Source organism: Mya arenaria, chromosome 9 (assembly GCF_026914265.1).
Source record: "Mya arenaria isolate MELC-2E11 chromosome 9, ASM2691426v1".
NCBI lineage: Eukaryota > Metazoa > Mollusca > Bivalvia > Myida > Myidae > Mya > Mya arenaria.
In genome coordinates, this window is record NC_069130.1 from 24,313,294 (window position 1) to 24,385,382 (window position 72,089).

The 72,089-nt window shown below is 34.4% G+C and overlaps 3 protein-coding genes and 1 pseudogene across 7 annotated transcripts; 2 read left to right on the plus strand and 2 right to left on the minus strand.

Annotated features, from left to right (window-relative positions):
• Window positions 1-342: 342 nt before the first annotated feature.
• On the plus strand, window positions 343-5,506 carry LOC128245872 (uncharacterized; annotated as a pseudogene).
• Window positions 5,507-16,819: 11,313 nt separating this feature from the next.
• On the minus strand, window positions 16,820-31,931 carry LOC128203009 (GTPase IMAP family member 9-like). 5 transcript variants are annotated; one of them, XM_052904249.1, is made up of 10 exons: window positions 31,818-31,931; window positions 29,004-29,040; window positions 28,341-28,363; window positions 26,796-26,835; window positions 26,028-26,050; window positions 24,485-24,524; window positions 23,718-23,740; window positions 18,514-18,564; window positions 17,936-18,078; window positions 16,820-17,634 (listed from the first exon to the last, which is right to left on the minus strand). In XM_052904249.1, exons 1-10 carry the CDS (start codon window positions 31,834-31,836, stop codon window positions 16,963-16,965), a joined length of 1,071 nt encoding a protein of 356 aa, XP_052760209.1. In that variant the 5' UTR covers window positions 31,837-31,931; the 3' UTR covers window positions 16,820-16,962. The 5 variants fall into 5 exon arrangements, with proteins under 5 accessions (XP_052760209.1, XP_052760208.1, XP_052760205.1 ...); XM_052904248.1 differs by lacking the exon at window positions 31,818-31,931 and adding an exon at window positions 30,294-30,364; XM_052904245.1 differs by lacking the exons at window positions 18,514-18,564; window positions 31,818-31,931 and adding an exon at window positions 30,294-30,364.
• Window positions 31,932-47,705: 15,774 nt separating this feature from the next.
• LOC128245873 (neuronal acetylcholine receptor subunit alpha-9-II-like) lies at window positions 47,706-48,353 on the plus strand. Its single transcript, XM_052964092.1, has one exon. It carries the CDS (start codon window positions 47,706-47,708, stop codon window positions 48,351-48,353), a length of 648 nt encoding a protein of 215 aa, XP_052820052.1.
• Window positions 48,354-59,661: 11,308 nt separating this feature from the next.
• LOC128203747 (GTPase IMAP family member 9-like) lies at window positions 59,662-66,948 on the minus strand. Its single transcript, XM_052905280.1, has 8 exons — window positions 66,793-66,948; window positions 64,972-65,026; window positions 64,295-64,311; window positions 63,265-63,319; window positions 62,241-62,263; window positions 61,817-61,843; window positions 61,105-61,247; window positions 59,662-60,648 (listed from the first exon to the last, which is right to left on the minus strand). The coding sequence occupies exons 1-8, from the start codon at window positions 66,809-66,811 to the stop codon at window positions 60,214-60,216; spliced, it is 774 nt and encodes a 257-aa protein (XP_052761240.1). The 5' UTR covers window positions 66,812-66,948; the 3' UTR covers window positions 59,662-60,213.
• Window positions 66,949-72,089: the final 5,141 nt, after the last annotated feature.

The following is a 72,089-nucleotide window of genomic DNA, read 5'->3' on the forward strand; positions in this document are numbered from 1 at the left end:
GTAGATAACTATTTTATAATTATTTCATCTTGGCAGAAGACATTGCATCCTTGACTACTCTCGACTTTCACTGAAGGACTGATGATGATGATCGAGTTTATATATAATATCCCTCTAGGTTATTCAAACCCGAGGTGTGCCCGCACCTCTGAATGGGTTAATGTTGAAGCCAAATGGGCAAATGTTGTTGATTCCAATTTAAATATCTATATGTTGGACAATGAGACCCGAGGTGAACAGATACCGTTCGGATGTTTGCATAACTCTGCTATCGTTATCCGAACCTGGGTGATAAATAGTACTAACATTGCAACTTTCCGTTTAGTTGGCTTAATGATAGTAATGGGCAATCGGCTGGATTTTCAACATCGATTATTAGGACAAGACAGTCGACAAATTAATCGAATATGTCGGCGACTTTCAAAATACCAGGAAAATGGACATAGTACCTACAAACTCCTGGACATGAGTTGTTATAATACTGAAAGCTACTCTGTTGATAGGGTATGTCTTCTAGTGGTCCAAACAAGCACTAATGAAGGTACTCCAAAGCAATCAGGCGAAAAGAATGAACATATACAAAGGAATGAGTCGCTAAGTGCAACCCGAGGCTATTAAATGAATGGGGGAAAATCTTCGATTAATCGATCCAGGCAGTTTTTCGTCGCCGATCGGTGTTTCTGTGTTCCAGTTGACAATTAATCGACTTTCGCCGACTTTCGGCCCATCACTACTTAATGAGTAAAGATTTTTTAAAATATGTATTATTCAGGCTGAAATGCAGGGTACATGTGAAAATCTTGGCTGTCGGGCCATGGCAAGTAGGCTGAAAACAAAGTATGGAATAAATGATGATAGGGAGGTTTGTATTGCTGCTGTGTACCATGTAACACTGAAACAAATTATAACGAGATAATAGGCATATTGAATTTTCTGCTTAGTATATCCAACATGCTATATTTATATCTTAAATGCGTCAGAGGGTTGCATCAGTTTATGTGTTCCATATTTGTTATGCCAGTGAAACTTCGCTATAAAGAACTCTGTTTGTTCCCTTTTAATTGGCTTTTGGAGTGGTCTTAATCCAGAGTCAAAATACTAAATATTTTCGTATAATTTGTCATAAAATTTGCGATTGTGTTTTCATGTTGGTGTTGCTTATACAGGGTGTCCCATAATATATATGTCCACTGAACAAACGGTAATAACTTTGTCAAAACAAAATATAAGTAGGCATGATTGGTCTGAAATGAAAGGTGATGGGTGTAAATTTTACAGCTATACAAACAAAATTATGTCATTTAACATCATACTGTTGGAACAAAATTATGTCATTTAACATCATACTATTCGAGGATGATGTCATTAATAAAACCGTGTAAATTTTTTGTGCTTTTTTCGCCTCTATTTTCCATTACATGAGATTTAACTTCTTCTTTAGTGAGTTTGTTTGGAATACATTACCTAATTTACATCAATATGTACAAAACACCATCGTAGAATAAATTATGATGCCTACTAGTATTTACTAATAATTAAAGTAAGCGAATACGTAAAACCTGATGAAGGACAATACGGGAGATCAAGAATACGAGAAAAGCACGAAAACCGTGCGGAAAGTAGCGTGCTCTTATTAATGTTGTCATTCTCTTATATTAGGATGTTTTACGACATATTTCTTATGTATGTATAAAATTACATCTATCACCTTTCACAAAGACCTATATAATATAGGTCTAAAAAGCCTTTCATTTGTGACCAATCATGCATATTTGAAATTTATTTTGGCAAAGTTATTATCATTTGTGAAGTAGAAATTTATTCTGGGACACCCTCTACATGTATTTATGATATCATTTATTTAAATATTTTAGACATAAGGTACTGCAATATCAAAACATCATAGATCCCGAAGGTGTTCAGGCCAGACTGTCAAACAGGCTTTCAAGAAGAGAATACTTCGACAGAGGTCCGAATTTTCTAATTAACATTGACGGTTACGACAAGATAAAGAAGTATGGGTTTGGAATCCACTGAGCCATTTGCGGGTATGAATTTTTCAAGGTATTTCATCGTCAGTTTAGATATCTTTAAGTTTGCTCGATGCCTGTCTTTTAACAAAATTCCTTTAAGACCATCTTTGAATTAAGACCAACATGTTTTAATTCACTGTAACATTTTCAGCCAAAATTAAAACTATTACCACATCACTGTTGAGGCCACGATTTGAGATACGGTAACAGATGTTGTCTTAATAGCAAGGATACACTTGGATATAACAAGTATTTAAAATTAATGTTTTAAATACAAATTGTATTCTCTTTTTACATTCTAGTATTTATATAAATGATATTTTTAGTTATACTCTATGAACATTTTTACATTTTTTTACTGTTCAGTTGTTATAGATTTGATCTTATGCCCGAATAAATTTGATTTGAATTGATCTGAATTGAAAAGTAGTGATAATTAAATATTTGAGTGATTGTAAACTTGTGTGTACACATTTTGAAGAATAACTGAAGTAACGGTCAAAATGCACGTTTTATATATTTTCTTTTCGTAAATGAAGCTTTTGTTTTGCAAATCTATCATTGGGCTATAGATGAACAATGACCTGTGATACTTGACTTCATCGGAAAAATGTGTATAAATCATACATTATAAATTAATCAAACAAAATTATGCAGCCAGCCTATGTCATTGCTATTGTCTTAAATGTTTCCGTATTTTGGCAGACCTCGAAATCATATTTCTTGTAATTTTTCCGAAGAGGTCAAGACTCACAGGTCATTGTTTACCTGCATTGATACATTCCCAATCTTTCAATAACATGTGTTCCCAAATTGAAACGAGAAATATCCTGAATGTTTTCATATAAACGAAGACGGAAGTAGGACTCAAACTAAATACAGAAAAGTTCTCAGTCATCACTGCTTGATGATAATAATTAAATGTATTAGACTATGCATATTAAATTGATATCGAAAACAATGGAAAATTTATCTTAGAATCATAGAAAACAAATTCAGGTTGGGTGCAATTTTGAAATACGTGTATCTACAATGATCCATAAGAAAATCACTTTTTAAATACATGCGTGTCGTATGTGAGATAATTCTTTAATATAGATCTACTCAGTTAATATCATTGTTTCAGCTTTTCAAGACGGATTCTTTGGCTGAAAGTGGCAAATTCAAATAATAACCCGAATATCATTGCTGCCTATTTTCTGGAGTTTGTAAAAGAAATAGGAGGTGAGCAAGTTACGTTTTACAATGATCACAGAAAGTGTAACTCTACCAATCATTCTGACTGTGCTGTGGTGTAACGTTATTCATGTATTGTACGCGGTTATCGGTAACTACATGTAATATGCACAGCATCTTGTATTTTACATCCGGTGACAGGGCATGTCTTCTCTATCTGACACAGGTACATGCCTTCGCAAGTAGTAAATTCTGGAAGAAGTGTGATCCTTCAAGAGCACCGAAGGCCATAAAAAGATAGAAAATACCAGACTCGATTTTATTGAGTCTGTTCATGAGCAGTAGTAATGGAGTATGCAGCACTGCTCGCACCCCTTAGCATCAACTTAAGCGGTTGTTTTGTTTGGATCGGGTTTTACGCCTCTTTCAACAATATTTCAGTCATATCGCGGCGGTCAGTTGATGCATCTTTCCTGGGCAGACTTAAACCATCTGAACGGTTTACCAGTACCGGATGCTGAAGTATGCAAGTTACTGACAACTTGCTTTACTGCAAGATGATTTCGGCTAACCTCAAGAGTAACAACGCAACGCATGGGATCAAAACCACCCTCCTGCTGGAATCTAGAGTTCAAAAGATTCCAATTGTTAAAGCCCGTTTAGTCACCTTTTACGATATACACCAGAGATGTTTTGACAAATCTCTGGAAACACGCAGGGCTGCACGGTGGTTGCAATTCTGTTCCCTTAACCATTAAAGGGAGCCCCCCCCCCCCAACCACAAGGGGCCACTTAAGCGGTACATGTATTATCTCTATATTTTCACAATTTAGTGTGTTGAGATCAATGATCCCGAAGGACCCGAAAAATATACCAACAGCAAGCCTTGGAGATCAGTGTAATTTCATTATACTTGTACATTTAACGTTATAAGCTAAACATAGCTAACTCACTAATAATGTAAAATCTTTTTTTTAACGTTTATATAAGGGGTTCTGCGATGTATCAGGATGGATGCTGGGACGGAAAATGTTGTTGTGGAGGATATGCAAAAAGCATTCAGATGGTATCACGGCGATAATATGGCTGGTGAACGAAGTGTTATCGTTGGAAGCTCGCATACAAACCAGGTAAGTAAAAGTGTCCGTATGCCACTAGTCATTGTACTTTGAGTTTGAGCTAGACGCATCTTAATACTTTTTATGTCCCCAAATCGAATGATCGGGGTATATTGTTTTTGGTATGTCTGTCTGTCATTCCGTCCGTCCGTCAGTCACAAAACTTTAACCTTGCTCATAAAATAAAAACACTTCCACCTAGGCCATTCAAACTTCATACATATATGCGCCTTGATGACCTCTACACCCCTAACTACTTTGAGGTCACTAGGTCAAAGGTCAATGTCACCGTGGCCCCTGATAGAAAAAATTACCTTGGCCATAAAATGAAAACGCTTCCACCTAGTGTATCTAAACTTCATATGTAGCTGCGCCTTAATGACCTCTACACCTCTCACCTACTTTTAGATCACTAGGTCAAAGGTCAAGGACACCGTGACTCCTGATAGCAAACATTTAATCTGACCAATAAAACAAAGCTGTTGAAGGAAAAGGCTGCTTGAGGGGGGCTAATGTTTCTCGAACACATCTTGTTCGATTTTGTCAATATAATATACTTGCCCAAATACTTGTATAAGATCGCAACACAAACCGGTATAGCCCCTTGTGGTTGAGGGGCTTCCATTTGGCAAATGGAACAGAATTGCAACCACCGCGCAGGCCTGCGTGCATCGTTAAAGGCGACTTTAACAATTGGAATCTTTGAAACTCAAGATTCCAGCAGGAGGGTGGTTTTGATCCCATTCATTGCGTTTCGACGGGTTTTATTGAAATGCGTGAGATTAGCCAAAAACATTCCACTGCAACGAATGTTGTCAGTTACTTGAATAATTCAGCATCTATACCGGTAAACTGATTCGACTGTCTAAGCCTGCCCAGGAAATAAGTATTAACTGACCGCCGTGATATGACTGAAATAATTGAAAGCGGATTAAACTCTATTCTAACAAACAAGCAAGCAAACAAACAAACCGGAATAAACAGTTGTTTAAAACAAGGATTGGAAGGATTTGGCGTCTCCAAGTTGAACGTGCATATACATTATTGTTTCCTTATTTTCAAAGGATAGAGTGTTGGTGGCGACAGTTGCATCAAAGGTGCATAGCGACATGGAAAGATAAATTTTGTCAAATGGAGGAGCAAGGGATTTTCTCAACAGCAGATGCTATTCATGTGTAAGTTATTGCTGTAAGATTACGTTTTATACTCAACATTGGCGGCGTCCACCGGTTATTATCTTACTTATTTTTAATTTTTCCCCCGCCTGAAAGATGTCCGGTTAGCGCAGTGGTAAAACACTTGCCTCTCAATGCGTCCCGTGTTCGATTCCTGGCCTGGGCGTATGTGGCTTTGCTTGGTGGTCAACATACCAGAAAGGTGGGATTCTCCGGGCCATCCGGTTTCCCCCACACCTTAGGACAACAATCTCGCATAATATCGGTGCCAACGAGAGTACTTCCAATTTGTTGTGAAAACTTGCTTTGCAATCGTTGTAAAATAAATATGTTCGTTGGACAGTCGACTGGGGTGGATGCCGCTGGATCCGCACATGCTAAAAATAGGGTTTACATAAATAACTTTAATGGACAGAAATAACTTATTTTGTACATGTATTTATAGCCTTATGTCATTTGCTGGGGACAATACATGGTAGCGCTGCAAAACAAATATGCATATTTCATTTTTTGCATTAACTTTTTCTCAGTCATACATTTTTCGTGTTTGTTTCTTCTTTCAGAAGGTGCGTTAGATTCTGCTTTATGCAACTTATTCAGCAGGAATTGGACTAAGTACGAACAGAGTGAAATACACATTATATAAGGAGGCAGACACGAGAAGGAACACCTTGTGGAAAGCCTGACATTTTATATTTGTGTCCAGAATTATATGGTAAGCGAATTTCAATTATGGTCTTGTCACAGTAAACAAATGTACACGTCTGAGTCAGATGAGAAATGTGGATTCTTGGACATACACACATTTTGAGTATTTATATTGCACTTGTTATTGTAGTGTAGAAAATGTATACCTGTATTCACACAGTGCAGAATAAGGTCAAATTAGCTTAACAACTGGAAAAAAAAACTCTTCTGAAAAGAATCACAGATTTTGTGTGCAATAACCCGGCATGTGTTCCGAACATACAATAAATGGAGCAAGTACGTAGGAAAAGTGGCTGGACTGGAGAATAGACGTGACTTCAGACGTTAACAAATTTGATAAAAAAAACTATGCGAAAACAGATGTCAGTATTTAAATAAACAAGAATTGGGGTTCGTTATTTCTTGGTCTTTTACATTACCGCCTGGCATAAGGGTATATTACTCTGTACAACCATCTATAACTTGGAAGGATGGAATCTTCGAAGAGGTCATAGCTCACGGGTCAAAACTGAACTATATTCAGTATTGCCCAACAATTCCAGCCAGCAATTGTTCGCCCTTCGTAAAGAAAAATTTGTTACTATAAATAAATTTCCCAGAGTTCGTAACGTATTATGTTCTACTTGCCACAATATAAAATTGCGCCTGCAAGTAGTACCATAGCTATCTAGTTTAAATAAGCGACATTACAAACTGACATTTCCATCAACTGCATATTTTCTGAAATACGAGTGTAAAATAAACTGAAAGTTCAGGGAATGCCTTGGACTTTCAAAGGGAAAATAAGAATGTCTCTATCAACACTCCTTACGTCATGTGCGCGGAATTATTACACAGTAAACGTAAATGCGACGAGAAATGTGTTGAGAAAGCTATTTACAGGTGTTTATCTTATTTTAATGCTAGTAATCTTTAATGCTATCCATCTATCTTTTTCCGGACAGGAAATTATGACTACAAATTTCCAGTTGATGAGGCAGACTGCGAGTGCCTGGGTGCTTATTGCGACGTTCCATCTAGCACTGGAATAGAGGAAGAACTAGACACAAGATTTCTTCAAATGATGCAACTGGATGGAATGCTTATGCCAGAATAATCAGCTGAAGCTATCGACTTGCTTATCTGGTTAATAAGTAAACTTGACTAACTGCTTGAGCAGAAATGACATTCGATTATAGGCAATCGTTTAAAAGATTCAATGGCAGTGAGGCGGTCTCGTCTTCTTATCATGTTTTTCCACGTCCTTTACTTTGAAAAACTAAAGATGTTGACTTGTTATAGTATAGTACTTCAAGAGATCTTGAGATATTTTGCTTAACGGTTTATATAATGTGTAAAGACGTTTAAATGATGAAATATTTTAAACATATAAAACAGTATATGCATACGTTAAAACACTGACGCACAACTATGGATTTAGCAGAGCAATGATAAAGTTTAATTAGAAAATTCTAGTTCATTAAATCTGCAAACCGGATCTTTTTTGTCTTCTGTCTAGGAATATCACCTGATTAAGGTCAAACATCAAATATTCTCCTCCTGTATATGACTGGACTTTATTCCAGGATATGGGATCACGTGATTAAAATGCACAGGTACAGATACCAAAAAACACAGAGGTAAAAGTCGTATTTTTGTTGCTTGGCGTTTGTTTTTATTTCTTTCAGACATGTCCCAGTCTGGAGCTATTTTTATGCTGTTTCTGACGATATATCTCTTTTTGGCTAAAACTTTCTACTTCGTTCAAACACTTCAGAAATGAACATTATAGTCATCGCCCCTACACTATTTGAGGTGTTTGGACTAAGTAGGACGTTTAAGCTAAAAAGCGATATACCCAAAGAAACAGCATTAAACAGCTCCAGACTTGGATTTATCTGAAAGAACAAACGCCAAGCAATAAATAAACAAGAGGACCAACTGGTCCTGCGCTTACCTGAGAAAATGTAGCTCACTGCATTTAAACAATAAGAAGTCAAGTTTTTCTAATAATAGTACTAAGTGACCCCTGGGGTGAGGCCAATTTGACCTTGGTGCCATGATTTGAATATCGTTCGTAATCGTCAAGTAGACAATGATGCACACACTCTGGTGACCTATAAAACACGTGTTTTAGCTTAGTGTATTTCGGTATCAGTACATCTGTATCCGTGTATGGCATCCTAATTATATCATTACATAATCACGTGATCCCATACCCTGAATTATTCGCAAGGGTTCAGTGGTACAATGTGCCAAATGATATGTATCAAAAGGAGGTATGTACCTTTTAACTAAGGGTTCGACAATGCGTAGCATGGCAGACACAATGTCATAGGTATCACTTTGTCCGGCGTCGTCGTCGTCACATTTTCGTTTCTGCTCAATAACTCAACGATGCAATGGCCTAGGATACTGAAACGTGGTAGGATGATTGGTCATGAATAGAACCTTATTGATTTTGGGGTCAGTAGGTCAAAGGTCAAGGTCATGGCGAACTTTTGTTGGAAATAGTGATAAAACGAAAAAGGAGAAACATGCCCCAGCTAGGCGACACACGTGTTCAGAGCAACACCTTTGTAGATGTGCATCTTAGGCTAACTGCTGCTTTAAAGCAACAACGGCATCATAGGCCCAACACTATAGTGACCTTTTGGTGTTACGTCGGCGCCTACAAGGCAAACCTAGAAAAAAGCAACAATTCGTGTATCGTAAATCTGTATTTCCGTTTAAAACAACCAAACAAAGTTCTGTAACTGACTGATGAAAAGTAGTATGGCGGCATAAAACTGCCACCACTTAATTATCAGGTTTCATGAAAACTATCACGAAAAAATTTAGGTTTTCGCGAAAAGAAAAAAAAAAATCATGAAAACAGATAAATATTTCATGAATGCAACATAAATATCTTGAAATGAAAATTTGCTAGTTACTGCTTCAAACTGCCACAACATAACAGTTAAAGTTTTTATGATACCAAATAACTTTTCATGAAAGGGTTAGGGTTAGGGTTTCGTGATATTTTAATTATTTTGAATAATGTATGCTTAGAAGTGTTGGTGTCTGATTGGTGTATGATTAGTGTATTCCTTTATATAATGAAACTTTTTTATGAATGCAAATTTGTATTCAGTTGCTTTAAGTTGATAATAAGGTTAAAATTTTATGTCTAAAATGTTTGGCTTGTAATTCTACAGTTTAATGTCTGTCAAAATAACGTCTATGAGTACTTGATAATGTTTCTTTGTACATGTGACTTTTTCAATCCATCTGTGTATATATTTTAGCACTGTATTTTTTTTCAATATACAACGTCATTGAATAAATGGTTAAGTACACATCTGTACATCATTTACTTTACTTCATAACTTCAGGCATTGAAAAAAATAGTCATATAATTAAGCAACCAAAATCATAAGCGCAATACTATAACAGTCCTACTTTGGCGCCTACAAGGCATACCTACAAAGTGACCATTCGTGTATCGTAAATCTGTATTCCCTTAAAAAACAACCAAACTAATAGATTAAAAGCATTTAAAATAACTTTGAAACAAATTAAACACAATGAAATAAACTTTAACAAGACTATCGCTAAAGCCGATAAAAAAAGAATACGGCTGTACAACATTTAATATTTACTGGAGTGCACTTTGAAATATTCACAGTGAAGTGCACTTTGAAGTAGTTACAGTGGAGTGCACATTAAAATACATTTGGTAGTCACCGTTTCATTTCAACATGAAACTTCGTGCCCAGCTATATTTTACACGTTTATTGTTTGATTTTAATCTACATTTTTAAGTTTTTACTGGAGGTTCGTAACATTCTAAAAAGTTATGCCAGCATTTTTGCTCTTTCGTTGAGACAGGAATTTTCATATGGTTAAGATTCCTGATCTATTGCACATTCGGACCTGAATATCGTTAAAATTTATAAGTCTTATTTAACAAACTCGAACAGTCGATGAAAACCGTCCTTCTTTTGCACTGTTGTCTTCATTTTTTTTTTATATCAGCTCGGTTTGTGGCCCCGCTGTGATACTTTGCATCACAGTTTTTCTTGTTTCTTTTAGATTTTAATTAAATAATATCCTAGGTATCTTGTAAGATCAACTAACAAGTGTAGACAGGTAATGTGGAGTTAATAAGGTATCCTAAACAGTTCTCAAAATACCGGTTTTCGGCCTATGTTATATTTTTTAAAAATATTTTCGGTTCAACGCATGATAAAATTGTCTGTCTATTTTACATAAAACAACCACCTACTAGTATATAGGTTACAAAACCCATTAGACGATTTCAAACTATACATAACTAACACGTGGCAGTATTGACTTTTGTCCTTCAACCAGAACACTGACATTCTTTGTAAAATGCCATAAAGAATAGATGCCATGAAATTAAACAAATTCAACATATAACATATCTTTTCCATGCAATGAACAAAGTAGAATCACTTGTCATATCCAAAACATGTTCTTCCAAAAGTACAAATTCATCATGTAAACAAATGGTAGTCATACAGTACATGTAAACCATACAATACATATACATGTTTACCAAAAATGCATATATACCATCCAATACACATATTTTATATATGTATCCCATACAATACAACTTGACCATGCTGAACTAATGTCACCAGTAATCTTGTACCACGTATATCTGGATACACTCTTCCAGTGTAACAAAACAAGTCCACTTGAATAAGGCAAATAATCTTCCATCTAACTGTATAAATCTGACATGCAAAAAAAACGCTTCATACTTTCAGAAAGCCATATGATTCCTTAAGACAGCGAATCATGATTTCTCTTAGTTTCTCTGGATCCTCAATGCCTCTTGGAATCCACAGCTCCAAACTGCAGGTCGACACATTTGGCAAGCGTCCCTGTTCGGTGAAGAACTTTATTTCAATTTTGTTTTGAAATCCTAGGTATGGTATAATGTCTGATCCTGTGATAAAAGACAATAATTCACCAAATGTGGCAGGTACCAATTTGTCTGAAAAAAAAAGAAAATGATATGAACATACTCTGTTCATTTTTTATGAATCAAATGTGCAAAGGAAAATGTAACATTATTAAATGTTAACATTTATACGATGTTTCGTGACTATACGCAATGTTATAATGCAACAAGCAAATTCAGCACACTTACAAGGAAATGCAGTGGACAGTGTATTTTTGGCAACTTTGCTGGAAATGTACGAGACCAGCCATAAAGATATTGTTAATTAATTCATTAACAGCCATCTTATAGTCACCCCAATGCTAGTAGTGTCAACGATTTTCACTCGAAATATGTCCTGTGTATACGAATAAGTTGTAAACAAACGTAAATTGTAAACTTACTTTTCAACGGATTCCAATGAAACTTTCAGTGATTATTAGTAGACTATGCTTCAAAATGGTAAATAGATTTTTGTTGTTACTTGTGACTAAATCAAACGCCAGAACAATTGTCATTATTCTCCCAACAATCCTCGTATGACAGAAGTTTACTCTACTTTTACCTACAAGGTAAAATTCAATTAATAGAGAGGTTGAGATTTAAGACGTGTACACGTACGCGTACTTATAGTCATGAACACAAACGCAATTGCCTAAAATAACTCAAACTTCCTCCGGTTCTCTATCGTTGATTCTCCAGTCAGCTTATAGATAAAATAACGCCCACACGTACCTAGTTTCCTAGCAATGCTTTTCGAAAGGTACCCCACAAAATCCACACGTATCTAACTCAGTTTTGTAAATATAGCGACGTGTAAAATCGATATTAACGTATAGTACTTGTGAATTTGATTTTTTTTCTTTCTTTACAGTGTATGAGAAAGAACTCTGGACAGATGGAAAACAATTAAAATGCATTTTACGGCCAGAGCACTTGACAAAATAAAAAATCAAGCGAAAAATTGTTTATATGAATCACAAGTTTAAGGAAATATATTCACTTTCCGCAACAAATCCGCACTTTCGAAATCGGTTTTCCTAAGCACAATGAATATTTCATTTTCCTGCTCCGAATTTGGCGTTCGGGTTCATCTCAAACTATTATGATCTACCTTAATTCTAAGCACAATTTAACAGCTTAATCCATTAGTTTGCCAATGGATCAAACAAAGTATACATAAATATCACACTAACGTGTCTCGTCTTCAGACGCCATCTCTCTTGTTGTTGTGGTTTACGCATGCCCAACCGGAAGACATAAGTGCGATATAAAAACATCGTGTTTTCGCGCTTTCGTCTTCGCGGTTGAGAGGGCGAAAACGCGAAAACACGATAAGAGATCGCGAAAACACGATGCCAAAAATATCGCGTTTTCGCGCCATTGATTTCGCGTTTTCTCGTTTTCGCCCTACTGACTGCGAAGGCGAAAAAGCGAAAACACCATATTAATAGCGCGATAACGCGATATTTTTCGCATCGTGTTTTCGCGATCTCTTATCGTATTTTCGCTTTATCGCATCGTGTTTTCGTGTCAAGGTATCGTGTTTTCGCGATTTCGCCCTTAGGACGACAGCGCGAAACCGCGCTGGCCCTTACGGAACACCGTATTTCCAGGTATTGTATCAGTTGTTTAATAATCAATGAACCGATACACCAGACTGTAATTAAGAAAAATGGGAAGCCCGCTAGAATAATTCTGCAGTAGATTAAGTGACGATTTCCATCCTCACAGATCGGTGACGTTAACCAAATGGGGGCGAATGTATCTGCGGACTGCCTGATATTGACATGCCCTCTGCATCTGCTCAGCAGAAATGCCGAAAAGAGCGGCTGTGGTGGACGCACCAGTTCTACAGCTATGCGAACTGAACAGCAAATATTAAAGACCAGCGACCCTCAACGCCTTTTGAACACCGATGTGAACTGATAACTAGTGACCGGGGAGCCACTGAATTGGCAGAATAGGAGTCACGAACTTTTGGGCGCTCTCGCAGAAACTGTACGAAATGTAATGATCAGCATATCTTTTTTAAACGCGATGTCATATATCGAAATAATGTTGTCGATCGTATTGCCTTTGGGCAAAGCGAACTCCCCTACCCGGAAGAGCCAACAAATACAATGGTTTAGGCTGTAGAAAACAGGGGCGATTCGTATCTATTGATACTTGAACATCGATTTATGATCACTATCCGAAGAATACTAAGGCCGAGTAACCTAACAATTCTATACATAGTCTGATCATGCGCAGCACATGAATTCTCTTGCTTTTGAGGTTAGTAAACCTAATGTCAAGAGCGTTGTGACTTTCTCTCATGGGTAAAGTTATTGTGGTAAAAAATATGCATTACCAAAACTTTAAGATCCATTTACAGACTTAAGAAATCCAAGTAAAAACATAGTTGATAGCATAAAACGAGACATACTTAATTTTCTTTGGGACGGAAAAGCAGAAAAGATCAAAAGAGAAATATTATACGAAAAACAAGAAAATGCTACAAAAATTAACAAATATTGAAAATTTACTTGAGTCATTTCTGTTCATTTCTACTCGACGTCCTTAAAGTATGGAGTAATATTTAAAAAATGTATGATATAAACAATAATTTACATGCAAAACAATTTCTATGGAACAATAAAGAAATTTGTAGCAGAAACTTAATCATATTCTATTATGAATGTTTCGAAAGGGGTGTTAAATATTTTGAACATATATTTGACTATAGATAGAACACATTTTATGACTTCAATCAAATAAGGTACCTTTCAGATATAGATGGTGATGATTTCATAATATATCAAACTCTTATTCGTTCAGTGCCACAACATATAAAGATGCAATTAATCAAAGACGGCATCTCCCTTACAGAAAACATAACACTAAACGAAAAAGTTAAATAAATCAGTACAAACAAACACATTTCTTTACTTAATACTGACCAAAACATCTATCCGTCCAACCTCGGAAATGAAATGGGCAGAACACATAGAAATCGAAAATGAACAATTAGTTTGGAACAAAATATACAGTAATATATACAACAATAGATACAACCTTGCGGAGTTTTTATTATAAATTTCTAATGAGAATAATACCCACCAACAAACTACTCTTAAGTTAAAACTTGCCGATTGCAGTCTATGCACATTCTGTAACTCGAATGTAGAGTCAATTGAACATCTATATTGGGAATGTAGTAAAGTACAAGGTTTATGGAACAAACTGTGTAAATTTATTGCATCAACGACAATAAATATAAACATAGGTAATCTCGAGGCTTTACTGGGAATAGTAGGTACAAACCCATACACAAATGATTGTAACTTCCTAATTATATTAATGAAATTACACTCAGCAAAATGTAACAATAGAATATTGTCGTTTGATGCATACTTGATGTACCTGAAGCTAAGAATAAAAATAGAAGAACAAATAGCATTTAATCATGACAAATATGAGACCAACAAACAAAAATGGAGTGCACTTGATATATTATATAATTAATCTAAAAAACGACATGAGTAGCCACAACAATATTTATCAAAAAGAACCTTTTATAAAAATACAAAAATAATTTTCATGAAAAAGAGACATTACTCTGAAAGTGTGTAAATGCGGGTGCATGAGTTTTTGTGTGGGCGTGAGTGTGTATGTATGAGTGTGAGCATGCTTGCGTACGTGTGTGTGTGTGTGCGTGCGTGCGTGCACGCGTGTGTGTGTGTAAATGTGTGCGTGTGTGTGTGTATGTGTGTATGTGCGTGTGTGTGTGCGTGTGTGTTATTTTTTGTAAAATGTATTCAGCATTGAACTGTAAACAAAATATCATTTTCGTTGTCTTTTATGCCAACTTTCGATGTAGACAAAAATGAGAAAAAAAGAGCGTTGTGACTGTAAGCTAAAATAACACACACAGTTCCCTATAAAACAAATATAGCACGCTTAAGCCTAGAGACTTCGAACTTTGTAGAGTTTTCTTATACATGACCAGCGCCAACTATTTTGACGGCAGTTGGGGTAAGATTAAGGTTGTAATGACCTGGAGCTAAAATCCGATAGTTTTTAATAACTGAATAATTCTTGTATCCAGGTACCTCAAACTTGGTATGGTAGTCACCTGCATCTGCTTTCTTTCAGTCATGTTTTAACAACATTCAAGACGTCTTTCATGCTTTGCATCAAAACTAATATTGTTACTAGTTTGATGTTATGAAAACCAGACGCCAGTCAGCAAGTGGTGTTTAGTTTCGTGATTTCCCCCAAAATTTATATTTAACACACATCATAAACATTTTCTAAATAATTGCGTTTTCTAACTTCTTGTGTTTTTCTTTCGGCAAATATTTTGTTTAGATGTGACGATTTTACTTTTTCAATTTATATTCTTTTACAGTGATAGGTGTAATATCAAAATAACATAATAAATATCATACCTCCTCTAAGCAATTCTTTCAGGATTTTTTCTATCATGCTAGAAGTTGTTTTTTTGTAAGAAACTATACATCGATGTACAAAGCTGTTTTTCCCTTTAATATTTTGCTACTTACTTCTTCAATGCATATGATTACCCTTTAAGTAATACTTTTGAAACAACTTAGCATTTTACAGTGGTATATCAACTATTGGTACTGTGTGCGTATGGACTGGCCGTACAGCCGGGAAAACTTGTTGGTGTTATTACTGTTTTTGATGCTCTATTCCTATTTTCCTATTGTATTTGTATGCATGTTCCAATATGTGTCATTTTAACATACATACTTTTATTTCCAGGTCACAAGCTCATTGTTATTTTATTTGATATGTTATGTATGTCTGTAATTCATGTCAGAAAATAGCTCATTGAGCTAATGTGTTTTGTTAAGCCATACCCTTAAAATAAAGATTCTTGTATCTTGTATAGCCACATAAACAAAAGTTTTGGTACATTTGGTGAAAGTATGATCTATCTCTATCGCAATTGCCTGTTCAAAGGTACTCGCTAATGTTTTTGTATGAAACATTTGTTTTCCTGGTAATGCATCTGAAAAGACTTATATTTTTATTATCTTTCTCTTTGATGTCGAGAATGCAGAAAAACACAGTTATTTTAACAAGAAGTATTTGGTGCAAGTGGGACCGACGTCAGTATTTTCAAAACAAAGGTTAATGACGCCTAAATCGCAAGGCCATCGGGGCAACAACAAACGTGGTACTATACATTTTGACCTGTTAACAATACATTATTAATGAGAGACCAAGTGATAGTTTCCAACGACAATTTACGCTACAACTTAGCTGTAAATAAGTTGTTATTAGCGTTGTTAACGCTAATTGTGGTCTACAAAGAAGATATTTGAGATAATTTGGACATTTGATGTGGGATTCAAGATTTTGGTATTTTAGTTTTAACACTCATAATGATTTGTGTGACACTTTTTCGTCAAACAAAATGTTCATTTTACAAAAAAAAAAAAAAAAAAAAAACATTCGCGAGTACTTTTAACGTTCGGTTCGAATCCGAAAACAGACTAAACAAGATATTGAGAAAATGCATAGAATCCTAAATTATTCACAAACAGGCGGCCAAAATAGCATTGGGACAATAAAATATGCACATAACATGTCTTAAATTGCTCAAGAAGTTTTAGGATATGGTTTATTATATAAAATTACATATAATATGTTCATAAACTCGGTTTATAATCATTTTTTTTGTGTAAAAAATCATCAATGAAATTCACTGTAGCTAATTATGCTTTTATTAAAGTTTTATGTGTAAAAATGTCCTTCTTTGGCTGCACATTTCACCTTGTCAATATTTGAGAAGTTATTAATGTCGTTTACAAAATGGTGCATCTTTTAAATGACATGCCAACTGCAAAAGCAGGTGCGAATGCAGAAGTGAATGCAATTTGATTATTTTTGACATGTTTCCGAAGAGCCAAAAAGTGCGTACCAACACCAGGTGAGATGTTTTCTTTAAATATTTCCAGCCTTTGTTCATCAGTACTCTCAGGATTTTGGACCGGGATGCTTTCCAAAGCAAAACGAGTTACGTCTTTAAACAGTTTGTTTTTACAATAAGTGTTTCCATTTTTCTGTTCAATTTTATCTAACTCATCAATGATACGACGTACTTGGAGATCCTTCTGTACATCTTGTCTCGCATTGTCAATACACACAATGTCCCCTTTGCAAATATATTTTTCAAATTCTTTATGGCTATCCCGAAGGTATTCTGCAGCGGACTTGTCGTTATCACTGTGTGTTAAAATGATAAAAGCGAATTTTTCAACATTGTCTCCAAATATTTTTAAGAAATGTTCAACTAATTTAACTTTGTCAGGAGTAAAATGATCGGGCCGCATCACACAACCTATTGCTGTGATTCCAGGCAAGGAAAGACCTATGACTTTAATGATTTCATCGAAGATTTGATCGTGTGTAAATTGCGTGTCACAAAAGCCGGGACAATCAATAACTTCTATTCGTCTTCCAAAACGTATCCCTGTCTAAACAGAAAAAGACAGAACAAGGTTAAAAGGTTATACCAAGTACATAACATAATTTAAGAAAAAAACCTAACGAGTGATTTCTGCAGCTATTGAAAAAATACATCTAATACTTTATATAAAAACAAATTATGCTTTATGAATATTGACCGTTATAACATATATAAAGGGCATGAGAGAAGTTTACTCAACAAGTTAAATAGTAACATATTTTTTATGTGTAGGTGAGACAAAATTGATACATTTTAACCGATTTCCTGGCAACGAGATATGCCTTAAAAATATTTCTTAAAAACCTTACCTTTCGTTCAACATGTCTTGTTACTGACTTGGAACTCAGTCTCTCCACGAAACAATTATCATGTCCCTTTTGCAGTCCCAAAATAGAGTTGCCTGTTGCACTTTTTCCATCTCCCGTTTTACCGACAAGCACCAAGCGTATATCTGTTTAATTTATGTATATATCGTCAGAGGATATACTTAAAATATCAACTCGTGATAAGTTAGGTAAAGACATTTCACTAAAAAAAGTACAAATTAAATGTTACTGATACATCTATTAACTGGATTGAACCATCGGACGTGCGATCAACACAGTTTTACTTGAATCTAAATCGACTTCAGTGAAACATAAAAACCACTGTTAAGTAACAAAAAATGTCCTGTAAATCTTCAAGCCCGATTTCCAACCCAATATTTCTCCCATGCATGAATCTCGGCAGACATAACAGCTCTGTTATTACCGCTTTACATAAGTGCGTACTCTGCGATGGTCAGTTAACGTAAAAATCATTGTTAGAGCCAACACTTGTTTAGAATATTCAATTGTGTTTCTTTTACTCCGTTTACATTTAGAAAATGAACGGTTTAGGTAGTTACCATTGCCGCAGCCATAAGGAAAGTCAACTGAAGTACCACTGTTGGACGCCACTATCAACACATATATATTTCATAACATCATTGTAAAATATACTTTGAACAATTTATATTTAATTCTATGCAAAGCAATATTGTATTTCGTAGCCAATGGCGGTTACGTAAGATGGACAACATGGTCACACTTTATAACTCGTAAGTTAGCTATCCGATTTTCTATAATTTCTATAATGTAGTGATAACATTCAAGATAAAGACTTTTTATACTTCACTTCTTAATAACATATATGAATACGCTTTGTAATATTTTGACTATAACATTTTGATGAATACAAAAAAAAAGATATTGACTGCCTTGAGGGTGACACTGCATTCATTTAACCTTTGGAAAATACTGTCAAACATGGTTTTGCCTCGGGCGACAATATTTACCTCCGGTTAACAATATGCACTATCATCCTAAAGAAGGCAGTGAATCAACATTATATAACATCCAATTTCTTGAACAGTAAAACACCTTAAAAACTCCATAACAGTTTAATTTGTAAATCGCTTGAATATTGCTTTATCGGAAGCACAAATTTAATAAAATCTGTTGAAATATGCTACATTTATAGTTTCTATATCATTTCGTTTTTTAATTGAGTTCCAGAGATCGGCCCACGACGACAGGCATTACAATTCTTCAAATAATTCTTAAAGGGACTGAATACCAGATTGGAACAAAAGAGTTCTTTTCTGTAACAAATCTCAAGACAATTATTTAGTAGAATGTGTTACGCTTTGATATCAAACGAGCATTGAACAACTAATCGACGATAAATTTTCGTCTTTTGAACAAAGAATTAATAGTACACAGAGGGATTTAAGTACGCAAATTCAACATTCTTTGTCAACCAGCAATAATTATGTGTTTAAGAAAAAAAGAAATGAGGCTCAGTTCAAGGCTAACGCGCACGTGCTTGAGAAACTCCAGGAGGCGGGCTCTAGTCTACAAGATGTCACCTCAACCCAACCGGAAGAGGCATTTCTGAAAGCGCGTGAACAGATTGTAGAAGGTATAGACTTACTCAAACATAGGCAAAAGTTGGTAAAATTGGCTGACAGTTCTGAGCATGGCTGGAAAGTGGTTCAGGAGTATGAAGTGCACCCTCTCGCCGAAGATTCTGACGACGAAAAGAAAATATACAAAGCGCAGCTCAAGGCAGACCGCAAGATCCGAGAGGAGCGTCGGGTTCGTTCTAGGCGTTTCAACCCGTATTCCACGGCTCCTTCTCCGCCAGTGTCGCAGTCACTTCCGGTTCCCAGGCGTCCAGGCGTTTGCTTCCAGTGCGGCATGCCCGGGCATTGGCGTTGCGACCACACCGGGGCTCGTTCCGGGGCGGCCCAGGCAGCGGTGCCGGATAATACTAATCAGATTAGTAGCACTTTGCTTTGCTCTCTTAGCGCTCTGGCGAACATATATGTTCAAATACTGATTCAGCTTGTAAAAGCGTGCTAATTAGTGAAACAAGTTCAGGCAAAACAGTAAGTTCTGGTACTGAAACTCCAGTTGGTAGATTAAAATCCTGTTACGCACATTGGGCTCAGGCAGGAGCAAATGATCATGTTTTAGATGTTATCCGAAACGGATATAAGATTCCATTCAAGGACATTCCAGATAGGGTCCTTTTGGGTAATAACAAATCTGCCAGGGACAACGTAAGTTTCGTTAATTCTGAAATAAGCAAGCTTTTAGCTAAGGAATGTATAAGTGAAGTGACAGACGTCCCGCACGTGGTGAACCCGCTTACGGTAGCATATGGCAAAAATGGTAAAGCTCGTTTTGTATTGGACTGTAGGCATATTAATCAGCATTTGTACAAATTCAAATTTTGCTTTGAAAATCAAGAAGTTGCAAAAACAATGTTAGAGAAAGGGGATTTTATTTTCACTTTTGATTTAAAGTCGGCTTACCACCATATCCAAATTTTTACAGAACATAGCATATATCTGGGTTTTGCATGGCATTTTCAAGGAAAAGATCGTTACTTTGTTTACAATGTCTTAGCTTTCGGACTGAGCACAGCTGGGTATATTTTTTCCAAATGTTTGCGAGCTGTTGTTAGCAAATGGAGAGCCATGGGTTACAAGGTAATAATGTTTTTAGATGATGGTCTTGGAGGTGAACAACAGTTGGTAAGAGCGTTGCAGGCTAGTGAGTATATACACTCGGATTTGGTAAACTTTGGTTTCTTGATAGCTGATGAAAAATGTCACTGGGCTCCTTGTCAGACGCTTGTTTGGCTTGGTTATCGCTGGGATATGGAAAAAGGTGAGATTTATGTTACAGACGAAAGGCTCGAGAGAGCTTTGGTTTTGTTAAACGAGATTATTAATCTTGTTGTCGCTGGAGGCGTTTTAATTCCTGCCCTTAGATTGGCACAATTAGTTGGCCAGATTGTGTCAATGAAAAGTGCTGTAGGCACTGCTGTAAGGTTCGAACCCGGTCTTTATATGACTGCATATTGTTAAGAGCGAGCTGGAAGGCTCCCGTTATAGTGACGAGTAAAGCTCTAGATGAGCTCTTGTTGTGGAAGAAACATTTAAAATGTCTAAATGTTGCTAGTATAGCAGTATCCGATGTAGTCGATAGTGTGCAGGTTTACTGCGATGCTAGCTCTACAGGCTATGGTGGTTATATTGAGGGCTACGAGAACAGTGAAGTAGTAGGTTCTTGGTCAGAAGAAGAAGCTATTTTGAGTTCTACCTGGCGTGAGCTAGAGGCTGTTCATCGTGTGGTACGTAGTGAAAATAAAATGCTGGAAGGAAGTGCAGATCTTGTTAACACCGACAACAAAAATGTTGTACAAATAATTTCTAACGGCAGTAAAAAGCCATATATGCATAAAATTGCTTTGTCCATTAACGAGGTTTGCCAAGAAAAAGACATTGATCTTAAAACCAAATGGGTACCACGCTGTGACAATGTTCAAGCATATACGTTAAGTAAAAATGGCGACTGTGACGACTGGTCTATTTGTAATTGGATTTTCAGATCGCTGGACGAGTTGTGGGGCCCACACACTTGCGATAGATTCGCTACAGACTATAATGCAAAGTGCTTATGCTTTAATTCTAGGTACTGGTGTCCGGGTACTTCCGGTGTTGATGCTTTTGCACATATTTGGTCGAATGATATAAACTGGCTTGTTCCGCCTCCCGCATTTATATGCAAATGTATTCGAAAAATTGAGAAAGAAAAATGTAAATGTACACTGATGGTTCCAATATGGAAAAGTGCGCCTTTTTGGCCTTTGCTTTGTTACTAGCATTGAGATTTTTCAGCCCGGAGTTTTGACGTCATCAGGCCGAGGTAGAAACGGCATATTTGATGGAAGGCCGCTTAAATTCGGCTTTGTAGCATTGAAATGCAGATTTTGATTTGTTTATGATATCTTCAGGCCTACGGATCGAACAAGCCATAGAGGCGGAAGTTCGCGCCGGGGAGGCAGACAATAGCCGGTTTATGGACTTGTCCAAGAAGATGGCTACCATGATGACACAAAGTAAAAGTGACAATACAAATGTGAAGTATTTTTCGTATTTCAAGAAGTGGGAACAATTTATTGTGCCACAAAGCGGATCGGCTTTACCAGCTTCGCCTATATATGTGGCACTTTACCTGACAGATTTGATTGATAAAAAGTGTTCAACTAGTGTTATTTCTTCTACTGTTTATGCAATTAAGTGGGCGCATAACATACGAAATTTATCGGATCCTACAGAAAATATGTTTGTAAAGAATCTGTTAGAGACTGCTAAACGATCGTGTTCAAAACCTGTAGTTAAGAAAGAGCCAGTTACTTCAGAAATGTTAATTCAGCTTTGTAACATATATTCGCATGTAAGTGATTTACTTGTTGTCAGAGATTTATGTATGATAGTTGTATCATATGCTCGATTTTTACGTTACGATGAAATTAGCAATTTGAGATGTACTGATATAAAATCCTTTGATTCATATTTTTCCTTTAAATTAAGAAAAAGTAAACCTGACCAATACAGATTTGGTAAGAAATAGTAATTTGTAAAGGGAATTCTGCCGCTTGTCCTTATCTTTTGTTAGAGAAGTATTTGAAATTATCTGGACAGAACACGTTTTCGGACAATTTCCTTTTTCGACCTTGTTTTCGATCAAAAACAAATTGTAAACTGATATACAAGAAATAAAGCACTTAGTTACACTAGGGCTCGAGAGTGTTTGGTCGGTCGGCTAAGAGAAGTCGCCGGCACGTTTGAGTTAGGCTTGCACTCTTTACGCTCAGGTGGCGCCACAAGGGCAGCAAACTCTGGGGTTTCTGATCGTTGTTTAAAGAGGCATGGCCGCTGGAAATGCGATTCAAGCAAAGATGTCTATATTGCAGATTCTGTTGAAAAGAGACTGGAAGTGTCTCGAGTTTTGGAATTGTAAAAGAGCTGCAAAACGTACTTAAAATCATATTTCTCAGCCCGTTCTTTTTATTTTCTACAATAACACGTCGAATGAAAGCATTTTGTCTTGTTTCGTTTTATTAAGATGAGTATTTAAGTAGAGCTAAGTCTTGAATTTTCAAGCGTTTCGTAGAATAGCGAAGAAAACATTGTCTTATGCGGTACAGTAATATAAAGATTAGTTGTATGCATGAGGTTTTCGTGCAGGAAAGATATTGGATATTGTTCATTCTACCGGACGATTGCTTACAGTGCACATCAAATTATATAAATTAAAATAAAGCAATATTTTTATTGATGTATTTTTGATACAAAACATTTAAACAATAATTGTTTTTGTCAAATAGTCAGTTTATCAAGTCATATTGTTAACATATTCAGCAAGTGAGGCCCGACATGGTGACTTGAAACCTTTTACCGGCAAAAGGGACAAACGGGCACACGTTTCCAGAGTGACTTTTTCAAAAAGGCCATTTTTATCTCTGGTTTTGCGTGGGCGATTCGAGTCACAGCTGAATATATTGTTTTGCTTGGTAACTGGCTCAATTGTTGTTTATATATATTTCTGCATAACACATATATACATGTATACATAACTATTTGTATCTCGACCATGCCGGTATTACAATAACACGTCGGATGAAAGCATTTTGACTTGTTTCTTTTTATTAAGATGAGTATTTAAGTAGAGCTTAGACGCTGAATTTAACAAATGCAAATACATAGAGCGTTACCTTCTAGTGCTTGCGGTCTGCGCCTGAAACAAAAGACGAATCATAACTATTGTGTCTTCCGATACAATTTACACGCTACAAGACGCTAAAAGAATATATGTTTGGAGACTTGGTATATTTCAACAAATACTGTTGTAATCATGCCTTAAATGAAACATTTTCTTTGGTACAATATAGAATTGATGGTAAAGCCAGAAATTATACATACGCTTTTAAAACAACAAATCACTGATGCAGGATATCAATTTTTGATCCTTGAATCTTTTGTAATTTGCTTAAAATTTCACCTAGAAATAATTAAATCTGTAATATTAACTGCATGTCGATTCTGTAAAACGTTTTTCGGAAAAAAATAAGCTTTTTAGCTTAAACAAACCCTGTTTCCTTCCTTTGTTAGTTTATCTGCTTTTGAACGATAAACAATTCGGAAAAGTATTGTTATAGCCCTATTATCACCGTCGTCGAGTAGACTAATCTAGCTTGGTAATAACTAGAACGTTAACGATTATCATACTTGTACAATTGGTATCAGCGACAAAAGGCAAATCTGTAAATGTCTATACAGGACTGACATTTATATTTGCTCATGTAAAAGATAATGAAACGATTGCGATGCTCTTGTTTTAACTTTCACTTAAACGAGTGACACTATTTTTGCTTAACAAATTTCCTAACGTATTGATACTGGTAAGATCTGGTCCGATCTATTTAGAGAGGAATATGGTTTAGCTGTCAAGTTCAAAGATACTATTAACATAAATACCTACCCAGGTACTTCCCCGCCGCCCCGATTTGCCTTTTCTTTTCCTGAAAAACGTTATTAAGTAAACATTCTTGCATTTACGCTCAAAAGATATATGGCGATATGAATTGATATCGAATTCGTTTGCCATTAATGGTTTGGTGCCCGAATCTGAACACATTTGAAAGATTTGTCGTAGCTAGTATCAATTTCGCACGATACAAATCTTGTTTAATTTTAAACATCTGTCAGAGTACATGGTCACACTCTTATACGTCTTGATCGTTTATTAAATCGACAACTAATCATTTGTATTAAAACAAGTGGAAACAAGCACTGAAAAGGGAACATATTCTTTTAAGTAGCTTCTGCTTGCAATTTTGTATTAGTCTCCCTTGGTCTGGGTATAATAGTATAAGGAATTTATAGCCTGACGCCCCAAACTATAAACAATAAGACTCTTATTATCCATTTCGTTAGAGAAGTAATATATTTATGCTTATAAATGTTAGGCGCTTAGGGTCTGAATAAAGTCACCTTAAGACAAAACTTTGCATAAGTATTCTAAAACAGAGTGTTCAGTAACTTTCTTTCAGGCAAATGCTTCTTAATTCTTGACGTAGTGAAACTAAATGTATGTTTCTACGTATGAATAACAATATTACAAACTACACTTAAGACCAATTTTTGCCGCTTTAAAACTAATACAACTGGATGAAAACTAGCGTCATTATTAGAGGAGTCAGTTTAGTCAATTTCGATTTGTTTAGATATCGGATACTTAAAACTTTTCTAAAAGCGGTTACGCATTTAACACACACGATGTGTCATGACCACAGTTCTTTTCAACGATCATGCATTTAAAACACAAAAACATGACGGTAGCTACATTTATATATATTTAATCAAACAACTTATCGTCTATTGCCTTTGAGTGCATGCAAAAATATTGCTAGGGGTCCGTTATACAGTACTACACACCTTAATTTACGACTTTTATTTCTTCACTTTTATATTACATATATTTTAAATGCTTTGCAATATTTTGACTATCAATCAGATTTATCAACTACTAACACACTGAATTCATAAAACTGGTTTTGTTGAATACAATGAAATAGATATTGACTGCCTATTAGAGTTACAGTGCATATTTGTAACTTTTGGGAAATACTGCCAAACATGGTTTTGACTCGGTCGACAATATCCACCCCAGGTTGACAATATGCACTGTCATCCTAAAGACGGCAATGAATCAACATTTATAGAATATCCAATTTCTTAAACAGCAAAATACCTGAACAACTCCATAACAGTTTAATTTTTATAATCAAAGAAATATCGCTTTATCGGAAGCACAAATTTAATTACATCTGTTGAAATACGCTTCATTTATAGTTTTTATATAATTTTACTTTTAAAAGGATTGGGTTCGAGAGACCGGCCACAGACGACTGGCATACAATTTGAGTTTAATTAATTCTTGAGTATAGTTTATGCGTAGGTGAGCTTCAAAATGGTATTTCTTATAAACTGAATTTAACAAATGCAAATACATAGAACGTTACCTTCCAGTGTTTGCGGTCTGCGCCTGAAACAAGAGACAAATCATAACTATTGTGTATTCCGATACCATTTACATGCTTCAAGACACAAAATGAATATATGTAGGGACACTTGGTATATTTCAACCAAAAAATGTTGTAATCATGCTGTTTAGAAAACTTTTTCTTTGGTACAATATAGAGCTTATGGTAAAGCCAGAAAGTATAAATAGGCTTTATAAACAACATAATAATGATGCAGAATGCATATTTTTTTATCTTTATATTATTTGTTATTGGCCTAAAATTTCAACTAGCAAGTATTAAATCTGTAATATTAACTGCATGCCGATTCTGTAAAACATGTCTCAGAAAAAAAAAGCTTTTTAGCTTAAACAAACCCTGTTTCCTTCCTTAGTTAGTTTATCTGCTTTTGAACGATAAACAATTCGGAAAAGTATTGTTATAGCCCTATTATCACCGTCGTCGAGTAGACTAATCTAGCTTGGTAATAACTAGAACGTTAACGATTATCATACTTGTACAATTGGTATCAGCGACAAAAGGCAAATCTGTAAATGTCTATACAGGACTGACATTTATATTTGCTCATGTAAAAGATAATGAAACGATTGCGATGCTCTTGTTTTAACTTTCACTTAAACGAGTGACACTATTTCTGCTTAACAAATTTCCTAACGTATTGATACTGGTAAGATCTGGTCCGATCTATTTAGAGAGGAACATGGTTTAGCTGTCAAGTTCAAAGATACTATTAACATAAATACCTACCCAGGTACTTCCCCGCCGCCCCGATTTGCCTTTTCTTTTCCTGAAAAACGTTATTAAGTAAACATTCTTGCATTTACGCTCAAAAGATATATGGCGATATGAATTGATATCGAATTCGTTTGCCATTAATGGTTTGGTGCCCAAATCTGAACACATTTGAAAGATTTGTCGTAGCTAGTATCAATTTCGCACGATACAAATCTTGTTTAATTTTAAACATCTGTCAGAGTATATGGTCACACTCTTATACGTCTTGATCGTTTATTTAATCGACAACTAATCATTTGTATTAAAACAAGTGGAAACAAGCACTGAAAAGGGAACATATTCTTTTAAGTAGCTTCTGCTTGCAATTTTGTGTTAGTCTCCCTTGGTCTGGGTATAATAGTATAAGGAATTTATAGCCTGACGCCCCAAACTATAAACAATAAGACTCTTATTATCCATTTCGTTAGAGAAGTAATATATTTATGCTTATAAATGTTAGGCGCTTAGGGTCTGAATAAAGTCACCTTAAGACAAAACTTTGCATAAGTATTTTAAAACAGAGTGTTGAGTAACTTTCTTTCAGGCAAATGCTTCTTAATTCTTGACGTAGTGAAACTAAATGTGAGTTTCTACGTATGAATAACAATATTACAAACTACACTTAAGACCAATTTTTGCCGCTTTAAAACTAATACAACTGGATGAAAACTAGCGTCATTATTAGAGGAGTCAGTTTAGTCAATTTCGATTTGTTTAGATATCGGATACTTAAACCTTTCTAAAAGCGGTTACGCATTTAACACACACGATGTTTCATTACCATAGTTCTTTTCAACGATCATGCATTTAAAACACTAAAACATGACGGTAGCTACTACATTTATATATATTTAATCAAACAACTTATCGTCTATTGCCTTTGAGTGCATGCAAAAATATTGCTAGGGGTCCGTTATACAGTACTACACACATTAATTTACGACTTTTATTTCTTCACTTTTATATTACATATATTTTAAATGCTTTGCAATATTTTGACTATCAATCAGATTTATCAACTACTAACACACTGAATTCATAAAACTGGTTTTGTTGAATACAATGAAATAGATATTGACTGCCTATTAGAGTTAAAGTGCATATTTGTAACTTTTGGGAAATACTGCCAAACATGGTTTTGAATCGGTCGACAATATTCACCCCAGGTTGACAATATGCACTGTCATCCTAATGACGGCAATAAATCAACATTTATAGAATATCCAATTTCATAAACAGCAAAACACCTGAACAACTCCATAACAGTTTAATTTTTATAATCAAAGAAATATCGCTTTATCGGAAGCACAGATTTAATTACATCTGTTGAAATACGCTTCATTTATAGTTTTTATATAATTTTACTTTTAATAGGATTGGGTTCGAGAGACCGGCCACAGACGACTGGCATACAATTTGAGTTTAATTAATTCTTGAGTATAGTTTATGCGTAGGTGAGCTTCAAAATGGTATTTCTTATAAACTGAATTTAACAAATGCAAATACATAGAACGTTACCTTCCAGTGTTTGCGGTCTGCGCCTGAAACAAGAGACAAATCATAACTATTGTGTATTCCGATACCATTTACATGCTTCAAGACACAAAATGAATATATGTAGGGACACTTGGTATATTTCAACAAAAATGTTGTAATCATGCTGTTAAGAAAACCTTTTCTTTGGTACAATATAGAGTTTATGGTAAAGCCAGAAAGTATAAATAGGCTTTTTAAACAACATATCATTGATGCAGAATGCATATTTTTTTATCTTTATATTATTTGTTATTGGCCTAAAATTTCAACTAGCAAGTATTAAATCTGTAATATTAACTGCATGCCGATTATGTAAAACGTGTTTTAGAAAGCAATGAGCTTGACAACTTAGAAAAACTCTGTTTCCTTCATTTGTTAGTTTGTCTGATTTTGAATGATAAACAATTCTGAAAAAAGTATTGTTATAGTCCTTTTATCACCGTCGTCGTATAAACAATTCTTGCTTGGGAAGAACTAGAAATAACTTTATCTTAAACGTCAAGTGACACTATTTCTGCTAAACAAATTTCCTAACGTATTGATACTGGTAAGTTCTGGTTTGATTCTGGTTAGATCTATTTGAAGAGGAACATGACAAAGCTAAGCTGTGAAGTAAAAAAAGATGATATAAACATAAATACCTACCCAGGTACTTCCCCGCCCCGATTTACCTGTTCTTTTCCTGAAAAATGTTATTAAGTAAACATTTTTGTATTAACGTTCGAAAGATATTTGGCGATATGAATTGATATCGAATTCGTTTACCATTTCTGGTTTGGTGCCCGAATCTGAACACATTTGAAAGTATTTGTCGTAGCTAGTATCAATTGCGCACGATACAAATCTTGTTAAATTTTAAACATCTGTCCGAGTATATAGTCACAATCTTACAAGACTTGATAGTTTATGAAATCGACAATCAATGAATTGTATAAAACACGTGGAAACAAACACTGAAAGGGGAACATATTCTTTTAAGTTACTGCTGCTTGCAATATTGTAATAGTTTTCTTTGGTCTGAGTATAATTGTATAAGGAATTTATAGCAGCATGGCGCCCCAAACTATAAACAACAAGCCTCTTATTATCCAATTCGTTAGAGAAGTCATATATAGTGCTCATAAATGTTAGACGCTTAAGAGTCTGAATAAAGATATTTTAAGACAAAACTTTGTGTAAGTATTCTAAAACAGAAGGTTCAGTAAGTATATTGCAGGCAAATGCTTGTTAGTTCTTGACGTAGCAAATCTACATGTTTTTTCTATGTATGAATAATAATATTACAAATAACAATAAAGACCACACAACAAGATGAAAACTAGCATCATTGTTAGAAGAGTTAGTTTCGGTTTTGTGTAGATGTGTAACTATGTTTCATGACCACAGTTTCTTTTATGATCATGCATTCCAAACTCTAGAACATGACGATTGAGAAATTTGTTTGTTTATCTAATCAAACAATTAATCGTGTACAGCCTTTGAGTGCATGCAAAAATATTGCTAGGGGTCCGTTACACAGTACTACACATCTTTTAACTAAGCTTAACATTTTCGCAAATGTGTATCGTCCACATTTTAATGCTCATACAATCACACACACACGTTCCCTTTTTCTTATTCATGCTTTAACTGTATGGTTTTGATAAAAAAAAGAAAGTCCTGTTTATCCTACAAATATGCGTTTTTGATCTATATGCAAATAGTGTAATAATTTGTTTGAATTTGAGTATTGTAGATAGGCATTAAATACTGAGATAGTTTTTGTTTAGTATTTAATTGAAAGGACAAGCATCATAATAATAATTATATAAAAAAAACATATTAGTGTTTGTTAAGAAAATATATTAATACCAAAAATGCTATTTCTTTGTAATAACCTTTTTTTAAACAAGAAAGCAAAGAACAAGAGGGACATGATGGCCCTTAAATACTCACCTAAGCAAAGGGCCAACACTCTGAGATAAAGCATCAATAAAAATAGTAGTTTTAGAGGAGATATTTTTAAATCAAAACAAGAAGTTGACAAGATTGTTGTTGTTGTTGATTAATCGTGACCCCTTCATGTATTTTGAAGAAGGTTTCCCAATGAAGCTTCCTGTAAAGTTTCATTGATTTTGGAGTGGTAGTTTTAGAGAAGATGTTTTTATTTAAGGAAAACAAGAGTTGGGCATTTTGTTGTTGTTGTTGTTGTTTATGATCAATCGTGACCCTATTATTGTATTTTTGTAGAGGGTTACACAGGGAAGCTTTTTGTAAAGTTTTAAAAATTCGATGTGGTAGTTTCAGATGATATTTTTAAAGCAAAACAGTTAGTCAGACATTTTGTTGTTGTTGCTGTTGTTGCTGCTGTTGTTGTTGTTTTTCAATCCTGACACCTTGTTGTATTTTTGTAGAGGGCCACCGAAGGAAGCTTCCTGTAAAGATTCATTGAATTTGGACTGGTAGTTTCAGAGGAGATTTATTTAAGCAATTGTTGACGGACGGACGGACGGACGGACGCACGAACGGGCAGGTGGGCGGACAAACGGACGGACGGACTTATGGACGGACAAAGACCGATCACTTCGTGCTCTGGTGAGGCAACAAACAAAATAAACATACAAATGTCTAGATAATAGCATGTGTTAAGGTTTGATGTTGATTCCGATAATACTATTTATTTTGGTACAACGCTATTTATGGGTCAATGTTTAATATTGTCCTTTTAGGCAATTCATAGCGATTTATTATTTTGATAATAATGTAAAACAAATTAAGTTTACGCGAATATGTGTTTGTCGGTATTACACTTCGTTAGAAGTTACTAAAGTTCCTATGTCAGTCAGGGGCCATACTTTGCATTAAGGATAATATGGAGCTATGTTCGATCGTTGTATAATTGTTGAGAATAACTGTATGAAGAATTTACGACAATGGCGTTGAGGCAAAAAATGCCGACTTGACCTTAAACTCCTCTGTGCGAGGAGAACATGAGTTATTAGCAGGGACGCTACAAACTATTAATACATTTACTCAGATCTAGTTAGGTGAATAATTATAAATGTTTGCGACTAACCAACGTTCAATTAAGTTTATGTTAACGTATAATGAATATATATTAATATTAACTTAAACATGATACACACACACATCGAGAATACTGTCCTTTTCCTCCTTATGTTGATTCATTATCAACAGGAAGTTTCCATAAATGTCCAAAAACTAATTATCATTTGTTTAAAGTTTAAAATACATTTTTCTCTGTGGTATGCTTAAACTGATTGTTAACATATTCACAGGCCTTCAATGCCTCGATTCATTTCACTACACCAATTGCCGTTAACAAAGCCTTTACAAAACTTATTGATCGATATATATAGGTAATCTATATAAAACACATGAAGATATTATTCTTTACGAGAGCAAAGCGTGTAAAGGTTCTTTTTTAAAACAAAAGTCATCAATAAAAATGTCGCATACCTTTAAATACGGAAAACATTTCAATTGAAATAAGTATTCAAGCAAATATATGATAAGTCCGTGATATTAACTTGTTCACAGCAAAAGTAAACTTAACCTATATGATTACATGACCGTTGTGAGACAAGAAAGACAATTACGCGTGCCGAGCTAGGCTTCTCAAATTCAGTGGCGTTATTGATCGACAATAAACCTATGACAGTCATTATGGCTATCGCGAAATTTAAAGTGTATTAATGGTGATTCGGAAAGCTTCTCAATCATTTTCACCCAAACTCACACTTCCTTGAGCAGCTGATGCAGGCAGAGCAACAAGAAATGTTATCTCGATGAATTTAAAATCTGACAAATTAGCCTGTAAGCCAAATCATCCCTCAGGTGAAAATAAATGCACGATATAAGTCACATGTACAAAGAAACCATCACAAGACTGACGCTAAGTTTATTTTATTTTAACCTAACAAATGACATTGCATCGAAATCAATTATCCATTTTTTCAAGCAAATTATGGTTAGTACTTTCTGGCTCATTTCTTTAGCATTATAGTGTTGTTCATTATAAGACTTTCCGACGAATACGATCACCGAGGTTGCGTCCCCTGAAAAATAAGTCAAAACGGCGTCGTAACGATTTGCTAATTTACTCACCGGGTTGCAGATTCCACAGAATCGTCTTCTGTCTTGAAATTGGCAGTTGGTTTTGTTAAAATACCCCACAATAAATGACAGATCACCACTTTAAAATATTTATGTTGTGGCGACGGCCATTTTTCAGTCTACGAAGTTCGTACGCCACCCTAAGAGCTTTTGTAGAAATTTTCGTAGATCTACGAACAACAGGTGCTTGTTCGTACGAAAAATATTTTATAAAACGGCTAAACGACCTGAGATACTTCGTACGAAGTTCGGGTCTAAAAAGACTTCGTACGAAGTTTAATAAAACTGGCCCTAAGAGTCTTTAAGCTTCGGCGAGAAAATGCGTATGAGAAATTCCGCCGGTGAAACCTTCGGAAATTGTTCCGCCTCTGGGGCCAACAGGTAGTTCTGCTAAATCTTGAGTGAAATTGAATCACAAATTGAATTTTATTTGATATCATTAGAAATCCAAAGTTTAAAGGAATGAAAAACAAAACCCGTGAAATGTGCTTGAAGAGTTAACCACGTCATCCAATCTTCATGTAAATACTGTGTTGTACGAACGAAGGTTTGTCGATACCTATCATTGCATCGTACAGCCGCCTGTTAAATGACGTGCAAAGCCCATTTTACCAGCGAGTGATTGTTATTCCTGCAATCTGATTTTTTACTGATTTATGACTTAACTTGACCGTTGTAAGCTTAAGATTTTTGCAACAGGTGTCATATTTATCGTGTCGACCTCGAGACCAAGAAATGTTAAACAAGTGGTTGGACAGGCCGATTTTACCTCCGCGATAGGAACTCCCAGATGATTACAAGTATACATGAACCCATCAACCAAAATAGTACAAAAATCTGAATCCTGGCGTCCCGCGAAAATAAAATCGCCCGATTCAGATACTGTAAGTTGCATGCATCAGATACGGACCAATAAAGGAATGTTGCAAACTTTTCAGAAAGAGCATCGGTGCAGCTGCAACCTTAATGCGGATTTAATAATAACCCTTTTCAAAATTTAGGCATCGAGCCCTTAATTAAATATAATAACAGTCTTCATCAATGGTCGAATATTTAACCGTACATAAGTCATTATCAATCCCGTCGATAACGTTAAGCTCAGATAGGTAAGAAAGATTCGTGATTAAACGATATTTACCACTAGATTTTGGACCCATTCCGATAGAGGACTTCATTGTGGTATTTTAAACAGGCCGTCCATGCGTAACACAGAAAAATTCGTTTCAATCATGTACGCGAGTACTATTGGGTGTAACCCTGCAGACTAAAACTGGCATCGGTAATATTTGGGTCACGAGACAGAGACTGTTTAAGGGCGGGTATAACGAGTGGAGAATGAGCTAGGTCCCAGATGGCGCATGAGTGACAATAAAGCGGGGTTGCACGGCCGGAAGAACTAGGGAGGAGCGAACCTTTGCGAACCCTGTTGGACAGTGGATCTAGGCTCTCTCTGGGCACAAGGACAGGATCTGGAAGGGTAAATGTTCTGTCATATCATGTATTTGTGTAAGTCTTGACAGTATTCGCGTGTGCAACTGCTGTAGTTGTATGTATAACATATTCTACGAGGTTATTCGCCAGACTCAGGAAATGAAGTCGGCTCGAACGTGACAAATTACATCCACAGTTTATAAACAATTTCTGACGAGGACTTCAATGGATCCAAGGCTATTCGGTATCTAAACTGCTTGACATAGTTTAACCACCCAGTTGAAAGCAATTAGCAGATGTAATTTTGGTATAAATATATTTTAATAAAGTGCTATGCTGTTTTCTGGCTTCATATCGGGCTGGGGATAAGGCAAGAAAGACAATTTCACAAATTGTCCAGCGATGTTTTGGGCTTTAAAAGGAGCTTGGACAATGTCACGAAGGGCAGCAGAAATTGCTGGAAGTGGCTGAAAATCTAGCAACTCATTACCTGTTATTATGACTCCCTGATCTTCATCGGGAAATAGGCGTAGAACCTTCAATTAGGGCCCTATAACTGGCGAATCTATGTGAAGGCCCTCGACATTGAACCTCCGTGCTGACCGTAGCGGATGACGCTGTGGCAAATGGCGGGGGAGTTTTCGGCGTTGCCCTCGCAATTGGTGCATTGGAAGCCGTCTGTGACGCCTTCCCGAGTGACTTGGCCGCCAGACGACTCGACTTCCTGGCCTTGGTTGTGGCTGCATTAGACGGGCCTCTGGGTCTTTTCCCACAGCGTAGCATGGTCGACATCTTTATTCCCGTATGTTTTCTCAAAAAAGAAAATTTGTATGAATCAGCAGGAATTGGACAAATGATTCATTTGAAATTTTAATTGTATTATGTATCAATAATAACTCTCACGTTTATGAACCCTTTACATTTTACATATAAATGTTCATGAGGTTGGAAATCCCAATGGGGGTCATATTCAAAGGATTACCGATGCCAGGCAACGAAATAAAAACGAAATATTTATAATTAACGAGTATTGCTTAAGATATACAGATAATATTTCGTGTTACGTTTTCATTCAGCAATACTCAAGTACTGGAGAGAGGATTGATTTCAGAAATGGCTAAATAGAATCGAATTTCGGAGGAGGAAAATATCTTATCGTTATAGAGAATTTCAGAAAGGAAAAGAAAGATACGTCATCAAACTCTTTTGGTACATTATGCGTAGGTCACACACATCTAATAACTGACGTGTGATTATTAATAATGTAACGATGAAGCAGGTTCCTCAGAGCCTTAACCATTGATATATTAATACAATCTAAATGTTTCTGTATGCAACATTTAAGCAAATAAAGAGACAGCGGTAGCAAGTACCTCGTTTCGTTTGAACATGGCAAAGGATACAAGTTATGCTAGGTTCCTGATAGTCCTAAACACATTTTTACTATATAAGGTAGATACATATTTTTCAATAGTGTGACACGATTTTGTATATGTTATATTTTTCTCATGTCCATGTATTAAGGACAAAAACATAAAATGTGATACTCAGATTCTACGATATTGATAGTACATAGTTTATACTTTTTATCTTCTCTATTTAATTATGTTATTGTAAGGAACAGGCACTCAACAGTCTGAATCTTGATCAAGCAATTAGATGAGTTTCTTTCTTTAAAACTTTACATAATATTTTAATTTGCGCTGTAAATTCAAATATCGAAAACGTTTGAACATACTGATCACCGAGCCGTTGTTTGAGCACTTGAAAATAATTTATTTCATAGTTACGATTTAAGAAAATTTAAGTTTTAACCAAGTTGATAAAGTAGATGTTCAACAGTTTTAACCCAACTGTTTTTAATATTTATATTCACAAATGTAATGTCTCTTACATTTTTATCATAAACATATATTATAACAGAGTTTGAGGAACTCATAACCTTAGACCAGATTTTAAGAGCTTTCTCTCTGCCCCCCCCCCCCTCTCTCTCTCTCTTCTCTCTCTCTCTCTCTCTCTCTCTCTCTCTCTCTCTCTCTCTCTCTCTCTCTCTCTCTCTTTAAAATAAAAAAGACAGTGGGAATTATGCAAGCTCGCCTAGAACAGCGTACCTGTCGTAAGTGAGTTAACGAAAGCTAAGTTTTGACTTATCAACTTAAGTAAAACTATAGACTTCCAAGACTTGACTTCCCAACCATATGATATAATAAGTACAATTAAAGAATGAAAAAACTTTTTGTTTTGAAATGTAGCTTAACTATGCAAGATAAAGATTAGAGTTTATTGTATGCCTTTAAGACTGGTTCATTTAACCTTTTAACAACATCATCAAAAGTAAATTTGAAGTTAAATTGAATACCTTAGTATTTAAAATGGTCAACTATTTCTATGTTCAATGTACAGATAAAATTAGCTCCTGTCTTTTTCTTACATCTTTGTATTTCTTTATATACATGTGTAATCATTATGTCTGAGGGCAAAAAATAGCTCGATGATTCCCATAATATTTTCACCAACGAAGACAATGAAGGTACTTTTCAGAATGCATTAATTGCAAAATATGCTACACTCATATCATATTATACAGCATAGGAGCGGTCAAAAGAATCTGGGCTTGAATGACCAACTTAGCTTCCTGTTTCTACTGATTTTCACATTTACCGAATTTAAACTTCCGAAATTGCGGTTCCTGGTGGTACACGTTACTAAAACACATAACAGGTCATGCAATGTAAAACTATTTTCCCTTTTTTTACACCGATAGCTTCGTTCAAATCCCCTAAAATGATGTGCGTGTGTAAATGTTTGCCTACCATGAAGACGTTGCTATATTCATATCGCGAAAAAGGTGTTACAAAGTTTCGTCCTCGTGGAGGAGTTATGACTTGATAATTTCACGGGTGGAAACGAATTTTGTTTTTGTGGAACGAATTTCTATTGTAATATTGTACTATATAGAGCAAAATGTGAATTATATCCAGTTGATATAACTTTGAGATCGGTTGTGGGAACTTTTGGTAATCGATTGTTTAGTACTACTTTAACTCTCCTATTTCTTAAATAATCAACAATTTTAGCATAACTGACAAGTGTTGTACCGCTGCATACAAACGCGATTACAAAATATATGATAGAAACGTACATTTGTAATTCTTTTTTCATTTCTGGTATGAAATAGCAATGGCCCTTTACATTGTTTTAAGTTAATTTTAAGACAATAGAAAAAAGCCAAGATACCCGAATATAATGCCTATTCCAAAATAACATGCATGTTTTGATGAAAGCAGATCTAATTTTCCTATAGCTGTTCTCATACTTGCGAGTGCTGTAAATGCGATCAGAACGTTTGAAGAGACTTACGCCATGTTCGCAATAGTGTGATGGACTTTGCACATCCAGGACGACAATATCATATTCCATATGCCAAGATTAGTCATGATAAACGAGGGCACACATATTGGTAGCAAACGCAAATCAGATAACGCTAAAACGAATATCATCCAATCTGTTACTGATATTTTCTTAAGATAGTAGTGGACCTCAACTACCAAACAATTTCCAGGTACGCCAAGTAGAAATGCAACAGAAAGAAGCACCGTCAAGAAATGTCGACACCAGGCGGGAACGCTGTCTATTAGCCTCATCACGGCTTTATACAAATCAGGCTCTACGACTTCGGTCGTGTTGTTCAGATCTTTATAGCTTTGGTATTGGACCTGAAAGTTAACAAGATCATTTAAATGAAGAGTGTGAAATACCTAACCTGTTGGACCATCCGTTCAAATGCCCTAATGACACTTATAAACTATTGTTGGGAGTTCGGGGCTCATAGGGTGCTTTACATCACCCTGGTACACACAATTGCACGACAACACTACGTAAACTGTTACACCAGTTTATAAGTACTTTTCAGTAAGTACTCAAAGGAGTGTGGTTTCTCTACAGGGCTATGATAGATAGTTTACCTCAATAGATGTTCATATGATATTTCCTAAAATATGTTTTATTAACCAGGGAAAATTACTTACAAACTGCTGGAGTTTAATTAGGGATTCTAACTCCACTACTTTAAAATACTTGTATCCAAAAAATCTAAAGAGGCTATTGTATTGAAAAATGACCTAATGAACAACTCTCCGTTCGTTTAAAGGGTTAATTTTAGTCGATAACTGTAAAGCGTAGCGTAATCAAATAAGCCGTACCGGAAAACTTTCATTTCTAACATAGATTTTTTTTGTCGATAATTATAGAGGGTAACGTTATCAAAGACGCCGTAATGGAACGCATATTTATATCGATTTAAACAGGAATTATTAACATTGCAATACACAACCCATTTAACTATCAATATATTTAACTACACTTGTTTGTTCACCCTCGGACTCACTTATAATAATTAACATTTCCGTCCAAACTAGCACATTGGTCCATATTTTAAATTTGCGCACAATGAGGTTCGATTTTGCTATTTTTGTTACCAAATTAACTGAGATGCGAATATAAGGTGGTTGTTAACATTTTACATTAATACTATCTCATATAAAGATATAAATTCACAATCATGTTATAAAAATATGGACTTTATACCTTTCAAATTGACCTTAATAATTGGATGCAAAATTGCCACCAGACATTTTCAAAAGATAAGGGAATACGCTGTCGTAATATAGCAACGAACGTTACTAAAAGATGTCATGTAGCTGTCAATAGCCATTAAATGTGACTACTGCATATGTCCAATTTCTAAAAAAATAAATCAGATATTTCTTTATATGTACACACAGTCATGGCATGCAGTAAAACTGTCGTAAATTATACTCTCATAGTATGTTTTAACACATCGTAACGTTCGAAAGTCGTATAGACAATGTGTCTGTCTTAAAATAGAGAAAAAGCGCTAGATGTTTTGAGTGTCGTCTTAAAAAGACCATAAAACACAATGTTTAACCCTTACTTTTGAAGGTGGCCAGCTTTAAACATGAGTGAACATAAAACAATTTCAAATTAAGAAAATGTTGGTTATAAATTACTTATTTTTAATCAAATTGCGATAAAAACAAAACGTGAAAGTTTCATACTCCTTATTTCGTTTGATATTCACCCTTAACATTATTGAACTTATATAAAGAATATCTCGAGACCTACCTCAATTGTGTTGATATAAGGTCTGTATGCAGGAAAAGTCAGCCAATAGTCGTTTGCTGAACTGGAAATGCCGAAAGACGCACAGTATTTATACGCACATGCAACCTAATACTCACACTCAGTATCGGTCCAATTCATTACCTAATTCCGCCTCTTAAAGCAGGTATTTGAAAGCAAAATCTATTTTTTCCAGATACTATGGATTAAGCATTTCTTTACAATTGTTTAACAAGAAAGCAAATAGTTAACTTTATCAGAAATGTATCTGCTATATTTTTCCAAGAATGTGAATTCACCTCATTAACTGAACATTTCACCTCTTGGAAAGATTTGCCTTTTTAAACCTTCTTTCAATGTACATCTCCATTAAGATCATCCATTAGATGATTAAAAGAAGAAACACTGTACAAGTGGGAATGGTATGTATGATAAATCAGCGTTCTAAGAACTAAACTTATGCCTCATTAAATGAACGCTTCCTTTATTGAATAAACCATGTGGAGGAACATGTTAAAAAGCTTCTTGAAGGACACGAAATGACATGGTAATAAAACGACAGCAGAATAATGAATATCTATTTTATTTAGAATGGTATTTTCAGAATTAATACCATTGGTATTAAAGGAATGTTTCCAACACTGAAAACAACCATATTATTCGTATGTTTTTACAAATATTATCATATTTTAATTTTAATTCATCTGTGATTCGGTAAATGATTCAGAACATGGAATTCGATCTAATAAAATACAAATGCCTACAACATCATCATTTTTTCAATATTTTCCTCTAAAATTTAGGTTCGTATACTTCGAATTAATATCAATGTAAACACAATGAATTTGTTTGATTATGAGGCGTATTTCGGTAATTCCAATGTCCGCATCTAATCAAACTGCAGAGCGTAGTGATACATGACGTCAGTGAGTGTAAACTCGGCCCGAAGTGGTCGATGTCTGGTGCATCACTACAAATGTCGGGCCCATGTGCAGCAAAAAGATCAGAAAAAAGTAGAACGCAAATAGCAAAATGCACGTCTATTGGACTTTCCAATGAAAAATCAACGTTTATAAAACTATAGTTCAAGACTTCACAATCCCGTATGTCAATGTCTGTGAGTAGGTAATGTTTACTTTAAATTTTAATTAGTATTTATGTTTAATATGTGAATGCCATATCATGTTTGGTCTTGTATAACCTTATGCGCTCACTGTATTTATTTTACAGCGAGTGTTAAGAAAGTTATACTAACTTATTATACGTCACGCTCGTTGGCACGATGTTGTGCGAAAATCTGGTATTTTGGGGGACCGCAAATGCAGAATCTATCTATTTTGATAACGTTTTCTGGATACTATCAAACCTGGCAGCCCGCCGATTTTTGTTTGTTTCATCCTTTTGCAAGATAATGATCGGGTACTGACGGCCCACTCTAATGTCAAATCCTGGATCCGCCCTTGGAAAAGAGCTCGTACCCGCTGCGCCCTGAACCCATCCAGAAAATTGTCCAAGCATACTGTATATTTCAATATAGGCGAAATAAGTAACACAATACGCAAGAAATACGCATATTCAAACTTAAATTGTTATATTTTTCTTGTCGTCAGAGTGTTTACCCCAACCCCCTGCCAAAACTTTAAACCCAATACACCTTGGTTCTTAGAAGGGACACAAGTCAAATGGTTACGCCCCCTCTAATGTAAAATCCTGGATCCGCGCTTGGAAAAGATTGCAAACTATTGCATTGAAACTAATTTTCAACATCTGCAAAAATACTTCATGCAAATGCGAACAACATGAACAGGAAGATTACTTAAAAGGAAATAATATCGAGTTTAAAAAAAATTGTAGCCATGGAAATGCAATGCCAGTGAAATAGCTTTAGCGTATTTGCGAGATATATTTTTCAAGATATATGGCACTGGCATATTTCCTATTGAACGGAGTGAGAACAGTATAGTACCATTATACGAAAAGGGTATAGGGAGAAGCCAATCAATTACAGGCCCATTTCGCTTATTTCAAGCTTAAGTTAATGCAGTGTATACTTGTATAAAATAATACTTGCTGCAGTAGTTCGTTTTAGAATAGCAATGTTCTAGTCGTTTCTCTATGTATTTAGTTTTATTTAATATTATTGTATGTTCTATAGTTTTTGGTAAGAGTAATTATAGTACTATAAGATGCGAACAGTATTTAATATTTATATACGTTTCATTGACAGTGAGTGATGTCTCTTTCAGCATGAGTTAATCGACGGCAGGCAAACGTTTTTCGAAGAAGTCCGAAGACAGGATACGTTGCAGTATTTTCTTGCCATATATCACAAGCGATGCGTCGCGCTATTGCCGATCGTGAGACAACACCAAAGGGGCAAGTCGGAAAGGGTCGCTTGGGGGCATGCCAATAATGGACAAGCTTTTTCATAACGTAGCTCTTGACTTGGTCGGTCATATAGCACCAGTATCGGACAGAGGCAACTGGTACAAAATGGCGGTGTACGCTATAAGGAAGCTGTAGCTCTGTAATAGATAGAGATTTTGAGGATAGAAATTGCTTAAAAATTTCTGTCAGGGTTTAATCCTTTAAGAAATACAGAGTGATAGAGTAACTCAGTTAACGTCCGGGCCTTTGCATGAGTTTTAATGTAGCTCGGTTGTTAACTGTGACACAGATATATGCGAAACCGTAAACCCTAAAGTGATACGGACTGAATAAACGGCATGTTTACGATCATGATGGCATACATGTTTCTCCCACCGCAGATAAGAAGATCCATATATTTGACTATGCTAGAAATTCTTATCTTGCCCACGGGCAAAGATAAAACAAGTACCCGTATGGAAGTCCTTTTTAATGGTCATCACATTGTATTTACCTCCTTTGTTGAAGACTGTCGTCTGTAGCGTCATAGAAACCTTGTCTTGTGGCAATATTAAAGCTGCACTCTCACAGATTGAACGTTTTTAGAACGTTTTGTCAACTCGTTTTTGTCTAGGAACGAGCAATTTTTTTGCGAAAATCCATGGAAACCAGTTTTTGATTTTTAAGATTTTGATCGCAGAAGTTCAAAAATTGATGTTTTATACATTTTTCTTAAACCGTTAGTAACAGTTCAAGCCATAAAACATTAATTTTCGAACGTAAATATGAAAATCTGATTTTTGTCAGCAATCTTATATCATTGGTTTGCAGATATTTACGCAAAAATTGCTCTCTCCAAGACAAAAAAGAAAAGAAAAAGTTGTAAAAGCGGTAAATCTGTGAGAGTGCAGCTTTAAGAATGCTCATTAATTATTTTTCGCTCCGAATGTCACCATAAAAAAGTTTTACGCATCTTTCAAGAAATAATGCTTCACTCTCCTCAGAACTATTTAAAGACCGATTTGACTATTAACATAATCTGAATCACTGCGCGCATATACATGACAACCATAAATCAACACATATCCATACGCATTTATTTTCACAATGCACAAAAGAGTTCCCGTAAAAATACTATTTTACTTAATTTTGTTTGACTGAGGTGGTAGAAAAAGCATCTACAATAGCTGCTCGTGTAAGATAGGATCATACCAATCCTCGCGCAGGGTGTTTTACGGAAACTCGTTTACACTCTCGGCCATGGAAGAAATTTATAGTCAGGAAAGGCACACATTTTTAGAAGGGTACGTGTAAACGGTATTGTTCGCATACTGAGAGGACCACGGGCGAGCACCGCGTTATCTCATTATTGGTCGTTATTGGAGAACTGTTCGAGGTCCCTATTAAGCGTTGAGGAAACCATATCTTGCCCCTTATCAGTGATATAGCATTAAACCGTACGATGCCATGCGTATCATTGTCGTAATTATATCACGGATTTTTGCATTGTTTTCAGAATTATATACTGATATAATAAAATAAAATTTGATTAGAAACGATTCAATTGTTCCTTCTATGAGCCTACATTGTGTCAATTTCCATAATTTCATTAATAAATCATACACGCATTCATCGCACCAATTAACTGCGAATAAAATTGATTTCCCTTGGAAGTAGCAATAAGAATTAAACCCTCTACGAACTGGAGCCGAACCGACGCATCACAATGAAAGTATTAAGTCATTGTTATGATATTCGGCATCGGCAAACATATCGACTTAATGTTTTTCATTCCGAAATATTCTTTTTGTCAGTCGTAGTTGATAACTGGAATTAATATTCAGTAGGGAACGTTTACGAGAAAAAGGCAAGTTTTCGATATCATGTATTTATATTTTTGTTGATTTTTACTTAAAAATGATAATTGCACCGTTGTAATAAGATGGGTAGCATAAACATGTTTCCAAAATATCAACTATTAAGAGTAACAAATTTGAAAGCAATGAGAAAATGATGTTATTTGCTATGCAATTTATATTGTCCTCAAGTTTGCCTTGTAAATTTGCTAAAAAAGCTATGAAAACTTTAAGGAACAAAATAATGTGGCCACATACTTGAACATCCAAGCTATTTACATTTTATGTAGTTCATGTAAATTATTGTCATGCACGCGCTGCATCTTATCGATCATCCTCATTGCCCCGTTGCATACTATAAAAAACCGATAAAGTTTGATTCGTTTTACTTTTATTCCAAAACTGTACGTGTTAAAACGCTTATCTACAGGCCCATTTAGGTGGTAAACTGGATGTCAATACAAATGCATCGTAAATATGGCAACAAAATTTTGCAGAATATATACATCATTATTTTCGATGGAAAACTATAGCTATTTAAACATGTATAGTATTCTTATTTAGCATAAGTACCCATTGACAGTTTTCGGTCATCTCTAAAAAGTGGTAGAAATTTACCTCGTCCTATTTTTGATGCTGCTTCCATTTCCATGTAACTTTGGAGTATAGATGTAGGTTTTGGGGGTATGTATTAACTATTAACACATCCAAATGCAAGGCCGTATATGCTAGTATGTGACTGAAACATAGTTTTGATCGCTCTCCCAGTTTTCTAGCTCACTTCGTTAGCTCGTAAATGTTTTAATATATACATATTATTTACATTTGTTTTGTTATCATTATCTTTTGTTTGCATTCGACTTTTTTTCAACGTAGGCATATTCTTTCAGGAAGTGTAAATTAGTTGGCAATGTTTGTAATAACCAAAACAAAACTCTTAACACATCCTTAAACATAATAGTTTTTATTATATTATTATGTTTATTGTGTTTGCATGTTAGCCAGATAAAAGTCAGTTATAAGATTAAATCAACCTACCGTCAAATAATTAAAATAAAAAAGTCATTCTGATTATGCATGAACGATACTGTAGAAACTGTATAAACACTACCAAACTCAATTTGATCTGCCTGACAAAAGATATGTACGATTTATGAACGTCGTTGTTGATGCCCTAGTGAGTAGATCATATAAAAGGAATAAGTTAATAATTCAAATAAATATCCACGAAGCTTGATATGCAATGGCAGATAAGGACGCGTTTATTCTGATATTTCCCAAATGGATGATGTTTAGATTGTGAAAAGTTCAAAGAGTCATTTTACGACGTATATTAGGAATTTAAACTTTAGACAGGCATTAGAAAATTTGCAGTCAAACTCAGAAGCTACAACTGTTAAGGTACTAAATTGTGTTAAAATATGTGGTTTCAATACGAAAATTTGAAATTAATCCAATAAATTCCTTACAGTCTATATAATTTTGTAAAAAAACAACAAACTAACTATTTCACATGTTTCAAACGTATGATTTGTTTAAGTGTTTTAGTCACTTTTAACAAGACTTAAGTATATAAAGGACTGCGTGTTCAGTTATTTGCAGTTATTTTTAGACATTTGGATTGCTTTATTGGATTTATTAATGAACGTAATAGACATAACTTACAGAAATGTATACACAGGTTATATCAGTGAAATTTTCGCTTTGGGTATATTGTACAAATATATAATAGAATCCACGACATAACACACTATATATGTTTAGTTTTGAAAGAAAATAGGTGAATGATAAACCCTTCCCTAACACTGTTACATCCATACGGTAAAATAAAATTAATTTGTGCTTGTTTTGAACGATCTTCAGTAAAGCGATAAAAGTGCCTTAGCGAAAAAAAATCAAATCAAATGTTTTTCACTGCAGCCCTTGTTGGTAATCAATCCGGTAAAATCAAATGCCAGAGAAGAATTTTTTTTATATCAATTCACCTCTCTTTATAGTTTCTGTCTTACGGATACAAGTATATTACTATCCGATTTAGTATTAAACACTTACAGCATACAAGAATATACCGAGCTTACCGAGTTTCCACAAAACACCCTGCGTGAGGGCTGGGATGAACCTATCTTACACGAGCGGCTATGGTAGATCCTTTTTCCCACTTCAGTAAAACACAATTAAATAAAGGTGTATTATTTTTGCTGGAACTCTTTTGTGCTTAGTGAAAATAAATGCGTATGGATATGTGATAATGCGTGATTGTCATGGATATGCACGTAGTGATTCAGATTATGTTTATAGTGAACTCGGTCTCTAAATAGTTCTGACGAGAGTGAAGCATTATTTCTTGAAAGATGCGTGAAAACCTTTTTATGGTAACATTTGAAGAGGGGAATAATTAATAAGCTTTCTAAATATTGCACCAAGTCAAGTTTCTATGATGCTACAGACGACACAGTCTTCACCAAGGGAGGTAATTACAATGTGGTGACCATTAAAAAGGACTTCCATTGGGGCGTTTTATCTTTTCCCGTGGGTAAGATAAGAATTTATTTTATGGTTAAATTATTTGATCTACTTATCTGAGGTGGGAATATATGTAATCTATATTATTTCTTTTCCAGGAACAGATCACGGATCAAACATGCCGAATGTAGTGAATCGAATTTCTGTCTCATGTTTTGCATTGTTTTCATTAGTGTCAATGATCTACGCTGACCATGATGATGTTAGCCAGAGTGTGTTGGATGTTAATACAACACTTCATGAAATCCCCTTCAATTTTTCCAGACAGTATATGGAGAGATGGAATTATGTAAAATATGAAAAAAATGCGAAAAAGAAGGATGAATTTCGAAATGTATTTGCAGACCTGATGAAGGGATATAACAAAGCCCTTAATCCAGCCGTCGGAACCTTAGAAGAATTTCAACTTATATCCCTTATGATACAATCGACGACTTTAGTAGAAATTAATGAAGTCGAAGATCGCATGTCGACCATAATGGAATTCGGATGCCTTTGGTCAGACGACAGGCTAGCTTTGAAGTCTTATTATATAGGAGATATTGAATATGGGATGCCTTTAGATGAAGATCTTGTCTGGAAACCAACCTTGCACATTACAAACCCACAAGAGACACGGCGATCTTCTAACAAGGTTGATATAGACGTAAGGAATGTTTTTCAAACTATTTCCAATGGTAGCTTAAATAGTTTAATACACGCAATCACAGTATCTTCAATTGTTTTGCAAAAAGACCTGAATCATGCATATGTAAAACACAAATTAAAAATCTCGTTGATTTTCTTGATAAATCCAAACATTATAACATGAACATTCTTATTACCACAAAAAATAAAGTTTACATGCAGGGAATTATAATAAAATAGTAAATCCTTAACTAGTTATAGAAAACAAATCCGTACTGATTTCATTTGAAAAGTCACGAGCCGGTAACTAAGGGCGATGTTGTTGGAACCAAATCTGTTTCAGTTTAGGTTTTAAGGTTTCTGGGGTTCGGAAACCTCGATCGAAAGATGTGTTTGAAGTAACAAATGTATGATATTGCTTAAAGGTTCACAAACATGATGGAACTTCTGCATGTAGCCATTATTTCTAAATTTCTTCAAACAATGACTCCTCTGATGATCGTTTGCTTGAAGCAATTAAATGGTGTTTAAACACATGTGTTGGATCACTGACCGCCATGTTTTTTGTTGCTTTTTTCAAATTAAGGTAGTATGTTTATGGAACTAACCGACAAAATCGCCTCCGGAGTGGGTTTCGATAGTTTTAAGTTTCGGTGTTCGTAAACAAACGATAAAACTTGTTTTCCTTTATTTAAAACGGTCATTACAGATACACAGTCCGTGAAACCAATATAAAACAAAAGAAACTAGTTTATTGACAACCAAAAACACCAATCAGTTAACCCATTTTAGAACGATTGACGACTTCATGGGTGCAAAAAGACTTCCTAGTTCTTTGAAATTAGTTTCAAACTGCATATGCACCGAACACTTAAGCGTATATTTGGTGAAACAGAATAAATAGCGAAAACAATTTTATTGATTCTTGGCTCTGTTTCCAAGTATATATTTAGTGATTGATATGTAATTAATTTCTTTTCAGAGTTCACTCTATCTATATATACAGCAAAATGGACTATTATTATGGAGTTTCACAAGAGCTATAGAAACGAGGTGTAAAATCAACACCAGATACTATCCATTCGATCGACAAGTGTGCAACGTTGAGTTGAGCTTCAACGTTCCATATAATATGCTTGCCTTACAATTAGCAACTTCAATCGAAAAAGAGGAGTTAGAAAGTGGAAACTGGCAGTGCACCCATTACAGTGTGTACCAATATATAAACAGAAAATTAGATAAGTATTATCACGCACGAATTGAATTTGTATTCAAACGCAAACCAATGCGACCCGCACTTATCTTCATATTGCCGCTGTTTCTACTTGTGATGCTATCGCCACTTGTGTTTCTTCTTCCTGCGGACACGAATGACCGAGTTGGACTCGCTGTGACTGTTCTTTTGGCAACCTCAGTGTATATGACTCTTGTTGCGGATAAACTACCAGATTCATCCGACCCTATTCCTATCATAATCATTGTTTTCTTTCTCTGGTTCATATACAATGGGTTGATAGTCGCTCTTGTGTTGCTAAACTTGCAGGTATTTTACAAGGATGAAAAAAATCCGGTTCCTGGATGTGTTCAAAGAATTGTATCGTTTATAAATCGAGTGTGCTGCACCAAGCCAAAGCAGGACAACTCATCGGAAAGTGGAATAACAGATAAAATGCAAAATGATGGCGATGATTCAGAACCTGATAAACATAACGAAGATAAAGTTAGCAATATAACATGGCGCGATGTAAGCAAGGCTCTCGATAAAATATTGCTGGTTACTATGTACGGAATTAAGATTGGCTTTGATGTAACGATCTTCCTCATTTTATATACTGGTGATGACGACAAGACAGGGGAAGAACAGATATACGACAAGCACATAATAGAATACATTTACGGTAACAGAGACTCAATGAGACCTTACCGCTATTAAAATATACTGACCGGGTCTCTTTAAATAGACTTTGTTGTTAAAACTGTCATTTTCAAATATAACGATTTACCTTAAGCGAAACAAGCTTATACGATTAACCCAAATTACTTACCTAAACTTAATTTTACAAATAAAAAAAATAGTTTATCGTGATTTTCATCATAAGAAATTCATGTTAAGTTTCGAAACTTTTCAGAATGATACAGGTACATAAAATATACCCCTCCCCACAAAAAACAACAACAAAAAAACAACAACAAAAAAACAGCAACAACAACAAGAAACAACAACAAAAGGATATGCTTTGATGAATCCTGTAACTACGGTCTGAAGAGTTTTTGTATAACTGAGGCAAGTTGTTCGCAATTATGTTTCCATTATTATAATATGCTGTGTTTCTTTCGTTGACTTTTGATTCCTATTTCATTGAAACAACATTATGTTTACTTAGTATTTTCTTCCGCTTAGTTTGTCGTTAGATTCCATTGCTTATTTAAACCATTGTAATCATTCAGAACATCTCGGCCATTTTCCATTTGAAAAAAACGAGAAGCTAAACGTTTTGACTTTGCTCTTGTGAATCTTTATTATTTGTGCAATAATACAATTCAGTAGTAATCAGTTTAAACTTAGCAATACAAAATACACGTCAATGCACTACAACCAAATAATGCTATTATTTTAATGCTAACGAAGTACTTCTACTGATTTACCGGCATAATTTCGAGGTTGTTTTCGATGGAAAACGCCGAGATGTTCAGATTTCGTTGTAAAATAACTGTTAGTGGTACTATTTATGATCACTATTTAGGCTAAACTCCTACAATACCGTATTTTTCAACTACGCATAGATTTAATGTTTCTATATTGTCTTTGTGATAACAGTTGTCTGGTTTCTATGATACTATGGTAAACAATTCGTAGGATGAGTTTTACTCGTCAAAGTGTCATTTAAATTTGCTCCTTCTCATGTTTGTTATTATTGCTGTATCAATTTTGTAAAACCATGTTATTGGAATAAACTCTTGTTTTAAATTCATGTTTATATCGCTATAAATTGATAATGTTTAAATATGGTTTTCATGGTGTTTTGGTAGACTCTGTTGCCAGTATTGACGTCGCATGAGCATTTTAACTATTAGATTGAGATTTCAAAACTTATCTTTATGATATTGTATTCTTGTCCGCTGTTAAAATGTGTAACTCATTATAACATTATTAAAACGCTTAGAGTCAAATCATATAGACAAAGTTCAACAATCATCGTTATTTCAAATATGTTGCCCTTATTGTTTTATTTGTTAAAATTTACATACAATACTTTAAACGCTGCCAAATGTCAGCAGTATTTTTAATCTAATAATTCTGCAGTTTTTCTTTGTTTGAAAAAAACATTGGTTCTCGTCACTATGATACAAATGGAAACCCCAAGTGTTATTATGTCCTTTGTCGTTTCAATTGCTTGAAATTCGTAAAACTTACTTTTTATTTTGTTGTAGTGTTTTTACAGTCTATAGTAATATCATTTTTTGTGAGTTATGGTAGTTTATTGTACATGTTGTGCAAATATACTGTAACTTTGTTTATTTTTTAAATGTAATATTATGTTATATGAACATCTTTTGTTTTCATTTATTTTAATGCACGTATGCATTGATAAAACTAGATTGCAAAACATATTGATGACATAATTATGTTGTTGTTGTAAGTTCGGCCATCATCGTTATTGCATATATTTGTCGCACCTACTTCCCTTGTCTCTTTATCCATTAAATTATTCATACAAAACATTTGCGGCTGTCACATGTCGGCAGCAATTTATATCTCATAATCCTGCAATTGTTCTATGTTTGGAAAAAAGTATTCTAGTAACGATGATACTGATAGACACAACACAATTTATTATCTCTTGTGTAGTATCAATGTTAATAATTCGTGAAACAAATCTTATGTTTCATTTTATTGTATACAGTTTATATTAATATCATTGTTTAGTGATTTATAGCAGTCTTTATTAATACACAAGTAAAACCATGCTACCTGAAGCAACTCTTTTACATTTACTTTTACACTAATACGACGTATATAAGTGAAAATACATTTGCTTTAATTGTTTAAGTATATTTGCTTTTAAATTTACATTTCAGGAATAAATACTGAAAATTCGAGATGATTGCTTAAGAATTGCGTTTGAAATAAATGTTTCTAATTTCGCATTTCAAATAGTAAATATGACGTCATAACACAAGTATTGTTTTATATGACACGTATATTTGACGGTTCAATGTTCAAACTTGCATATAGTTAATAAAAAAAAACTTCACAAGGGATTTTTTTGCAACACATTTGTTGATTCATTTTTTTTAACAATAACGCAATTTTAACAGACATTACGAATTCAGACGAACTAAGTCAGGTGAACACCGTAGTAGCTATGGAATCATGAGTGAAGATATCATTATAATAAATCAAGGAAACAGTTTGCCGATGACATTTTTTAAAAAGTAAGAAGTTTGAAAGAAATTAAAACACGTTATTGTTTTACGATATTTGGATATTAATTACGGGTTATTTCATTTGTATAAATGTTGTCTGAAGGTCCAGAGTTGCCCGATTTAATACGATAATAAAAATTATTAGTATTTTGTTAAACTGTGTTGCCTATATTGACGCCGCATGTGCTGAAAAAAATGTGAATTGAAATAAATTAAGATTGCAAGACATATTTTTATGATATGTTACCAGGGCGTCGTATTTTCCTGGCCGACAAAGTAAAACTTTTACTTGAAACTTACTCAAGGTAACACAATAACCATCCTTAAAAGCACTCTGAAACTGCAAAAAGATACAAAAGATTCAAGAATCTTTATTTCAAGTCGAAAATATGTTAGCAAGGAACATAAACTGAATGAGCTTTTTTTCGACTTCAACAAACAAACATAACATATTAAAACATAACAAATGACCTGGAAATAAAAGTTTAAAGTTTTGAATATGTACAATATCGGAACAAGTATTCACAAACTATGTTTCTTAATATATTCATACATGAAATAACAAAAAGTAAAATGGATTAGGGCACTGTATACAGTAATTAAATCAACTAGTTTCCCGGCTGTAAGTCCATTCCACACGCGCACGGTTACATATCACTGTCAAATGGTTTGTTTTTTCAAGAGTAAATATTAAGGATACTCGTATACATTTTAAACAGCAAAAATGAAAGTAACAGTATGTTTATGGGAATTACAGCATGGAAAAGTGATGAGTAGTTGGTGAAAGTGTTGTATTTAATTCAGCTTTCTAGAAAAATATTATGGACAGTGCTGCCAAGCGGAGGAACTAATAACGTTTTTAAATGATGCGTTTCTTCCTATCACTTCTGGCAAACTTGTCCTAAATAAAAACTGCTAATCAGATTGGATGGACTGGCTTAACGTTTCATATAGGGAGTATTAATGAAGGTGTCTTAGGGCTAATGGAACAATAACATACTCTTTGTAAGTTCCACCGCATTTATATGTCAATACGCACTGTTTACATTCCGGAATATATGATGAAAGGGAATGCATAGTAATGTATCTATTTTCTACTTAACGGAGTTGTTTCCCATTAAAAAAATACATCCTACATCTGTTTTCTTTGTTATTTAAACCTCAATAATTAAATGGAAACAACCTAATTTAACGATCTTCCTGTATATAAGCAAATGCTAAAGGCTCTTCTGACACAGAAATACACACCGTTACAATATAACGAACTGTACAGGTATATTTCAAGAACATTACAATATTTGTATTTATGAATGTTGGGGTTAGAAGACATCCTCGTATTTGGGATATAGTAGACCTATGTAAAGGGTCATTTTTTAAACGAGAATACTTTCAATTATGTTTAAAGCCAATTTAAACGTTTACAGCAAGTCCAAAAAAATGAAATCTGGACAGCCAGAAAGTTGACCGTAAAGTAATCCTTCGAGCTGTTGACTGCGGCCATATACCTGCTAAATTAAGGCCATAGACGAACAGTGTCGCAGGCAGATACAGAAAGCAATTATGTTTAAAAGTAATGTATTTAACAATTATTTATACAATTAATTGCGCAAAAGGACGTTAATCTACAGTTCAAGAATTGTTACAAAATGCATTTAATTTAAGAAAACTTACAGTTATTCTCTCTAACACAAATAGTATTACCCGACCGTAACCGGAAACATTTGTAAGCTTAACAGATTTACTTTCAAAATCTTCCTTATTATCAACTGGCCCGTTTTAAAACACATAATTCACAGAAATACTACTTTTGCGACCCTCTATCAAATTTATTTTCTCAATGTTAACTGATTTAAACATTTTCACTTTATGTCTTTAAGCAATAAATTGAACATCTTCTACCGGCCCTATTAAAAAGGTGACCCTCTATCAAATGTTGGTTTGTCAAAAACAATATAGCCGCCAGGAGCGGGGCTACTTTTCAGTATATGTCAATTTAAAAAAACGCTGAGGATCTACTTCTTAACATCCTTAACTAAATGCGAAAACAAAATTCAACAAAATGTTCTTAAGGTGACTATATATCAAATTTTTTCACCCAATGTTAATTCATAAAACAAAATGTCCGAAATGGTGTCGGGCTTCATTTCATAATATGTCTATATGGAAAATCATTAAATATAAAATCTTCCTAAACTTTACAGTAACAATGTGCTGAATGAGTTATGGCCCTTTGAAACGATTTTAAACAAATACGTACTTTCATGCCCTCTTGTTTCCGTTTGTCCGCATTAAGTAACAAAAACCGTGAAGTATATAACACAAATTGGATAAAAATGTTTAAAACAAAATTAAAATTTAAATACTTGACACTTATCGAAATGTTCCTTTAAATTGTATGTGTTCCAATATAGGTCTAGGGCTTAAATTGTTTCGAAGTCCTTTCTTCACATGTATGCCAATTTTGGTGGTTTCCCATATTCAGTAGTTATTGATTTAACTGTACTATGATAAAAATCTCCAATCATCACTAACTTTGGTCAGAATGTGTATAAAAATAATATCTTTGACAAGTTCGTTAAACAGCCATATCGTTTGATTCACTCAAGAGTAATCGCCCTTTAATTATATAAATTACTTAAAACCGGTCTTGTTCGATCAGTTTCTTATCAAGCCTTTTTCCAATGATTTTAAGACTCAATCATAATGAGTTTGGGCAGAATATCTTAGTCAGGTTCGTTAACCAGCTATGTCACCTCAGTCACTCCAGAGTTATGACACTTGAATTGGAAAAAAACCCTGTCTTTACAGTGTTCGCTCTCTAGATTTGGCTTAATGTTTAACCTCTTATCACCAAGTTTGGTGTCATAAAAAAGGACGGGCGTGTTACGTGTGAAATGTAGCCCAATAGAAACTTCCAGACCCACTTTACATATATCTAAATTGGTAACAATATGTCAAGCCTAACTTAAGTTATGCAGTAACATACGGTTACCTATTTTAAGTTACAGTGACCGTGACCTTGACCAGAGGGGCCCGAAATACAATCCTATGAAAGGTCTTAAATAACGTTTCCAATATATCAAGTTTGGTTACTATTTGTACTTACCGTTTTACTTTTTAGTAACAGTGACCTTGACCTTGACCATGACTATTTAAATTAAATAAAACTCTCCATATCACGCAAACAATCAGTCATTTGCTTACGAAATTTCAGGACATGCAAAGTTACTTGTCTGGTAATTTTGAATTACGTACGAATTATTCATCTCCTAAAATGTTATTCATATGCTTAGGTTGGTCTGTGAAAATATGCTCCTTATTAAGATATAGCCTTGCTACGTTCACAGTTTATGGACCGGGTACAGCATTTTTAAGTACAGATAATGGCAGATAATGTTCTGTTGAACACTTTTTTTAGTAATTTTAAGTAGTGATGTTGAAGCTTTAAAACATTTAAAGATAGTTAAAAATCAATAACAAGAGGTAAATTAAAAGGTAAACGTCAATCAATGTATCGCGTAATATTTAACATGTTTTAATATCAAGTACTTAATCCAAAATGGACACAATAATGTTTTTTGGGATATAACGCCCTATCGAGAGCTTTGGTCATTTAGAGACTTTGTCAGTCTATACTTGATCTACATGGGCCCCATAACCCCGTTTTAGGGCTAATGGAACAATAACATACTCTTTGTAAGTTCCACCGCATTTATATGCAAATACGCACTGTTTACATTCCGGAATATATGATGAAAGGGAATGCATAGTAATGTATCTATTTTCTACTTAACGGAGTTGTTTCCCATTAAAAAAAAATACATCCTACATCTGTTTTCTCTATGTTATTTAAACCTCAATAATTAAATGGAAACAACCTAATTTAACGATCTTCCTGTATATAAGCAAATGCTAAAGGCTCTTCTGACACAGAAATACACACCGTTACAATATAACGAACTGTACAGGTATATTTCAAGAACATTACAATATTTGTATTTATGAATGTTGGGGTTAGAAGACATCCTCGTATTTGGGATATAGTAGACCTATGTAAAGGGTCATTTTTTAAACGAGAATACTTTCAATTATGTTTAAAGCCAATTTAAACGTTTACAGCAAGTCCAAAAAAATGAAATCTGGACAGCCAGAAAGTTGACCGTAAAGTAATCCTTCGAGCTGTTGACTGCGGCCATATACCTGCTAAATTAAGGCCATAGACGAACAGTGTCGCAGGCAGATACAGAAAGCAATTATGTTTAAAAGTAATGTATTTAACAATTATTTATACAATTAATTGCGCAAAAGGACGTTAATCTACAGTTCAAGAATTGTTACAAAATGCATTTAATTTAAGAAAACTTACAGTTATTCTCTCTAACACAAATAGTATTACCCGACCGTAACCGGAAACATTTGTAAGCTTAACAGATTTACTTTCAAAATCTTCCTTATTATCAACTGGCCCGTTTTAAAACACATAATTCACAGAAATACTACTTTTGCGACCCTCTATCAAATTTATTTTCTCAATGTTAACTGATTTAAACATTTTCACTTTATGTCTTTAAGCAATAAATTGAACATCTTCTACCGGCCCTATTAAAAAAGGTGACCCTCTATCAAATGTTGGTTTGTCAAAAACAATATAGCCGCCAGGAGCGGGGCTACTTTTCAGTATATGTCAATTTAAAAAAACGCTGAGGATCTACTTCTTAACATCCTTAACTAAATGCGAAAACAAAATTCAACAAAATGTTCTTAAGGTGACTATATATCAAATTTTTTCACCCAATGTTAATTCATAAAACAAAATGTCCGAAATGGTGTCGGGCTTCATTTCATAATATGTCTATATGGAAAATCATTAAATATAAAATCTTTCTAAACTTTACAGTAACAATGTGCTGAATGAGTTATGGCCCTTTGAAACGATTTTAAACAAATACGTACTTTCATTCCCTCTTGTTTCCGTTTGTCCGCATTAAGTAACAAAAACCGTGAAGTATATAACACAAATTGGATAAAAAATGTTTAAAACAAAATTAAAATTTAAATACTTGACACTTATCGAAATGTTCCTTTAAATTGTATGTGTTCCAATATAGGTCTAGGGCTTAAATTGTTTCGAAGTCCTTTCTTCACATGTATGCCAATTTTGGTGGTTTCCCATATTCAGTAGTTATTGATTTAACTGTACTATAATAAAAATCTCCAATCATCACTAACTTTGGTCAGAATGTGTATAAAAATAATATCTTTGACAAGTTCGTTAAACAGCCATATCGTTTGATTCACTCAAGAGTTATCGCCCTTTAATTATGGCCTTGCTACGTTCACAGTTTATGGACTGGGTACAGCATTTTTAAGTACAGATAAAAGCAGATAATGTTCTGTTGAACACTTTTTTTAGTAATTTTAAGTAGTGATGTTGAAGCTTTAAAACATTTAAAGATAGTTAAAAATCAATAACAAGAGGTAAATTAAAAGGTAAACGTCAATCAATGTATCGCGTAATATTTAACATGTTTTAACATCAAGTATTTAATCAAAAATGGACACAATAATGTTTTTTGGGATATAACGCCCTATCGAGAGCTTTGGTCATTTAGAGACTTTGTCAGTCTATACTTGATCTACATGGGCCCCATAACCCCGTTTTACGGAAAGCGACTGACAGCTGTCCTATTTGAAACAGAAATATATAAGGCATTGCATTTTCGTTTGCCTGTTTGTTCGCTTTTCGTTCAGATGGTATTATATATATAACAATATCTAGGATGTATATCAATGTTTATATAAGTGTAAAGCATACAGCATAAACCACTTACGTCATCAGAGTAAAGGTCAAAGCACACTTTCGAAGTTTATACCATTTATCTGCTTTTGTTTTTCTTCTTAATGTGTATCAAAGGATTGTATCATGAAGTGTAAATTCCTTTCAAATTTAAATATACATGTTTACCTCCTTTGCCAAAACAACAGACTAAATGATGAATTCAATTCACCATTCCAGTGGTACTTTCGGCTTAAATAAACCTGTTTTCTACTACATCTCAAAATATGTAAAAGCACTACTAACAGCTTCTTCCCGATGCAGAAATAAAGCAGCGAAGATGAAATGGGTAAAGGCGTAAAAGATTTTACTAAATCAACGCCAATTGCTGTCTTTAAAAGCCTGGACAGACTCAAAAGGAGAAACAGATCTAAGAAGGGAAAACATTCCTCCCCGGGTACTTAACTTAATGTCTTTGGTGTTTACCCAGTGCCATTAAACCGGGTTATGTTAAAACCTTTTGCTACTGAACTTGTTTCTTTAGCTTTTTCGCATAAATATTAAGATAAAATATCAAAATATAATATAACATTCTTCTGAACCAGATAGCGATAGCGTGAATATTAAGTGCAGCAATTGGGTAAACACGAGTAAACATACCAAGAGCACATAGGAAACTGAGGCAAACATGAGCCCCTTCACAATCCCTGTCTAAACCAGGCATGCATCTGCATATTGTAACGCTCTTTCACAACAACAACATCGTTATATTTTTACTCCTACTTAATCGCCATTTTGCATGCAATCTTCCATACACATGGGGTATCAGATTCCAACTCCGCTCCCTAACAGTTCATGCTGTCTGACGGGGATATCCAGCGAATAGTGAGAGAGTCATTAATGGATGATAAAAACACTATGGTCAACACTGTTTTCCATGAATAAGTAAAGCCACTTAAAAAGAAATTTTCAAGTAAAAGGCTCAGGCTAATCACTTTCATCGTATTATTACAGACGTAGCATATTCATCTTATATTTTTTGGATGTACACGTTCCAGTTGTAATATGGTTCCATCAGAACAGAACAAAAATACACATTTATTAAGAAACAAGCAAATACGGCTAATGACTATTAAAACAACCATGATTGAATGAATGAATAAATGAATGAATGAATGATTGAATGAATGAATGAATGAATGAATGAATGAATGAATGAATGAATGAATGAATGAATGAATGAATGAATGAATGAATGAATGAATGAATGAATGAATGAATGAATGAATGAAAGAATCAATCAATCAATCAATCAATCAAGCAAACAATCAATCAAGCAATCAATTAAACTATCAATCAATATTTCATTCAACCAATTAATAAATTAATCAATCAATCAAAGAATGCATCAATCAATAAATGAATCAATAAATAAATATCATTATTAACAAGTTATAACACTACAGAGTCTGTTATCTAATTTGCCTTCATAATAAGTATAGCCGCCTTATTTAACAAGAATGAAGAAGAGTAACACATTTTAACATATTTTGTCGGGTACAATTATAACTAGGTATATTATGATCTCTTAATTGTTTAAATTTATAACATTTAACACAGGATGTATTACTCGCCGTGTCTCTATACATCCAAATCTAGCTAGCACCCAAAGCTACGCCCACACATAAACATCCCAATACGGGGCTCCAACAATCAATCACGGCTTGTTCCGAATGCGGATAGGGATACGGAAACGGCTCAGAGGCTTTTTATATTTTATAATTGAGCATTATTTGTTCTACAGACACAAATGCGTAAACATAACGTCTTTTATTATAAATCTCATTTTTCCTCTATTCAAATGTTCTTGTGTTAAAACAACTTGATGATATATGCAGCTTACATGTCTTTATTCATCAAAATAGAGAGACTGTAATGAATAGTGACATTAAGAACTGTCATATAGGGAATTATAGATTAAGTCCCTTTTTTGAAATGGTTCTTAAGGCCTTCTTGAAATATTGCCGAACAGTGACTCTAACGACAAAAGAAATACATTGGCTACATTTCGTTTCCATTGAGAGTACCACATTCTGGTTTCCGTCCTGTTATTTTTATGAGTCACGTATGAGTTTCTTACTTAAACGATTATTTAATGTCAACCCAGAATAAAACGTTGTAATGGAATGTGCATAATCGAAATATTCTGGTTATTTTATCCCGCGAGAGAAACGCCAGTAATAAAATGAAAACAACAGGGCCATTATGAGGGGTAAAGGGTACGGGCTTATTTCACTATATGTCTATTATGGAGACTATTAATCCGATTTCAATGTCATATCACATAAATATTCCTATGGTGAACCTCCAATAAATGTCTTTTCTCCAAGCTGATTCTGACAAAACATGGTTTCCAAAGGGGGTCAGGGCTACATTTCATTATATGTATCTTTAGAAAATATTGAAAATATACTCTTCAGAAACCATTGGTCTGATATTCAAACTATTGTTTACATGGGAACCGTTTATCATTTACAAATATATTTTTTTAAATGAATATTACTATAACTTTATTGTTTTACAATCATTGTAGGTATCAACTTCGTGAACTTCACAAAAACAATGTGCTGTATGAGGTTTGGCCCTCGTTACTTTTTAAAGAAATTACATATTTTCATGCCATCTAGTTTCCTTTCTTTTGCATAATATGTTAATAAAAACGTTAAGTTTGTAAACAAATTTGGTCAATATATGTTTCAAACATAATTTAATTCTAAATTCGTCAAACTTATCAAAATGTTCAGTGAACTTATAAAAGGTATTTATGAAAAAAAACCCAGGTAAAACGCTTAGCGTTCCTATGAAAACATGACTGTTATATCCGATGCACGGTGATCCACCGTGATGAATAACAGTACTGATATCATAGGGAAAACATTTATACAAAACCCCATTGATTAACTTTAAACTCAAAGCAATCTGACAATAAAAATCATGGACTTGAAATGTCATTGATTAAATGATGAAAAAATGAAGACAGTAGTCGCCATGGTTTATTATATAAACTATCAATAAACTTGGTTTTGTTCTTCTATATGTGTCACGAATCCAGTATTCCCTGCTTAGCAGCTTCGGATGATTAGGCCTAAGATGTCGATAAACTATGGTTAGTTTAACATAGCAAATATTTGACTGGCCCACACTCACATTTATTTCACATAAAATACCTGGCCTAGCATAAATTTTATCCAAGTTCTACATTTCACAAATGTTATATACTGGGTTGAAACTTTGTCCTTGCCAATCTTTGAGAAGGTTACATAAGGCTGCATTTACCAACTTTCATTATGCCAACAGACACGACAAATGCAATTCCGAGCAGCGATGTTTTATTATCACGAATTAATTTTAGAAAATCGGAAAAGACTCCGTCTTTATCATTTCCAATTTTTTCTTTGAACATTTCCAGTCGTTTTGTTACAAGTTGGTCATCGGATGTTGCATCAGTTTTCTCAACGGCCTGTATCGGGATGCATTCCAATGCATAACTTTTTGCTTCCTCAATTAATTGGTTTGAAAAGAAAGTATCTCAATTCCTTCGTTTGATGCTATCTATCGCATCTATAATACTTTGTACCTGTTGATCTTTCTTTCCCTCTTCTTTGCAGTCATTGTCAATCAAAACAATTTTCCCTCCAGTGCAAAGCCTTTTTAATTCTTCGAGTGATTCATGACAATTTGCTAAGTACTTGTCTGCAGACTCTTTGTCCTGCATATGTGTAAGAATGATAAAAAGAAAATTCTTGACATTGTCTCCAAAGATTTCAATGAATAATTTAACGGCCTTAACTAATTCATCAGAAAAGCGTTCTGGCTTCAACACAAAACCAACTGCTGAGAATCCAGGCAATGTTAAAGATATGGCTTTAAGGACTGCTTCTCTGATGTGATTTTCTGTAAGTTTTGTGTCACAAAAGCCGGGAGTATCTACAACTTCAATTACTCTTCCAAAACGTAGCCCTTTCTGAAACAAAGAAGCTAACTTTATATAACAGCACAGTTCAATCAGCGTGCAAATAGAACGACATAATTAAAATTTATATAAACAATTCTTAAGGTCGCAATGAACATGGTAAAAAAAACATTATATAGTTTTTCTTGCGAGCGATGCCCGCTTAACGGTTGGCATAATTTTACAATGTATGTAGCTACATGTTAACCTTCTATATTGTTCTTTATCAAAAATACTGTCGAGAAAGTGGCTCAAAAGTTAAATAACAAAATTCCTTTCACTTTTGCTCTAATTTCGATGACTATCATGACCGGTATAAGAAAGATAACCTTGGTATTTTATGCAAAACTTAAACTATTATGCACTTGCAAACGAAAGAGCTTCTGTACTAGCTATACTTGTAAACCACTTAAATAAACGTGTAACTACCAGGGCGATCTTTTCAAATGTGTACAAAAAAACCCTAACCTTTCGTTCAGCATCTTGCGTTACTGAGAAAGAACTCAGTTCCTCCAAGAAGCTTCCATCATGTCCTTTTTGCAATCCAAGAATGGAGTTGGCAGTTGCACTCTTTCCATGTCCAGTTTTACCGACCAGCAATAAGCGTATATCTGTTATATGGAAATGAAAGTATTTTCAAAACATATAAATAAATCATGAAAAACGAATTCGTCAAATTAGTCACTCATTATGAAGACACAGTTAGTTGTTCATACGAAACACTTTTAGTTCAATGCAAATAATTTGAACAAATAGTTATGTCACAAATTACTATTTTGAAAAAACAACAACGTTGAGCTCGATTTATTTTCAGACTGTTGTATAATATCTAGAAAGTTATATTGATTTCATTAAATACTCTGTTAAACGAGCATGTAATTTATCATTACCGATAAGAAATGTATCCATTACTGTAGTTGTAATCACCAAAACGAAAACTACAGTTTTTTTAGTATGTTCAATAGTTCAGACTGCATATAATTTTCATTCATTTCAGTGTACCATAACTGCATACTTTAAGGTCGAATTTAGTGGTAAATGTTTAGTTCACTGTATAAACATTACTGTTAGACACGACAATTAACAAAACACTCACTTATAAGATTATTCCTGAGATAACATATAAGCATTTATATATGTAGAACATATACCTTAAAAACATAATTGTTACGATAGTTACCTTCGACAGAAGCACTGCCGGGCGCCACTGTTAACATATAAACCTAATATAAAATATAAATCAATTTTTTTATGCAAAATAATATTTATAGCCAATGGCGGTTTCAAAAGACCATTATGGGGACATTTGATTTCTCGAAAATATATAATCCTGTCCCCAACTGATTTTATTTTCATTCAGTAGCATTTTGGATGCTTATTTAATGCACTGAATGCCATTTTTACAATGTTTATTTTATGATAAATTTGTAAACATATTAATGAAAATAAGTTTTCAAGTAAAATACTTAGCGTATAGTGAGTACATCGACGTATTCACAACTTTTTAAAAAGCAAAACAGATCAAATATTACAAGCCCCCTAACTTGTGGAATCTTAATAAATATTTATTTTACTTCGAAGAATACAAAATCTTAGATAGCTACCTTCTGTCCCAGAAAGCCTGCACCTAAAATATAAATAACTAGCTACAAAGATGTTTTAAGATGCGCATCGACGTTTAATTGTTCATACATGTGCATTTATTTCCTGAAAATTCAGTCAAATATTCTACATACAAATAACAATCAAAAGCTTTTGATACAGCAAGTGTATATTTGATTGATCAATAACTTCGATACACGCCAAGTATGATACAATGTACGTTGAAGCGTTTGGTGACCTTTTTTTAATACTATTTTAATAAAGTATATTCAAGATTGTTAACAATATCTCTCTTCTAAGAGGTTCCAGCATTTCTTTTTCTTGACTTAGTTACCGCGTTTCAAACCACGACAGTGCCACATATCTTCGAATTTAATAGATCAACTTGAGCAGTCTTTAACACCAACAAATTCTGCACTCGCATCGGAATTAATAAAGCACTTTAAAATGAGACAAACCCTTATTCATTTGTTTTAAGCTTATCTGTTTTTGACGCTGACATGTCGATATATGTTGATAGTCGTCGTGCATAAGATTATGTCATTGTCACAATAGATTATCCATATAAAGGCTGGGTACACATATCGCAAGCGACAATATGTAAACCGGTCAGACAAATCAAATACAAAAACACCATCGCCAACGGCGCAGCTCATGTCTTAAATTTGACCGAGTAACATTGTTACCGATCACAATACATTGCCCTTGACATAACTAAAACACATTGCTTAACTGTTATTTTTTTTCTAGAAATCACAATTAAAGCTGACAGGAAATAGCTCAAAACGAAAATAAGCATATTTTAAGTGACATTGACGTTATCATCTTCCAGTTTCTGTATGCACCACAGGGTCGTTCTGAGATAAACAACAATATACGCTTCTCTTCACTAAACAAGTTTCACAACAAACACACAAAAGTAATATGTTTATTTGATGGCAAAGTTTTTTTTTTATCTTGATCATTAATGCACGGATCTTTTCGTTTCTTATGGCATAAGAATATATTTTTGATACAACTACTTACCCAGCCACTTCCATTTTCTCGTCTTCTCTTTCATAAATGTAAATTTCACCAGAAGCTGGAAAACAGATATAAGATAATACAGATTTATTAAAGCCTGACTGTAAATAAAGCAATATGGTGATACGAATAACTATCGGGTACATTTACCAGTACAGTCATACGCGAATGGCTCGACTATTATCATGTTCACTTGTTCAGGGCCCATATTCAAAAACATTCAGGGTCAGAGTTTCAGACTTAAGACACAAAACACAAATCCGATTTTTATGGTTTAACTGCCACCACTAGATCATTAAAGATTAAACTTGATAAACATATATCAAATAACAGATTTTACAGATGTATAGAACAAAAATACCGTAAAACAATTTATCTTACATAGACGGGCCTAGGTCTCTGACTACATTTATACATTCAATTGTATTGATGGTTTTGTTTTAATTCAACTCTTCCATATGGTCAAGGTTAGTAAAAAATAAGTTATTACACAATTATTCAAGAACTTTCCGTTTTTTATATATTTGTAAGAAAACAACTCAAATGCATTGTTCATGGTTCAAGAGCAGACATTGTGTGAGAACAATGTCTGCAAGTGTCTGTACATGTTTCCGTTTAATAGTAAAACTTTCATATTAACTCTCGAGTTAAATCCTTTAGGTCGCCTAGAGAGAAACAGTAAAAACATATACTGAAATAAGCTGTATTATATTTTCTTTTTTGATTTCATATGCAACAATTTTATATACAGTACTTGATAAGAAAGACTAGATAAATTAAATGCGGAACTGGTACGACATCAGAAGCCACGCATTGTGATACCGAATGGTCCTAACATTAAAATTAAAGATGTGCTTGTATTATTTACTAAATGTATCAGGAAGTATCGTCATATTTTGCATTGTTTACGACGACTTACATCGAAGACGGTCGTCGGCGTACTGAAAGAATTCACATGAATAGCATTGTGCTTAGATAAGTTTTAATTCATAGTTTCTAAACGTTTGAAAAATAAAAATACTAAGCAATTTACCTTGTTGAAGTCTGCGCCTAAAATATAATCAAATATATCAAACATGACATTTGAAAAAGTGAAAAATATAAACTTGATAATTTCATTGTTTATAAATCTCACACTAGCTTTAAATGAGACCGTTAATATGATCGGCTTGACATTGTTCAAAACTATTATAAGTTATGAATAGCGTAAACTGATTGAAAGTAAAATAAGAAATAGATATTCTACTTTACGAAATTTTCAGAATTATCAATTAAGATAAATTATTGATAGAACGATAGGCAAAAGAAAAATGTGGTTAAATGCAAAAGAACATATTGTTTTTTTATTAATCCTTGTTAAATTTAAGGAACATTAGATGAACAAACAACGACGTTAAGAAAAAAACAAGATGCATTTTAAATCTGGTCTGTGTCCTATGAATAAGCATGTCAAATGTTTACAAAGGTTTCATAACGTACCAGAATAATGATTGATATTCTGTGTGTAAATAAAATACTGAAAACAATGTCTCAAGTTGTCTTAAAACGTTACTGAATAGTGGCTCGCGCAGGCAAACAAAACAAAAAGGAATACCAAGTAATGCTTAAGGAAATAAGGTATGTGACTTTGATCAATACTATACGGACATTAAGAACGGTTGTGCGAGACACAGAGCTTCATGCAGAGAATATTAACATAGATATACCTACCTAGGCACCTCAAACGTTTCCTCGTCACTTGTAGTTAAGATTTCAAAATCTGAATCTAAAAACGAGATTCTTTGTTTATGTCATTTAGAAAACCAAATAAAAGCAAAAAAATAAATAAATAAAATTCTTGAAATATGTAAATTTAATTAAAGTAAATGTACATAAACATCGTAAATCTTATGAAAAATATTTTTCGCTGCTTAACAAAACCGAGCTGCTTTTTTCAACGGTGCCCATAACTGAAGATATTCTTACCCGATTAAGGTTTCTTTTGAAAACGTTTTGTTCGTATTTGAATAGTGTTTCGATTGCAAACAGACACATAATCATCTTGCAACAACCATTTATTATTAATTATTGTTAAACAACCGAATATGCAAATGCTACTGTATTTAAACGACTTTTCCTCCATGTAGAAGCTTAAGATTAAGAAGCTGAGATTTGAATTTGAAATCAATACCGATTTTTAGATTACCGTTAAAGCAACTGTGCACCAGATGATCAATTTGCAAGAAAAAAAATTGTCGAAAACTTCATTAACTTGGTGTACAATGCATTAAAACTTACTAACTGAAGTACTACATAGTTTACAATTTATTTAAGTTTAGCTGTTATTTCGTATTTTTCGATTAAAAAAATAACTGTGTATATCTACCTACATAATATATAAACTCAGATTTAGTTAGGTTTATAATTATAAATGTTTGCGATTAACCAGCGTTGTATGAAGTTTTGTTTTTCTATTAATGAATATATATTAATATGTACTTAAACATGATACACAAACACATCTAGTAGACTGTCCTTTTCCTCCTTATGTCGATTCATTTTTAACATGAGTTATCCCATAAATGACCAAAAACTAGTTTTGTTCATAATTTAAAAAAAAAACAACATTTTGCTCTGAAGTATGCTTAAACATATTGTTTACATATTCACAGGCCTTCAATGCCTCAATTCATGCTATTTCAATACCCCAATTGTCATTAACAAAGCCTTTACAAAACTTATTGATCGCAGAGGCGGATCCAGGATTTTCTAAATGGGGGGCACAACTTATTATTAATGGGTGGGGGGTGGGCACAACTTATTATAAACATATAAAACATTTTTCGGAATGCATTATTTTAATTATATAATGATATGGAATGAACATTTTTTTTTCGCTGTCAATGGCGTTTGGCAGAGAATGAAGAGAAATAAGATAAACCTTTCATAAAAATATATCATGCCAGTGAGAAGAATCGAACCGGGGTCGCCGGATTTGAAACCGAAGTCGTTAACCACTCGGCCACCTGAGATTCGCATTTATGAAGAAGAATAAATATTATAAAAAACGTACAGTAACTTAGGTATATGTTGATTGCACTCATTGTCATTTAAGTTAACTGATGTAAAAACAACTTCACAAAATGTGTAAAATGCGGCGCCGATTCATCATTATCGAATGTTCGGGCCTCGATGTCATTTTCAAGAGATTTGTGTCGTATACTGTACAGTATTATACTTTGAAATAGGCATACCATAAATACTGAAACACGAAATTCAGATTCAATTGTTAACTTGCTCAAATAATGATATTAACTTTAAATTGTGAAAATCCTTATTGGTACAGTGAAATCAATAAAGATGTGCACCAAAAAACATAACTTGCCGGACAGCTGGGGGGGGGGAGCACGGGGCCTCCGTGCCCTCCCTGGTAGATCCGCCACTGGATCTATATACATATAGGCCTTTTATATATGCACATAAAGCTATTATTCTCAAAGCGTATAAAGTTTAATTTTCGAAACAAAAGTCATCAAAATGAATGTTGCATACCTTCAACTCTGGTAGACATTCCAATTGAAATAAGTATTCAAGCAAATATATGATAAGTCCGTGATATTAACTTGTTTACAGCAAAAGTAAACTTCCTTAACCCTTATGAGTACATGAAACCAAGGAAGATAATAATCATTACGAATGACGAGCTAGGCTTCTCAAATTCAGTGGCGTTATCGATCGACAATAAACCTATGGCAGTCATTATGGCTACCGCGAAATTTAAAGTGTATTCATGGTTATTCGGAAAGCATTTCAATCATTTTCAACCATACTCACACTTCATTAAGCATCTGATACAGCGACAAGAAATGTTATCTCGATTTAAAATCTGAGAAATAAGCCTGTAAGCCAAATCATCCCTCAGAAAAATATGCACGATATAAGTCACATGTTCCTTTGAACAATGAAACCATCACAAGACTGACGTTAAGTTTATTTTAATTTAACCTAACAAATAACATTGCATGGAAAACAATTATTCATTTTTTCAAGCAAATTATGGAAATGTACTTTCTGGCTCACTTCTTTAGCATTATAGTGTTGTGCATTATAAGACTTTCCGACGAACACGATCAACTAGGTTGCGTCCCCTGAAAAATAAGTCAAAACGGCGTCGTAACGATTTGCTAATTTACTACAGAATCGTCTTCTGTCTTGAAATTGGCAGTTGGTTTTGTTAAAATACGCCACACTAAATGAAAGATCGCCATATTTCTGTTGTGGCGACGGCCATTTTTCAGTGTACGAAGTTCGTACGACACCCTAAGAGCTTTTGTAGAAATTTTCGTAGATCTACGAAAAAACAGGTGCTTGTTCGTACGAAAAATCTTAATAAAACAGCTAAACGACCTGAGATACTTCGTACGCAAAAAAGAATTCGTACGAAGTTTAATAAGACTGGCCCCGAAGAGTCTTTAAGCTTCGGTGAGAAAATGCGTATGAGAAATTCCGCCGGTGAAACCTTCGGAAATGGTTCCGCCTCTGGGGCCAACATTTAGTTCTGCTACATCTTGAGTGAAATTGAATCACGAATTGAATTTTATTTTATATTATTGGAAATCAAAAAGTTTAAAGGAATGAAAAAAAAAACCCGTGAAATGTGCTTGAAGAATTAACCCCGTCATCCAATCTTCATTTAAATACTGTGTTGTACGGACGAAGGTTTGTCGATACCTATCATTGCATCGTACAGCCGCCTGTTAAATGCTCGTCTCCCCATCCGTTGACGTGCAAAGCCCATTTTACCGGCGAGTGATTGTTATTCCTGCAATCTTTTTTTAACAATTTATGACGTAACTTGACCGTAGCAAGCCTAAGATTTTTGCAACAGGTACTCAAATTGTCATAGTTATCGTGTCGACCTCGAGACCAAGAAATGTCAAACAGGTGGTTGGACCGGCCGATTTTACCTCCGCGATAGGAACTCCCAGATGATTACAATTATACATGAACCCATCAACCAAAATAAAACAAAAATCTGAATCCCGGCGTCCCGCGAAAATAAAATCGCCCGATTCAGATACTGTAAGCATGCATCAGATACGGACCAATGAAGGAATGTTGCAAACTTTTCTGAAAGAGAATCGGCGCAGCTGCAACCTTTATGCGGATTTAATAATAACCCTTTTTAAAATTTAGGCATCGAGCCCTTAATTTAATATAATAACCGACTTCATCAATGGTCGAATATTTAACCGTACATAAATCATTATCAATCCCGTCGATAACGTTAAGCTCAGATAGGTAAGAAAGATTCGTGATTAAACGAAATTTGCCGCTAGATTTTGGACCCATTCCGATAGAGGACTTCATTGTGGTATTTTAAAGGGGCCGTCTATGCGTAACATACAAAATTTTATTTTCAATTATGTTCGGGAGTACTATTGGGTGTAACCCGGCAGACTTAAACAGGCATCAGTAATATTTGGGTCACGAGACAGAGACTGTTTAAGGGCGGGTATAACGAGTGGAGAATATGCTAGGTCCCAGATGGCGCATGAATGACAATTGAGCGGGGTTGTGTGGCCGGAAGAACTAGGGAACCTTTGTGTGCCCCGTTGGACAGTGAACCTATGTTATCTCTGGGCGCGAGTACAGGATCCGGAAGTGTGAATGTTCTCGAATAAGAAAATATGTATAAATTAGCAGAAATTTGACAAATGATTTAGTTGAAATTTTAATTGTATTATGTATCAATAATAACCCTTAAGTTTATAAACCCTTTAAATCTAACATATAAATGTTCATGAGGTTCGAAATCCCAGGGAGGGGGGTCATATTCAAAGGATTGCCGATGCCAGACAACGAAATAAAAAATGTAAACAAGTACTTGAGAGAAAATTTATTGCGGCAATGTCTAAAACAGGATCGAATTTCGTAGGAGGAAAAAATGTGTTACCGTTTGAGAGAATTTCATAAGGAAAAAGAAAGCTACGCCATCGTTTACGTTGTCGTCATAGTTTCGAAATTTCGGTTAGTGACAACGCCGTTAAAAATGCTTATATCTTTCAACCGGAAAAAAACAACAAACGTCACAATGTCAGGAAATGGCGTCATAAACGACGTTGGACAGCAGACGATTTCGCACAGTCGTACGCAAAAGAAAACGCATTCAAATGTGGTAGTAATCATTTTAATAAATATTAAAAAGTGCAAAAAACTTAACGTGTTTCGGGTATGCCGATGCACGTTGCTATGAAGATGTTATGCATAGTTTACTTTTATGTTCAAAGTAATGACACAAATAATAAGTAAGTTATACGAACAGTCTATGAACTTCCCGATCACCCCTCGTATTTTGGTACCTTATGCGTAGGTCACGCACAACTGACGTATGATTAGTAAATGATGCAGCTATAAAACAGGTTACTGACAGCCGTTACCCTAACTATATTAATAAAATCAGAATGATTCTGTATGCAACATTTAAACTCATCAAGATACAGCGGCATCGAGTATATCGTTTCGTTTGGCCATGGGAAGAATACTGATTAATATAGTTTCCTGATAGTTCTAAAAAAATATAACTAGATAAAGTAGATACAAATCCTTCAATAGAGTTTCACGATTTGTTTATGCTATATGTATTTATACATTACATATTTAACTGTTTAACTCTTTGTATCTTCTCCAACAATGATATTGTGTATTCCAGTTTCTCGTTACAAAAACACGGATCGAGTCATGCAAGATAAGACTAACTGACCTTTCCTTGCACCGATAGTTTCTTTTAAATCCCCAAAAATAGGGTGCTTGTGTAAATGTTTGCCTACCAGGAATACGTTGCCATATTTATATCGTGAACTTTGTGTTGCACGTTTTCGTCTTCGTGGGGAAGATATGCGATTTTCTTTCATGCTTTACGATGAAATATGGGGTTTTAACAGTGAAATATGTCAAAAAATGTTAAAAAAATAAAGAAATAGTTTATAAATTTAAATAAATATATAATTGGAAATTAACAACTTACCGTTTATTACCGGTTATCCCGTTTATCAAACATTTTACTCATCTTTGAAGCTGAATGTTCGAACATTTGCTTTCATACCAAACAAATTACAGACAAAAACAACTGTTCGAACAAAAATAAAATTTTATATCATCGTTCAAATGTTTTTTGAACTGTTAACCGTTGTAGTACGTAAAATGAGCTTCCTGGAGAATTCACACAACAATTTACAGATAGATCCGATATTTTTTACCCCACCCACACCTCAAAATGTGTCAACAAACTAGCGTGGCATTTACTCTTTATCTGGAAAACAAACATTTTAAAGCGAAACAGACTGGTCTCTGACAGTTAGATGACCGAATATTAACTTACTATAAAAACACGCATACATGCAGTCTTAAACTAAGAAGAATGGTTAAAATCCAATGAGTATCCACATTTGTTTTGCTAACACATTTGTACTTCCAAATTTTCATTCTTTAAATCGCGGCGTAGTAATTTGGTTATGTATTCATGCTTATCTTAAAATAAAAAAGTGTTTTCATTATTTTTTGGAACATATGTGCACTAATAATACTTTATTGTTTACTGTTCATAAAACTTTGCAATAAAAAAACGAGCGAATATTAAGCTATAAGAATGAATAGCAGAGAACTATTTCTCAGCAAACCGAAAGTAGAAAAGTTGACAGCTATAATTATGCATGAGGGGCGTCCCACGGGTAGCGGCGTAAAGCCCACCCTTTTCAAAAAAGGGGGTAATTCAGAAATAAATAAAAAACAAATAAAACTCCGAAAATAAGCATAAAAGAAACTGCTTCGCCACTCGTGAAAATATGTTTTTCTATGACACTCGTGAAATAAAATACGATCTTACACTGAAATAAACAAATATCCTCTATATCTTTTTTACATGTTACTATATATAGTAGCATGTGCAATATATCCAGTTCGTATAACTTTGTGATCGGGTGTGGGAACTTTTGATCATCGATCTCTTTGGATTATTGTCAAAGGTCCAGAAATCATATCGGGACTTTTACATCGAAAACTCGCCAGATATTTACGCGCTCCTATTGCGTTGAAAGTGATGTCATGTTAGTGCTTACCCTATACTGATTCTCGGATCACGCGATGGACCTAGCAAAGATCGAATAACACTATTTAGCCTTTTATGTTTCAACTGTAATATTATTTAACAATCTGAGCAATTGATAATAAGCTTACTTTCTATACATTTGCAATGAAGATATTACTGGAATTATCTGATAATATCTGCATTTTTTTCGATACGTAAACTTCCCAAACTCATGTATACATTTTCAATAAAATACATTAACTTCATATATATTGCTTTTAGAGCTGAATAGTATATTGATGATTTAACTGTGCAGCAACCTGAAAATGCACCTCGTCGATAGCTTATGTAAACGTTTTTCCTATGTGACTGGAGTGTTATTTTTCAAAAAAAACACATGCCTGACAATATGTTCTTCCTGAAAGTTGAGGACATAAAGATATATAATAGCGGGTTAGCAAAATTGCCGATGAAGTACATCCTAGAGAAAAGAAATATGAGAATATTCGTAAGGTACGAATTGCTTTGGAAATTCTTTCCCATTAGAATGAATAGAGATGTGGTTGGGATAACAGCAGAAACGACAAACACACGAAAGAAACAACTCCAATGATTCTACTACTTCGCATCGAGTGAATATAAGTTCTGCTAAAGGCGTTGTCTACGTGTATGTCACATGGTCCAACTCGTCTCCTATTTCTTAAATAATCAACAATTTTAGCATAACTGAACAGTGTTGTACCGCTGCATATAAACGCTATAA

Bases quoted from the DNA above. Each gene is read 5' to 3' on its own strand.
- LOC128245873 (XM_052964092.1), top strand. From the start codon at position 47,706: ATGCGACCCGCACTTATCTTCATATTGCCGCTGTTTCTACTTGTGATG.
- LOC128203747 (XM_052905280.1), bottom strand. The intron at 61,844-62,240 runs GTAGCTATCTAA...ATATGTTAACAG, and splicing joins CAGGCTTTCTGGGACAGAAG to TGGCGCCCGGCAGTGCTTCT. The intron at 61,248-61,816 runs GTAACTATCGTA...TCCATATAACAG, and splicing joins CGGCAGTGCTTCTGTCGAAG to ATATACGCTTATTGCTGGTC.
- LOC128203009 (XM_052904248.1), bottom strand. From the start codon at position 30,327: ATGCTTTATCTCAGAGTGTTGGCCCTTTGCTTAG. The intron at 26,836-28,340 runs GTAACGTTCTAT...AACGTTTTTCAG, and splicing joins CAGACCGCAAACACTGGAAG to GAAAAGAAAAGGCAAATCGG. The intron at 24,525-26,027 runs GTAACGTTCTAT...AACGTTTTTCAG, and splicing joins CAGACCGCAAACACTGGAAG to GAAAAGAAAAGGCAAATCGG.